This window comes from Scomber japonicus, chromosome 16 (genome assembly GCF_027409825.1).
Source record: "Scomber japonicus isolate fScoJap1 chromosome 16, fScoJap1.pri, whole genome shotgun sequence".
Lineage (NCBI taxonomy): Eukaryota > Metazoa > Chordata > Actinopteri > Scombriformes > Scombridae > Scomber > Scomber japonicus.
The window spans coordinates 1,085,520-1,157,608 of NC_070593.1; the positions used below are offsets into that span (position 1 = coordinate 1,085,520).

Consider the following 72,089-nt stretch of genomic DNA (forward strand, 5'->3'; position numbering starts at 1 on the left):
AGGTTGATCAACTGCAGTTTGTCAGAGAGCAGCTGTGCTTCTCTGGCCTCAGCTCTGAAGGCCAACCCCTCCCATCTCAGAGAGCTGGATCTGAATTGGAACTACCTGTTTGATTCAGGAGTGAAACATCTGTCTTCTAGACTGGGGAGTCTGGACTGTAGACTGGAGACTCTGAGGTCAGACACAATCTTTTATTACTGTGCTGTGACACTAACTGCAGACACAAAGATTATATTATGTTGATCCACACTAAGTATCTTCATGGGAAAGTCTATTTTATTCTTCAGTGGTTTAGAACATTGACAGTCAGAACAATGTTCAGCTTTAAATTTAAACCCTTCAAATAACAAGAAAAATCTACACTGGATAATTTACTTTGAACCTCTGAAACTGTTTTTCTCTTTTATATTCAATTATTGTAAGCTGCATCCTGTTGGGTTCAGGTGTGTGTGTGTGTGTGTGTGTGTGTGTGTGTGTGTGTGTGTGTGTGTGTGTTGTTTTTATTTATGTGTTTGTATGAGCTACTGGATAACTGAATTTCCCCAGTGGGCATGAATTAAGTATCAAGCTATCTATCTATCTACCTAATGTGTAAAATGTCAAGTTATAACGTGCACAAAAATCGTATTTTATTTTTAAAAGTAACATAGATAATAGCTGTTATACTAGCAGCCTTGAGACTCAGGTTGGTGAGCTGACTCTGGCTGTCTCATAGAGGATCTACAGATCACATCTACAAGAGGAACATATTGGAAAAAAGTCTCTGATCTGAGCTCTCAGTTTGTTTGTTAGCGAGATCTTATCTCTGACTATGAGATGTAAAACTGTGGAAGTGAACTGAACAGAGATCAGATTCTACTGTATTCAGTCTGTCTCTACCTGCTGGGGAGCTAACAGCAGCCAGCAGCTGTCTGCAAATACAGACTGATGTCAACACAAATACAAACTGTGCAGCCTATCAATCTTTCAGTTTCTGCCTAAAAATATACGTCATGTTTTAGTCTTTTTACATTTTTATTTGTGTGTGTCTGCACACAATGAGTTTGTATAGATGTACTCAGTGGTGGAGCTGCAGAGTTTAAGAGGTGATGTCACTACGTCTTTATTGAATTAGCAGCATGTTGTTATTAATATTAATGAGAACTCTTTTTGTTTGTATTAGACAGTTTTTGACCTGCATTCTGTTGGTTTCTACTGTTTGGAGTGTCAATTTCCTAAACTTTTACTTTCTAAACCCTCTGCAGATTTGAACTAGTTTTGAAATTTAAAAGTAAAAGGTCTTTTGTCTTCCAAACTGACATTATTTATTCTTTATTCAGATTGATTAACTGCAGGTTATCAAAGATCAGCTGTGATTATCTGGTCTCAGCTCTGAAGTCCAACCCCTCCCATCTCAGAGAGCTGGATCTGAGTGGAAACAACCTGAAGGAATCAGACGTGAAGCAGCTGATGGATCTTCAGCAGAGTCCAGACTACAGACTGGAGACTCTGAGGTCAGTAGAGAGTTGGAGTCAGTCTGTGCTGGTTTCAACAGTTTAGTATTAAACACAGTCAGTATCAAAGCAAAGATCCAGTATTTCCTGGTGAACCCCCAAACTCCAAATCTTGGAGGTGCTTCCAAGATCTTCAAATCCCACAGAGACTCTGTAGCTTTAAACTTTGATAAGAGTTGACATGTATCAGCAGTAAATCCATCAGTAAACTGATGAGTGAATGTCTCTGTTTCTGCAGTAATGATGTGTTCATGACTCTCAGCACTTTATTTCCTCTGTGTACTTGAGTGAAATCTGCAGAGGAAACACACTTGATAGTAAAAGTGTGTGCAGGTGTGTGAGTTTGGAGCTCAGTGTGTTCACTCCAACACGTTAACATGAGAGCTGAAAGGAAGCAAGCTACGCTGCACAGCTGTTCCACTTCTGGTCTGAACAGGACTGAAGTCCCTGCTGCTCTTTATACTGGATGTGCTGCATCACTGACTGACAGATGATCAAGTGAGTCTCACTAAACACTCATTTATCTCCTCTGTTCTTTCTTCTTCTCTCATCAGATTACATTGGTGATCTCTGTCAGAGTGAGAGTGAACATCCAGGAGTGTGGAGAGAGGATCAGCTGGATCCTGATGATCCATCTGGAGTCTGGATCTGGATCTTCACTTAAGTCTCTTAACTGACTAAAAACTGAACAGTTATCTCTGGATTTAGCTGAAGTCAGTACTTTACAGATTTGTTCTACATGAGCTGTTTGATGCAGAAAAGATAAAAACAGGTGTTATAAGTCAGACTGTGAGCCTGGGCTCATATTTATCAAGCGTCTCAGAATCACACTGAGAGTTAACGAGGACTAAAACTAATGAATGAAGCAGAAGAGAATTGACTGTGACTTTCAGCAGGAGAAGGATTACTGCTGGGAGAGAGTGAGACGTGGCTGTTTTACCACAGAGCAGCAGAGTAGAAATATTGATGACGTGTTGTAGTTTTCTCACAGTCATTTGGTATATTATGTGTATAAACAGGTAACCAGGCAGGTAACTTACCAAGGTTATGGAACTAAACTATGGAGCCAACATTCCTGTTTGTTTTAGGATTTGATTGATTAGTTTTAAAGGCTCCACATGGCTTCAGATGACATTTCAGTGTCTCTCTATGTAAATATTAAAGGTAAATGTATCTACGATCTGCATGAATGTTTTTGTCTAACTTCACACTGAGTGGAGGGAAATGAATTAGTGCTGATTATCAGCACAGATAAATATGGAGCCTGGTCTTTGCTGTCAGGGCTCTGGATCAACCTGTTTGATAAGTCTTTATCTTCCTTTAAATCACTTCTTCTAACTCATTTCATCCACTGATCTACCACTTATTTAGTTTTATATGCTGTACATCTAACATTTGACTCTTCTGTGTTTTCTTTATTTATTTTTTTGCTATATGTTTGTTAGTTTTGTGTAACGTTGCTTTGAGAAGTTTTCTACTGGTCTGAAGGGAGGCTGGTGGGACCATGCTGATAATAAACAAAGACCTAATTCTAATAAATGTGTGGAAATAAATGAAGTGTCAGTGTTTTTATCCTGTGTGGAGCTTCAGCTTCATATTTAACATCTATTTTTCTGTCTTTGTATATAAATGACTCATCTGTGATTGTATCTGTGTTCTTTGTTTTGGATTTCTGTGGATTTGTTAGATGTTTTTGTGGAACCACTGGACCACCAGAGGCCTGTACTACAAAGCTGGATTAACATACCCAGGATATCTCTCCGTTACCTGGGTTGATTTACCCAGACATTCACAATCCTGATAAGCGGTACTACGAAGCTGGTTATCAACTTGGTAATTGAACCCAGAGTTTTCCAATCTGGATCTCTGCGCGCTCACATAAAGGGGAGGAGTCTGCAGCATCTGACCAATCACAAACATGGAGAAACCCTGCAGAGCTACTTTACCATGGAGGAGCAGACAATTATTCTTCAACAATATGAAGAATTCAAACATCATCAGGCCAAAAGCAACTCTGTTGCTGCAGCAAAAGTCAGGAAGGAATGCTGGCAGAAAATAGCTGACACTGTTAATGTGTAAATCCATGAGATCATACAATATTAATTTATCAGACAAAATAAACGGACAGCACTCTGATCACACAATGCCACTTTATTACAGCACAGACGTTTGGGGCAGAGCGCTTCCTCAGTGCCCTTCCTTTCATAGAGACATTAAGTTAGTTTAATATTCAACATTCAAAATACAAACCTATTATGCGCTTCAACTATTTGAGTGAATGATGTCAAACCAACTGTATAACATACAGACTAATATCCCTCATGAATATCCCTCATGAATCAAGGATTGTTTTTTTAATATATATTTTGGCCAATTACAAAATTGCATCTATCCCTAAAAACTCTTTCTCTCCTAAGCGCTCCTCTCACGATCCGCGCACCAATGTTGACAGCCAGGATCTTTTAAGAATTTTCTAAGAGAGCTGATTGGTCAGGAGGTGGTGCTTTTGTACTCATTGATCTCTTATCCAGAACATAACCTGCTCCGGAGCAGGTTAGCCGTTCAGCATAAGTTACCATGGTGATTTACCCCAGTAAGAAGTGAACCAGCGTCGTAGGACGGAAAACCCAGAGTTAACCCTGAAGTTACCTCGATAAGAGAAAATCCAGCTTCGTAGTACAGGCCTCTGGACTCTTCTCATGGCACACCATTTGGGAACCAATAATGGAATAACACTACAGAGTGAAACCAGGCAGAAGGTTATAGATCCAATAGTTTTATGAAGCTCTGTGCAAAAGCATGCAAGCAAGAATGGTCACAAGCGAAAAGGAATTACTCTTTCACAAAGTCAGTGTGTTGGACAAAAACACATGGCCAAGCCCCCCCCCCCCCCTCCCCCACATAGCAAATCCTCTGCCTAATAATAATGATGAGGTTACAAAGACATGAAGTACAACATGTACTAAACATTTTGTTTATGTTGCTGAAGCAGAAGGAAGCACATCTCCCATTATACATGACCATTATGTTTTCTGCTTGCACATCTTTTTGAAGGTTTGATGCTTCGTGTCTGTGCTCACTTAGACTGAACCTGAACATGGAAACTAAACAGAGGAAGCTGGTGGTTTGTGACAGATACAGATTGACTTCTTATGTGTTAACAGGAAAACCAACAGGAAGAACAAAGAGCGAGCTGAGGTCAGACAGCTTCTGTCTCTATGTGACTGAAACTGAAAATGAAAGTTTCACTTGAAAAGTCAGATTGAATAATTTAACTTTGTTTACATTTCTGCATTTGAAGAACTCTGAATCCTGAATCTGAACATAGATGTAATTCTTTGTCTGCATTTTGGCTGAATTTGGTAAGATGACTTCCTTCAGTCTTGTCTGAACGATCCTTAAACAACCAACTTTCTCACTTATGATTGATGTGATTTTCTGCTAAAATTCAGACCAGATAATTTTATTTCTGTTTTTCCTTCGTACAGTCCTTATGAGCCAGAAGCTTTTAGCGTTCAGATTATCCAACTCTGCATAATGTACACCTAAATTAAATGTTAGTTATCTTTGATTGTTGCTTATACAGTTAAATCTGCTCTATATTCCAACACATGAAGGTATAATGTGTGTCCAGCCTCAGTCTGTGGATTTATCTGTCTGTTCCACTCTCACTTCTCAGACAAGAAACATCATAAATATTAAGTTTGCCTTTGATTTTACAGGAAATGTAGGCATCTAACATGCACTAAACATTTCTTCATGTGTGGTTAACACCTGCAAAAACATTCTAGTGAGGAAGTTTCACTCTGCAAAGTCAAGTCAGATCTTTCTCTGCACATTATCAGCATCAGTCGTGTTGAAGTTCAGCTTTTGTCCTTTCAACGATGAGATTTAGGTATAAAAATGAGATTAGCTTTATTTTTGCTTCTGTAATTGTAGACATGACTATATTGAAGAAGGTTTATGTTGCTGAAGCAGAAGGAAGCACATCTCCCATCATACATGAGAATTAAGGTTTGTTTTCTACTTGTATGTTTTTTTGAAGGAGGTTTGATGCTTGGTGTCTGTGCTCACATTGACTGTAACTGAATGAGGAACTAAGTAAGGGGTGGAAGCTAGTGGTTTGTGACAGGTGCACATTGACAGGAAATTCAACAGGAACAAGAAAGCACCAGCTGAGGTTAAACAGCATCTGTCTCTATGTGACTAAAGAGCAGACACTTCATCTGGAAACTTTCATCTTTCTACATTTGAAGAACTCTGAATCCTGGTTGGTGAGTTTTATTAAATATAAATGAAAAAACACATTTATCTGTGTTCACGTATAAAACCCTTCGATATTAGTAGTCTTTAAATTCTAAACGTAATTCTCTTTGTCTGCATTTTAGTGAGGTTGAATTGGGGAAGATGACTTTCTCTAAAAAATGGTCAATAAATGAGTATGTTCCTCTAAATATATAAATAAACTTAATGTTGATCAGTGGCTGATATGTAAAACAACACTCAAAGCTAGTATATGTCTGGACTGTGTGGTCAGTGTGTGACAGGGACAGTCAGAAGTCGTGTCTATAATATGAAGTCCTGGATATTGAAAGTTCAGATGATTGAAGCCCATATGACACTGAGCATGCCAAAATGGACTTTTGATATAGACACTATACAGTGTTTATTTGTTCAACTAGTTAGTTAAAAGTCATTTTCTTTTATCTAGAGAAGGGGTATTCAATTAAAATTCACTGAGGTCCCATTTGTGAAAATGTCCTCAAGTGAAGGTCCAGAGCATCATAATGTCTGTTATTTTTCAGCATGTGTCTAGTGGGTAGATTGTAGACTGTCAAATAAATACAGTTCAATCAGGAGAGACAAGTGATAGAAAGATATTTATTGTGAATATATGAGAGAACAAGTCTTAGTAAATGACAAAGTCTTTGAACTCCATGAGGAATCATCCTGGAATGGCTGCATAGATCCCCCATGAATTCTGGACACTGTTGGTGGTAATGGCTGATGAGTCTCAAGAGAAGATGGCAGAATGGAAATAGATTGCAGATCCTGTAGAGATGTGGAGGTGGTGGGGCGCACAAACAGCTGTATGACACACTGAAGCAGAGAGAGAGAGGCACATTTAAACAGACCACGACGAGATGATAGGCTGAAGGATGAAGTGTGGCGTGTGCTATTAGTTATCGAGAGTGACAGGTGTGTGAAAGTTACCTAATGTCTGTGTGTTTTACAGTCTTCTTGACTGAACTTTCGCTAAGCGTCATTAGAATTAATTTATTAGTATTTACACGTCTGACCAATCACACACATGGAGAAACCCTGCAGAGCAGCCTACTTTACCATGGGTTAGGGTTAATCATCAATTATTCTTCAACAATATGAAGAATTCAAACATCATCCAGGCCAAAAGCATCACTGATGCAGCAAAAGCCAGGAAGGAATGCTGGCAGAAAATTGCCGACTCTGTTAATGTGTTAATTCATGAGATCATACAATATTAATAAATTGGACAATATAAACGGACTCTGATCACACAATGTCACTTTATTACGGCACAGACGTTTGGGGCAGAGTGCTTCCTCAGTGCCCTTCCTTTCATAGAGACATTAAGTTAGTTTAATATTCAACATTCAAAATACAAACCTATTATGCTTCAACTATTTGAATGAATGATGTCAAACCAACTGTATAACAGAATAATATCCCTCACATGCCTCAAGGATTGTTTTTTTAATATATATTTTGGCCAATTAAAAAATTGCATCTATCCCTAAAAGCTCATTCTCTCCTAAGCGCTCCTCTCACGATCCACACCAATGTTGACAGGATCTTCTAAGAATGGGCAGGTCATTTTCTAAGAGAGCTGATTGGTCAGGAGGTGGTGCTTTTATACTCATTGATCTCTTATCCAGAAAATAACCTGCTCCGGAGCAGCTTAGCTGTTCAGCATCAGTTACCATGGTGATTTACCCCAGTAAGAAGTGAACCAGCGCCGTAGTACGGAAAACCCAGGGTTAACCTTGAAGTTACCTCGATAAGAGAAAATCCAGTTTTGTAGTACACGCCTCTGGCCTCATTAACCTGGCTGTATAAATAAACTCCCACAGGAAGTTGCCACAGCACCATCCCCAGTACCAAATGTAAAGGGTGGTGAGTGTGGACCCAGTTGCAAGAAGGGGAAGCAAGGCAGAGGTACAAAGTCTAGTAAGGCAAGTTCTTTAATCCAAGAGGAGGCAGGTGGTCATACACAGAAAGGCTAGCAGGAATCAGGCAACCAAAATAGGCAAGGAGCAGGCAGAAAATCTGAGGTCAAGAAACAAACCAGAATAACGCGAGAAAGCAAGTACACAGGGTAACAAAGACAATCTGGTAAGGAAGACATGGTGGGGCGGGGTTATATACACAAGACACAGGTGAAACAAATAGGCAATCAACTAAGGCGGGAAAAAGAACAAAGAGGGGAAGTAAAACTGACAGCACAGGGGAAGACTAGACTTTCAAAATAAAACAGGAAGTTTACAATACAACAACATGTTTGTTTACAACAACAAAAATAAACACACACATAAATAAATGACTGTTTATAACAAAACATCTCAACACATATGAACTCTCTTCTCCATGTGTATCTCACTGACAGTCGAGTCTCCCTGCATGTCCAAATGCACAGATTTGATTGGCTGATTAGCAGTCTGTGTTCCCGAGGGCCGCTCCACTTTTACCGTAATATCTGGAGAAGCTGCGCCCGTTAAAATAGAAACACAAATACAAAATTTAACAATCCTCAATAATTCATCAGTTACAGGTCCGGGTCCGGATAGAACGGAGTCTGGGTCTGGATCCAGGCTGTGGTTCGCCTATTAGTGACTTGTGGACTACAACATTATTTATCACATGAAGTAGAGACGGACAGGAAGGATGAAACAGGATTAAAACGTGTGATACAAGAGAGCAGTCACCATGGTTCACTTGTTTTACTTTTACTGTGGAACTGCTGGCTTACTGATCACTTATAAGATGATTTTATTGACAGTTTTGCATTAAGTAGATTGATTTAACAGTAGTTTAATTCACTATTAATTATTGATCACAGATATAGCCTACTATTAAAATCATGCTTTGTCCTTTTTGCTTTCACAGAAGAAATAAACACACAGGAATGCACTTTGAGACAAGACTCTCATTTTCAGCAGTTCTCAGTAGACAGTTTTCAGACCAGCGTTAACAAACCAATCAAATCATGTGAAGACACCAGAGGCCTGTACTACGAAGTTGGATTTTCTCTATCGAGGTAACTTCAGGGATAACTCTGGGTTTTCCTGGGTTCACTTCTTACTGGGGTAAATAACCATGGTAACTTATGCTGACGCTGCAGGCTCCTCCCCTTTATGAGAGCGCAGAGATCCAGATTGGTAAACCCTGGGTTCAATTACCGAGTTGATAACCAGCTTCGTAGTACCGCTTATCAGGATTGCGAATGTCTGGGTAAGTCAACCCAGGTAACGGAGAGATATCCTGGGTATGTTAATCCAGCTTCGTAGTACAGGCCTCTGAAGACAAACTGGACCTTGTGGTGAGATTACTTTGTTGTTTAAGATTGAAATTTTATTCCCAACATTCAAGGTACAAAATTGTACATTTGAACAGGTATACATTTTCAATAATAACTGAAAACTCGATGTGATAAAAAGCTCCAGAACAGATTCTGAGTCGACTTGTGAGATGTTTTACTGAAGATCCTCTTGAGTTTCTCTGAGACTTAAATGACTGCAGCAAACTGGGCTGTTTGTCTATTGTTTCTATTGGCAGACTGACAGAAATACAACTGTTATCCTATCAATGTTCTCTGATTTTACCAGAGAGCCAAGATGACAGAGGAGGACCTCCTCAACACTCTGAATGACTTAAGCGAGGATGACTTTGAGAACTTCAAGTGGTTCCTGAAGAAAGAAAAAATGGGTGACATCTCGCCCATTCAATGGGCCCAGCTGGAGAACGCAAAGAGGCGGGACGTTGTGGATCTGATGGTGCAGAAATATGAATTTGCTGCAGCTGTGAAGGTGATGAAGAATGTTTTAAAGAAGATCAACAGGAATGATCTGGTGGAGGAGTTGTCAAACATCAGCTCAGGAGCAGCAGGTCAGTCACAGGAAGAGACAAAGATGACATCACATCCAGACAGTGAGCATTTAAACAGTTACACATTTTTGTTCTTCATGCTCTTTGTTTTAGTACATTCAATTAAAAATGAAATAATAATAATGATAAATTAAAGGCTCAGCTTTAATTTGAGGCGGTTCACGTCAACATAGAAAGAACTCTGTGAGAGATATAGACCTTTTCACACATAGGGCCTGGTTTACTAAAGGTTTGACATCACCCACAAAAAAATGTGCAAGCTGATCTACTAACGTGGTGCCCGGAGGCTTGAGTCTTTCAAATGTGTAGGATAATACGGGCTGTCCATTTAGTGCATTTGCCATAATGAAAATGTAATATGGGTTAGGGATAGAGTTAGGTGTAAAATACAGGGAGAAAAATATGTTATTTAGCACATGCATTGCATTTTAACAAACTCAAAGGTAGTTTTATTGATGGTAACTGCGTCTATAAATAATGCGTTTGAAGGGAAGGTGTGAAGCGGCTGCGCTTTGTGCACAGATGATTGCTGTTACTGTGGGGAGGAGGAGATGGAGGCACAATGACAGAATATGCAGAGAATACACTGGTGATATCTCCTCCACTGATGGCTCTGAGACATTCAGTACTAACTGGAGGATGATTTAACACTGTGGATAATTTGGGAGTCATCATTGGATAATTGAAAGATCGTAGATGCAACTGTGGAAAACATGAATGAAGTCTTGTCAGGTTTGCAGTGATGTAATTCTGACAGGTGATCCTACAAAGTAAATGTTAATGATTCCTGTAATCAGGGTTGTGGATCCTAGAATATACTTTATATATATTTATATCTATATTTCCTCAAGTAGATTTCTCCTGGAGAACACCAGTTTCTCTGCCATGTAAACATGTAACATGTCTTGAACAAAGGACCTTATATTGGGAAAATGGATCTGTTGAATGAAATCAGAGATCAGAACACAGAGTATTTTATCCTTGTATTTAAAGATCAACTAAAACTGAAACACAAATTATCCTCCAGAAGTCTAAATAAGTTGGTTTCCAACACTTAATATTTTAGTGTTTGTTGAATTTCAGACACATTCGTGTTGTGAAGAAAAGTTGTAAGTTAAACACACAGAACAAAAAGTCAGGACTTACACACGTCTTCTATCACTAATGCTGATAGAATAAGAAAAGCATGCTCTGTAAGTGCATGAAAACACACTGATGTTCAGATCTATATTTTTCTTCTCTTTCAGAAGATGGTGATCAGCAGAAGGATTCAGATGAACATATGATTTGTCTGGTGATGAAATGTCAGACTGAAGACAACGATGAAGCAGAAAGTGAAACCCCCTTCACTGATACCTACACTGAGGTCTACATCACACGGGGAAGGAGTAACGAGGTTAATACCCAACATGAAGTGTGGCAGCTAGAGAAAGCTTCCAAGATGGAGACCCTTCAGGACTCTCCAATCAAGTGTCACGACATCTTTAAACCCTTACCCAACCAAAAGAAACACATCAGAGTTGTTCTGATGATCGGCGTTGCTGGTGTTGGAAAAACCTTCACAGTGAAGAAGTTCACTCTGGACTGGGCAGAGGGCTCCGAAAACCGAGATATTAATCCAGTGATTCCGTTTTCATTCAGGGAGCTGAACTTGGTCAAAGACGAGGAGTACAGTCTGATCACACTGATCCATGAATTCTATCCAACATTACAGAAGCTCACAGCAGAGAAGCTCGCTGTCTGTAAAGTTCTGTTCATCTTTGACGGCCTGGATGAAAGCAGACTTTCACTGGATTTCAAGAAGAGTGAGGTGGTGTCTGATGTCACAAAGAAGTCATCAGTCAGCGTGCTGTTGACAAGCCTCATCAAGGGGAAGCTGCTTCCCTCGGCTCTCATCTGGATAACTTCCAGACCTGCAGCAGCCAATCAGATCCCTTTATCATTTGTTCACAGAGTCACAGAAGTACGAGGCTTCACTGACGCCCAGAAGGAGGAGTACTTCAGGAGGAGATTCAGTGATGAAGAGCAGTCCAGCAGAATCATCTCACACATCAAGACATCCAGGAGCCTCCACATCATGTGTCACATCCCAGTCTTCTGCTGGATCACTGCTGCAGTTCTGGACCATATGTTGACTACAGACCAGAGAGGAGAGCTGCCCAAGACCCTGACTAACATGTACTCACACTTCCTGCTGGTTCAGACAAAGAGGAAGAAGAACAAGTATGATGAGGGACATGAGACGAGTCCAGAGGAGCTGACAGAGGCTGACAGGGAAATTCTTCTGAAGCTGGGGAGGCTGGCGTTTGAACAACTGGAGAAAGGAAACATCATGTTCTACCAAGAAGACCTGGAGCAGTGTGGTCTTGGTGGCACAGAGGACTCTATGTTAACAACATTTTGTACACAGATCTTCAGAAAAGAACATGGAATCTACAAGAAAACAGTCTACAGCTTTGTTCATCTGAGCGTTCAGGAGTTTCTGGCTGCAGTCTACATGTACCACTGTTACACCAACAGGAAGACAGAGGTACTGAAGGACTTCCTGGGAGAAGAGTTCAAACACAGGGAATCAAAACCAAAGTCTGTCCTCAAGAAGACTTCTGCTAATCTCACAAACAATGATGTCTGTGACTCATCTGGTAATAAACACAAAGTCACATCTCTGGATGACGCAAACATGAGAGAAGAGGACAAAAACAAGAAATCAATTCAAAAGTCTTTCCTTGCTTGTTGTTCCAGAAACAATAATGATGATGATGATGATGATGATGATGATGATGATGAAGATGATGATGATGATGATGATGATGATGATGATGATGATGACCATTACCCATCTCTGGATGACTTCCTGAAGAGAGCCATGGTGAAATCTCTCAAAAGTGAAAATGGCCACCTGGACCTGTTTGTCCGCTTCCTTCATGGCCTCTCTCTGGAGTCCAACCAGAGTCTCTTAGGAGGTCTGCTGGGTCAGACAGACAACAGTTCAGAAACCATCCAGAGAGTCATCAACAACCTGAAGGAGATGAACACTTGGTATATCTCTCCTGATAGAAGCATCAACATCTTCCACTGTCTGATGGAGATGAACGAGCGCTCAGTACATCAGGAGATCCAAAAGTTCCTGAAGTCAGAGAACAGATCAGAGAAGAAACTCTCTGAGATCCACTGCTCAGCTCTGGCCTACATGCTGCAGATGTCAGAGGAGGTTCTGGATGAGTTGGACCTGATGAAGTACAACACATCAGAGGAGGGGCGATGGAGACTGATCCCAGCTGTGAGGAACTGCAGAATAGCTCAGTAAGTCCAGATGTGATTAACATTATTGTAGGAGCCATTATTTGTCTGCTTATTTTCAGTCTGTTTGTTTGTTTATTTTCTAGTTGTCACTGGGTGGCAGTGCAGATTAGGGTGGTGGTTTGAGTCCACATCACAATTAGTGCAATTATTATTTAGGGTCAGGTGTACGGGGCGGCCAATTAATTCATGGGTTATGGGGCGACTGCACGTTTTTTACCGGTTTGCTACCAGCCAGACCCATCACAATCAATCAAATCATGCCATAAACCTTTTGCTAATAATCCTGCTTATAATAATAATAATAATAACTTTGTTTTGTATAGCGCCTTTCATGAAACCCAAGGTCGCTTCACAATAACAAGAAACAGACAAAAACACACACAATTAGCTGGCAAAAGCCTGCAGGAACAAGTGCCTTTTCAACAATGATTTAAAATTGTCCAGAGTTGGTGCTTGGCGAATGTCCTGAGGGAGCGAGTTCCACAGTGTAGGAGCTACCACACTGAAGGCCCTGCTCCCGAAGGTTTGCCTTCTGGTGCGGGGGATGGACAGGAGGCCCAAGTCGGCGGAGCACAGGTCCCGTGAAGGGTGGTAGACATGGAGAAGGTCCGTCAGGTACTGGGGTGCAACGGCATGAAGCGATTTATAGGTGAGGAGAAGAAGTTTAAAAGTGATGCGGAACTTAATCGGAAGCCAGTGCAGCTGTTTGAGTGTGGGGTTGATGTGCTGCCAGGGTTTTGTTCGAGTGAGAACCCTGGCAGCTGAGTTTTGGACGTGTTGGAGCCTGTCCAGCGTTTTATTGGGGACCCCATACAAATAGTCCAGACGTGAGGTAATGAATTTGTGTATGAGAGTCTCGGCAACTGAGTCAGAGAGTGAAGGACGGATGCTTAATTGTGACGGTAATAAATGGGAACCTCACCCAACCGTGGACGTCGCTGTGGACATTCATTCATTCCATCCATCCATCCATCCATCCATCCATCCATCCATCTATCCATTCATTCATTCATTCATCCAGTAAGTGTGTTAAAAACAAGTCCCATCCCGCACCCAGCTGAGTGGCTAATTGGTTGCCAGGATAGTCGCTACACAAGTAAAAACCTGATCTCACCTGGACAATTGGGGCATTTGGAAACACGGATTGTGGCAATGCTAAACTCATCTGATTCTCTGGCTGGTAATGGTTCATCAATCTCCATCCATTCAAAGGTAGGAAAAGTTCCTGTCATTCGCGCCGGGAGGTCCCTGGTTCGTACATAAGTCTGTCTGCATGTAATTGGATCATTGATTGGAAACGTGAAGCGCTGTATGCAGCAGTGGGCTGCTTTGAGCATAATGTCCTGCATTAATGTCCAGATTTGATTGTGATGACTTTAAATGAATTTATGTAAAGTGTGGAGGAATGAGGTATTGTTCAAAGGGTATGCAAGTGTGTTGTTTGGACAAACTGGAAATGCTCTGCGCAGCTGTCAACAAAGCGCAACTTTGATCGATTTGAAACCACCTCTCAAGCAGTAATACACATCTGTTGAAATGAGTGATATACACCGTGTTACTGATGAAAATGAGCCTAAGAAAATGCAATATGATGATGTAAAAAAGCCTATTGTTAAAGGACTCATGATGATGATTGAAAGGCTTCAAAAGGAAGTTTAAATAAGCAAGTAAATTAAAGGCACAAATCACTGCTCTCTTGACTTCCAAGGAAAATATCTCTGTTGTTCATCAAAACCTAAAAAGATTCACACAAAAGGGTCCAGCAATGATGTGTTTGTTGAAGAGGTATCAACATGGTTGAAGAAAAATGGAGCTGATTGTGATGAAAATGCAATTGATGATGGAAATGCTGCTGTTGCTAATTGTGGTGGAAATGAAAATGAAGATGCTGGTGGTGATGAAAATGAAAACAATGTGTGTTATGATTACATTAATTCTGGTGACAGTGTGTCTAATGTGGCAAGCAAAAGGTCGAGCAGAAAAAGCCACTCTCACAGATCATATGCTTCCAGTGTTTCATCTGCATGTTTAAAGGCAAAGGCAGAGAAAGCGGCTTTAGAAGAGAAAGCTGCTGCTCTGCAAATGAGACATGATTTGGAGGAACAAGAGGAAAAACTCAGACAAGAAAAAATCAAACTGAAGAAAAAGAAGGAGCAACTGGAGCTCGATGCACAAATAGCCATTGCTGCTGAAAGACTTTCTGTGCTGGAAGGCAGTGATGTTGGCAGTTATTCGGATGGCATGAATTCTTATGTGAGCAAAGGACTTAAAATGACAAAACATGAACTCAACCCAAAGGCAAGTGAATTTGTGTTGAAAGGAAACACCACAGCTCTGGATCAAGGCTCAACGCTGCCACCTATTCCCCTAATATGTGATGTGCGACCTAAAGTTAACACGCAAACACGCCTACAGGACCACACTGTTCATTCCTCCTCGAGGTTGAGCTGCTCTGCCACTGAAGCGCTGCTGCTGGTCAGGCTGCAGGTATTGTTTTGCCTGGTAATGTGACGTATTCCCTTCCGAGTTGCCAAAGTGGTCCTCGATCCATCAGCTTGTAGGCTGCTTTAGCGTCCCTGATACCCTTCTTCAGGTTCGCCCTGGTAGCACTGTACTCTTGCGTGTCACCTTATTGCTTTGTTAATTGTATTTGTGCTGAATCAGTTTTTGAGATTTTTTTAAAAGAAAGTTGACAACCAAACTTACTACACTATTTAATTACATTGATATTTAATTATGTAAGGGTCTGATATTGTCAGGTCATTTGTTTAATTTTTGTTTGCTAACACTTACAACATTTTCCTGGTTATGGATGTGAACCTGACAGTAGCAGAAAATATATATATATATATATACGGTTTCATCATCAAATGCATGAATTAAATATAAAGTGTCCTCTTTTATGATAACATACGTTGTAATATATGTGTCATAACAGACTTTCTGACTGTGGACTCTCAGAGACTCACTGTGAAGTTTTGGCCTCAGCTCTGAAGTCCAACCCCTCCCATCTGAGAGATCTGGACCTGAGCTGGAACAAGCTGTCTGATTCAGCAGTGGAGGTTCTGTCTGCTGGACTGGAGAGTCCAAACTGTAAACTGAAGACTCTGAGGTCAGTTCACTAACTGTAGCTTTGGTATATTTTTTTCCCTACATATTCAATTTAAATTCTTCACTAAAGTTTCAAATGTTTTGGAATTTGCCTCAAAGTGTTTTACATAAAACATAAAATGCATCAAAACAGGATGTAAAAACAACACATAGCAGAATAAAAGGACAAATAGGAATAAATGTGGTCAATTTGAAATAGAATTAAGCTAAAATTGAATAAGACAGATACATTTGGAGAATAAAAAGTTACATTTGGGTGTAGGATATTCAATTTGGACTTAATAAAAATCACATGCAAACAGATTAGTCTTCAACCATGATTTAAAAGAACTGAGAGACTTCTGAGAGTTTGTTTCAGATATACGGAGTGTGAAAACTGCTTCTCTGTGTTTGGTTTTGACTCTGGGGACAAAAAGCAGACCTATACCAAACCAGCTGAGCAGACACCTCAACTCTCCTGGAAGTCTCCCACATATGTCACATCTCCCACAAATTATATATAATCTCCTGGAATGTGGAGCGAGCCAGCAAAAGTGTGCGCGCTCCATGCCCCATATTGCACATTCATTATATCAAACCTACTAAAGAGACAGTATGTATTAAGAATGTGTAGCTGTTCAAATACTCACTGTCTGGAGTGTTTATCCTCACAGATCTGCTGTTTTTACACACGCAGGTCTTTAGTAAATCAGGCCCATAGTGTTTTCAACCTACTCCACCACCAATAACATATTTTACTTACACACACCTACTAAACTACCAAATACATGAAAGAGTTAATTAAGTAAATATTCAACAGGTATTTCATCCAATACGACCAATTTCATATTCAGCAGCATTTAATGACTCAGTGTTGGCATGAATATGTGTCTGAATGTTGTGGTGACATTTGGATGATGTCTGTAGAAGGCTGACATTATGATGATCCACAATAACACAATGACAAACTCACTCTGCTCATTTTAGAGAAAAGCTCATTGATGTAATGTTGAACTACACATTTAAAACCTGAACACATCTGATTGGATTATAAATGGATTTTAATCTTCATCTTCTGTATTTTATTCAGATTGTTTAACTGCAGGTTGTCAGAGATCAGCTGTGCTTCTCTGGACTCAGCTCTGAAGGCCAACCCCTCCCATCTGAGAGTGCTGGATCTGGGTGGAAACCTGCTGGGTTCAGACATGAAGCTGTTGTGTGATTTCCTGGAGAGTCCACGCTGTAGCCTGGAGACTCTGAGGTCAGACACAAGTTTTCACTCTGCTCTGATTATTATTATGTCACAGTTCTGGTGACACTAAACTACAGGCATAAAGCTGATACCTTGTTGATCCACATGATGTATCTTAATGGGGAAGTGCATTTATTTGTTCAATGGTTTAGTCCATTGACTGTGTCAGAACAATGTTAAGCTACTCATTTAAAACCTTCATGTAGCAATAAAAATCTAAACTGAATAATTCACTCTGAACCTCTGAAACTCTGTTTAAGAGATAAGATAAATAATATAAAGCATGATTGAAAAAAGCTCTGGAGGACCTTAATGATATAAAAGGCAGAAAGAGCAATCCAACTCCATCTTTTAGTGAACCAGGTGGGTTTTTCATTACTAAGCCTGTAGACATTGTCAGTTATTTTAATAATTACTCTATTGCCAAAGTGTGCAAACTTAGGCAGGGAATAACAAAATTCAAATCTCAAATGTATTAATGGATAGCCCCTTGAAATGAACCATCTCGTTTTCAAGGGGGTCCAACATAAAACATATATTACAACACAACAACACAATCATGTACAGCATGCATAAGGCTCTCAATTACCAACCAACCCACACATCATTCCACACAATATGAGTAAGAATAAATACCACAAAGCATATAATGTAATGCCAATTATAATGGTATTTATATTAATAAGAATTATAATAGTAATAATAATAATTAAAGCTGCAAGCAGCAGTGAACTGGCCCTCACCCCCCCCCCCCCCCCCCCATGCATGTCGGTTTACAGATGCAATAGGGCTTCGCTCTGGTCAGTGTTCGGGCCCGAATTAGAGTAATAAGAGTAGTGATACTAAATAATGTTATCAATCTTAATATATACAACATGATACAAAATTAAGTTGTGATCCATCATACTCATGTATTAAATACCAAATAATAAAGAATTAGTTTTGAATTGTGCAAAGTGAGCATAGGAGGAAAAAACTGTTGTCATCCATCAATAATAAGAAACCACTTGGTATTGGTAACCTAGATGGAAAGCTATTGAGGGCGACTGAAGACTATATTGCTTTGGATCCTAATAAATTATAACAAACAATGCTATTTTTATTTTTGTTTGTCTGCACAACATGCGGTGAAGTCACAACGTCTTTAATGAATTAGCAGCATGTTGTCATTAATATTAATGAGAGCTCTTTCATTTGATAGTTTTTAACCTGTATGCTGTTGGGTTCAACTGTTTGGAGTTTACATTTTCTAACCCTCCACTTCCTAAACTTTCTTCAGCTCTGGACTGATTATGAAACATGAAATGATTTCAAGCATGAGCTTTATCTTCTAAAGTGACATAATTTATTCTTTATTCAGATTGACAGCCTGCAGTTTGTCAGAGATCAGCTGTGATTATCTGGCCTCAGCTCTGAAGTACAACCCCTCCCATCTGAGAGTGCTGGATCTGAGACTCAACAACCTGCAGGATTCAGACATGAAGCAGCTGATTGATCTTCAGCAGAGTCCAGACTGCAGACTGGAGACTCTGAGGTCAGTAGAGAGTTGGAGTCAGTCTGTGCTGGTTTCAGCAGTTTAGTATTAAACACAGTCAGTATCAAAGCAAAGATCCAGTATTTCCTGGTGAAGCTCCAACCTTCTCAGTGCTGCTTTCCTCAGTGAAGCTGTGAGAGGAGAATGGTGACAGGCTTCAGGATTGGACAGAAAGACAGAGAGAGAGAGAACAGTCAGCCAATCAGATGAGCCAGAAGCTTGTTGTGATCATGTGTTTGCAGGAAATAAAGCTGGATTACAGCTGACAGCCTTACAAGATGTATAGAGACAGTGATCCTCATCATCAAATCTGATCTCAAAGTGTTTGTTCTCTCATTTCAACACTAAACTATTGATCAGTTCATCTTTGTCAGAGCTCTAAGATCAGTCTGACTGCAGCCTGCAAATCACTGGCTCTGATTTCACACAAGCATCATTACGTTTAGTAACCATGTGGTCTTTATACAGACCAGAACCTCTGCTGAAGTCCAGGAATCACAGCAGCTGTTTAGCTGAGAGCTCTGACTGATTGTCATGTGATGATTTAACAGTAGGAATCATCTTCAAATCCCACAGAGACTCTGTAGCTTTAAACTTTGATAAGAGTTGACATGTATCAGCAGTAAATCCATCAGTAAACTGATGAGTGAATATCTCTGTTTCTGCAGTAATGATGTGTTCATGACTCTCAGCACTTTATTTCCTCTGTGTACTTGAGTGAAATCTGCAGAGGAAACACACTTGATAGTAAAAGTGTGTGCAGGTGTGTGAGCTTGGAGCTCAGTGTGTTCACTACAACACGTTAACATGAGAGCTGAAAGGAAGCAAGCTACGCTGCACAGCTGTTCCACTTCTGGTCTGAACAGGACTGACGTCCCTCCTGCTCTTTATACTGGATGTGCTGCATCACTGACTGACAGATGATCAAGTGAGTCTCACTAAACACTCATTTATCTCCTCTGTTCTTTCTTCTTCTCTCATCAGATGGAGGTGATCTCTGTCAGAGTGAGAGTGAACATCCAGGAGTGTGGAGAGAGGATCAGCTGGATCCTGATGATCCATCTGGAGTCTGGATCTGGATCTTCACTTAAGTCTCTTAACTGACTCCAAACTGAACAGTTATCTCTGGATTTAGCTGAAGTCAGCACTTTACAGATTTGTTCTACATGAGCTGTTTGATGCAGAAAAGATAAAAACAGGTGTTATAAGTCAGACTGTGAGCCTGGGCTCATATTTATCAAGCGTCTCAGAATCACACTGAGAGTTAACGAGGACTAAAACTAATGAATGAAGCAGAAGAGAATTGACTGTGACTTTCAGCAGGAGAAGGATTACTGCTGGGAGAGAGTGAGACGTGGCTGTTTTACCACAGTCAGAGCAGCAGAGTAGAAATATTGATGACGTGTTGTAGTTTTCTCACAGTCATTTGGTATATTATGTGTATAAACAGGTAACCAGGCAGGTAACTTACCAAGGTTATGGAACTAAATTATGAAGCCAACATTCCTGTTTGTTTTAGGATTTGATTGATTAGTTTTAATGGCTCCACATGGCTTCAGATGACATTTCAGTGTCTCTGTATGTAAAGATTAAAGGTAAATGTATCTACGATCTGCATGAATGTTTTTCTCTAACTTCACACTGAGTGGAGGGAAATAAATTAATGTTGAGTTTATGTCACTGTATTTTAAAGCTCCATTATTGTTATCATTTGTTTTCCATGAAAGATTTGTCTGTGTAATTTAGAGCTATTTATAGATTTTCTTTGCCATATTAGTGAATTCATCAGTCATTTATTATTGGGAACTTGATTCTTATACATGTAGAATTGTAGGTGAATGTTGTATTTCTCACCATAGGAGCACCAGCCAACAAGCCCTTATGGGTTTTATTGGCTCCTTCTGCACATTTTTCTTTTTAGTGTTTTCTTTTCTTAATCTCAAACAATCTACATGTATTACTTTTTTGTATTATGTGTTTTTTTTTATGAGCAATAAATAAAAATAAAATAACTGACTAAAAGACTAAATTTCTTGGTTCTTTCCAGGAAAAGTACTAACTTTAGATTATCTGTTTTCTTTATTCTTTAATTGTATTGCTGAAATCAAAGTACAAAATAAAAACAAGGAAACAGCACCACCAAGTGACGATACAAGAGAACTGTCAGGCCCACAGAGCAGACCAGAGACAGACAGGTGTGGTGATGAGGCAGTTTATTAGACAGTCCAGGTTCGGTACACAAAGGCAGTCAGCACAAAAAACAGGCGAGAGTCAAAACCATCAAAAGGGGGGATATGTCAACGGACAGACTGGTATCAAGGGAAAAAACTAGGTCGGAACACGAGGAAAAACATACACTAGGAAACTGCCAAAAAGCTGCTCACAAATGATGCAGACAATCTGATGAAGACACACTGTGGAAACAAGCATTTATACACATGAGGGAAGGAGATAAAGGGGGAAGACAATGGATAATCACACACAGGGACTCAAGAATGAACACAAACAGGAAGTGAGGGAATCCCAACAAAATAAAACAGGAAATAAAAAACGAAAGAAAGTGAACAGTATGGGACCTGACAAGAACAGCAATCCATACAGACTGAACACACAGTAAGCAGAATAATGAACAAGACATTTTAAGTAATGTGGGAGAGGAGAGTCAGTCTAGTTAGAGATGTCTCTATTAATCATTTTGCTTTGAAAGGACCAACTGGAGCCTTTTCTCTGAGCCAGATATAAAGACTTATACCACCACTGTTCTCTGCTATATAAGGATTGAAAACATAACCACCAAACACAGAGTTTTCCCAAACAGGAAACCTTTGATGACCAAGGAGGTCCAGGCTCCCACTGGTGGGCAAAAGGCTGGGGTAGAAGGCTGGGGGGCAGAAGGCTGGGGTAGAAGGCTGGGGGGCAGAAGGCTGGGACAGAAGGCTGGGGCAGAAGGCTGGGGCAGAAGGCTAGGGGGCAAAAGGCTGGGGTAGAAGGCTGGGACAGAAGGCTGGGGTAGAAGGCTGGGGCAGAAGGCTAGGGGGCAAAAGGCTGGGGTAGAAGGCTGGGAGGCAGAGGGCTGGGATAGAAGGCTGGGGCAGAAAGCTAGGGGGCAAAAGGCTGGGGTAGAAGGCTGGGGGGCAGAAGGCTGGGGTAGAAGGCTGGGGGGCAGAAGGCTGGGGTAGAAGGCTGGGGGGCAGAAGGCTGGGACAGAAGGCTGGGGCAGAAGGCTGGGGCAGAAGGCTAGGGGGCAAAAGGCTGGGGTAGAAGGCTGGGACAGAAGGCTGGGGTAGAAGGCTGGGGCAGAAGGCTAGGGGGCAAAAGGCTGGGGTAGAAGGCTGGGAGGCAGAGGGCTGGGATAGAAGGCTGGGGCAGAAGGCTAGGGGGCAAAAGGCTGGGGTAGAAGGCTGGGGGGCAGAAGGCTGGGACAGAAGGCTGGGGCAAAAGGCTGGGACAGAAGGCTGGGGGGTAGAAGGCTGGTGGGCAGAAGGCTGGTGGGCAGAAGGCTAGGGCAGAAGGCTGGGACAGAAGGCTGGGGGGTAGAAGGCTGGTGGGCAGAAGGCTGGGGTAGAAGGCTGGTGGGCAGAAGACTGGGGGGTAGAAGGCTGGTGGGCAGAAGACTGGGGCAGAAGGCTGTCTAACAGAAGGCTGGATTCTTAACTGTACAGAGGCAGATTGGAAAAGTCTCCAGAGAGTCATAACAACCCGGCCCTCTCTGGAGGACATCTTTAGGACGTGCTTCCTCCACAGAGCTAACAACATCCTGAAGGGTGCAACCCAACCCTGTCAACATCTGTTCTCTCTGTTACCCTCTGGGAGGCGCTATAGAGCACTCAAAGCTTGCACCTCGAGGCTTAAGGACAGCTTTAATCCAAGAGCCATCACTGCACCGAATCAAACACTGCTACACCACTGTGTCATGAACTGTACTGAGAATCATCTCATTACAATCTGATTTAATCAAACCGATGGTGAATTTATGGATGTGAATGGTGTGGAGACGAATTACAAGTCAGCATATGAACAGTATGTAAGGGTTAAATGAATGATCTGACTATACTAGTGTTGCTTTAATATATACGTTTATTTTCAAATTTATTCTCCAAACTTCACATCATAATATTTGAGGCTTTTTTCTTATCTCAGGTCGTGTTATTCATTCTGATGAGATTTTAATTCTTGGTTATTTCAGTGTTTGAATAAGGCCGGTGATCTTCAGTGAAGCCTTTCGGTTTATCTGTGAGTCGACTCGTTGCGATGTTAACACCTCATGTTTGGTTTTAATCTATAGTTTGATCTGTTTCTGATCTGACTGTGTCTCCCACCACATCCCCTGTCATGTACCATTAATTACAGGAATCATCTCTGTTAATGTTGTCACAGACACGTTTACCACTCACCACTTTGTTCCTCTTACTAGCAGAACAAGGCGTCCCGAAAGCCTCCATCCTGCTTTTTATATTCATAAACATAACTCTACATTTCTCTTTATAACTAAACTCACTAAAACACTACTCATGATGAGGGTCTAGACAGCAACAAGGTTGATGAGATTAGAAACACAATGAGTTCTCCTGCAGATCCTGTCTCAACTAATTCATGTATAAATGGGTCAGTGACTAATAAATGTTGGTAAGATGAGCAATTCAAAAATATGTTAAACTAGATTTAAAAGCAGCATCAGGTTTGTTAAAATGTACATTTAGTATTTTTGTTGGTTTTATATCATTTGAAATGACATTTGCACCATTTTTAAAAGTAAGACTGAACGCTCCTGAAAATGTCAAATTCTGTTACTTATCTACGATGGCGACTGACAGATGATAGTAACCTGATTGGCTGATCACACATTCATTCACAGATCCAACGTTTCCATTTTAACTGCACAGACTCTGAGTTACATAAACAGCACTGAGTCACCACCTCTGTGACTGTACTGCACTATAACACACTAAGAGTAAGAATTAAAAACACAAGAGACACTCACTTTCTAAATGATTTATTATTTTTGGTTGCAGGATTATTTCCCTCCAAAAAAAGCAAAGCTGTGCCTGAAACATGTTCAGTTATCTATATTTACCTATCTTTATATTGCAGTAAAAGCAGGAAGCAGTAAATGATCAGACATGATTCTGGCAGCTGTTTTTATTCCATGTCGACTTTGTTCAGGACTTCAAACCTGGGTTTCGGCTGGATGACGGGAGGACAGTTCAGACCCTGTGAGAGAGACAGAAAGAAAAGATTCATGAAATATAGTGTTACCTTCTAACAGTAGCTCACCCTGATGGACTTGTAAAGCATCCTGATAGCTGAGCCAACACATTTTAACACATAATTCTCACCTCTTTGATAAGATCTTTGAGCCACTGAGCTTCTGGATCCACACAGTATTGCTTATTGTCTGGAGTTTTGACCCTAGAAACAAGAACCAGAAATGAAAGAATTAGACATTTGTTATGTTGCTGCTACACACAACACCTCATTAAATATTATTAAATTTGAATGAAGCTGAAGTTTCCTGAGTGTTGTTCTGGTATCATGAGGAACCTCTCAGCAGATCAGAGAGAGATGAATACAGATTTATTCACATTTAGATTCTTTAAAAACACGTTGTACTTACACAAAGGAGTGGAACCTGCAGTCCTTTCGTGGCTCCTGTTCGTAACACTCCTTGATGATGCGAATTCTTGCATCGCTGCTTTTTGTGCAGCATGGTATGATCAAACGTTCTTCTAACAGAGAGAGAATCAGTGTTTTACTCATCAGCACAACAAGCATGACACACTGAGAGGTAGAGTCGAGGTTTCTGGCACAACTTCACCTACTTCTAAAGCTGCACCGAAAAGTCTTAAAAAGAGTGAAAGCTTCAGCAACACTTGTATTTTACAACTATTTCATTATTAGACCAATGTGGCTGCGAGCCGAACCACATTGGTCTATAATAATAAAGTTGTTCTATACTACACACTGAGAGGTTCCCAGACCATATGATTGGTCCACAAATACTTCTTTATTCAGACAGACATCAGGCTGTGATGAAGTTTTAATTGAAGACTCTGCAGCTGCTTCCAGGCAGAAAAAGCATCTCCCAATTATACTCATAAATGTGATGGTGTGAAGCAGTAATGTAGGACTGTGTGATTTATTCCTGTTTGTAGTTTTTGTGCCTTCATTTGTTGCATTTAGCACAAAGTCATAATGACGTTACAGAGCAACAGTGTGAATAATATCACTCCATTACTCTGTATGTAAAACAATGCAGAAACTACAGATGAAGAAGTTTACCTTCTGATTCACAGAAGAGTGGCAAGACAGCCAGGATGAGCAGCCACATCCACACAGTCCTGCACATCTTCAAACGCTCGTGGACTCTGGATCTCAGCTGTAAACTGCTCCTGTGTTCACTTACTAACAACTCGCTCAAGTCTGATAATAAGTGAAGCAGAGAGGTGTGATCTTAAATACTGCTTCACAAAAAAGAGAAACTATCATTATCAAGTACCAAAGACTCACCCAGAGGTAGATGTCACTCATGCTATAGTTTATCTGGTTTCCTGTTGCTTTCACACTTCATGATGCACATTATTCAGAGCAGAGTTCTGCGGTTTGACACCTTCATCATGAGGAGCCAACTCCCTGATTTCTTGGAGCTGCTCGCACCAAATTGTTTAAACATAAATGAAAGAACAAAGTTGCTTCCTCAATCTTTCTAAATATTACTGTGTCCTCAGACAGGTCAGATGGGAACATGCTTTATATATAATAAAGATGGCACCAACCTAAAGAAGGGCATCAAGCTGAGGCTGCTGACAGGGAGAACATTGAGGATCCAGCAACCACCTCCAGTAATTAATCACTTCTTTGCTCGCTTTGAAACAGCAGAGAGTGATAACAGAGCAACGCCCCCACTGGATGCTGCTGACACCCCTCTGACCTTACAGACTTGGGGGCAGAAGGCAGGGGGGCAGAAGGCGGGAGGGGTTGGCAGAAGGCGGGAGGGGTTGGCAGAAGGCTGGGGCAGAAGGCTGGGGGCGGAAGGCTGGGGCCGGAAGGCTGGGGCAGAAGGCTGGGGGCGGAAGGCTGGGGGGCAGAAGGCTGGTGGCAGAAGACTGGAGGCAGAAGGCGGGGGAGGGGTGGGGGGGCAGGTGGAATTCCAGGGAGAGTGAACAGACACTGTGCCAACCAGCTTGCAGAGGTATTCACAGACATTTGGAATCAGTCACTGTCCCAGGCCACTGTTCCCATTTGCCTCACGTCAGCCACAATCAGAGTAACATCACCTGTTTAAATGATTACACACCGGTAGCACTTACCCCATCAGTACTAAATGTTTAGAGAAACTGGTCCTAAAACCTACCTGCCAGCCTTGACCAACACCAAAACGCCTACACAGCACACCGATCCACAGAGGATGCTATTGCCATTGCCCTCAACATAGCACTCACACACTTTGACCAGAAAGGGGCACATGTGAGAATGCTTTTTATTGATTACAGCTCAGCATTCAATACCATCTTCTCCAGCAAGCTGGTCACCACACTGCTCGGCCTGGGTCTCAATAGCACTCTGTGTAGGTGGATTAAAGACATTCTTTCTCAACGCCCACAGACAGTCAGACATGGAACACTTTCTCTCTCCCAGTCTGACCCTCAGCACTGGGAAACCACAGGGTTGTGTTCTGAGTCCCATGCTTTATTCACTGTACACATTTAACTGCACTCCCACATACGCCACAAACACAATAATCAAATTTGCAGATGACACAACAGTGGTGGGACTGATTTCAAACAACAATGGAACACAATACAGAGAGGAGATAGACAGGTTGACAGACGGATGCATGGACAATAACCTCACACTGAACATTAAAAGGACAAATCATTATTGCATTTTAAATGAAGCTTCCTGATCTGACTATACTAGTGTCCATGTACTCAGACAGATAAACCAGGTGGGGGAGTTGCTTTATTTTCAAATTTAATCTCCAAACTTCACATCATAATATTTGAGACTTTTTTCTTATCTCAGGTCTTGTTATTTATTCTGATGAGATTTTAATTCTTGGTTATTTCAGTGTTTGTCTGAATAAGGCCGGTGATCTTCAGTGAAGCCTTTCGGTTTATCCGTGAGTCGACTCGTTGTAGTGTTAACACCCCATATTTGGTTTTAATCTATAGTTTGATCTGTTTCTGATCTGACTGTGTCTCCCACCACATCCCCTGTCATGTACCAGTTAATTACAGGAATCATCTCTGTCCTGTTAATGTTGTCACAGACACGTTTACCACTCACCACTTTGTTCCTCTTACTATCAGAACAAGGCGTCCTGAAAGGCCTCCATCCTGCTTTTTATATTCATAAACATAACTCTACATTTCTCTTTATAACTAAACTCACTAAAACACTACTCATGATGAGTGTCTAGACATTTTCAGCAATAAGGTTGATAAGATTAGAAACACAATGAGTTCTCCTGCAGATCCTGTCTCAACTAATTCATGTATAAATGGGTCAGTGACTAATAAATGTTGGTAAGATGAGCAATTCAAAAATATGTTAAACTAGATTTAAAAGCAGCATCAGGTTTGTTAAAATGTACATTTAGTATTTTTGTTGGTTTTATATCATTTGAAATGACATTTGCACCATTTTTAAAAGTAAGACTGAATGCTCCTGAAAATGTCAAATTCTGTTGCTTATCTACGATGGCGACTGACAGATGATAGTAACCTGATTGGCTGATCACACATTCATTCACAGATCCAACGTTTCCATTTTAACTGCACAGACTCTGAGTTACATAAACAGCACTGAGTCACCACCTCTGTGACTGTACTGCACTATAACACACTAAGAGTAAGAATTAAAAACACAAGAGACACTCACTTTCTAAATGATTTATTATTTTTGGTTGCAGGATTATTTCCCTCCAAAAAAAGCAAAGCTGTGCCTGAAACATGTTCAGTTATCTATATTTATCTATCTTTATATTGCAGTAAAAGCAGGAAGCAGTAAATGATCAGAAATGATTCTGGCAGCTGTTTTTATTCCATGTCGACTTTGTTCAGGACTTCAAATCTGCGTTTGGGCTTGATGATGGGAGGACACTTCAGACCCTGTGAGAGAGGCAGAAAGAAAAGATTCATGAAATATAGTGTTACCTTCTAACAGTAGCTCACCCTGATGGACTTGTAAAGCATCCTGATAGCTGAGCCAACACATTTTAACACATAATTCTCACCTCACTGATAAGACGTTGGAGCCACGGAGTGTTTGGCGTCACACAGTATTGCTTACCGTTTGGAGCTACGACCCTAGAAACAGGAACCAGAAATGAAGAATTAGACATTTGTTATGTTGCTGCTACACACAACACCTCATTAAATATTATTAAATTAAACCGTGAAGCTCAGACCGAAGTTGGTGGAGGGATACAACCATGAAAGGATATTTTGATTTATTTATATATTTATTATCACAATAATTATCAACTTATCGTACATAACGCAATTATCAGCATCATCATGTTTAAATATGGACTTATCATATGATACAAGAACAAGACCTTGATCATTGTTTTGACCTCAGCTTTGCCACACAATATAACATAATTATATAATAAAAATAAAACAAAGTACAAAAAAATAGAAAGAGAGAAAGAAAATAAAAAGCTTGACTAAAATGATGCGTACAATATGAAAATGCAGCAAGACATCATGGAGGGCTCTGCCCTATATCTCCAACCCCCACCCCTCCTTCCCCGTTACATTATTATGCTGTTATATTATCATTATATCATTGGTATAAAATGATCTTCAAATGACATTAATATCATATATATAAGAATAGAAAGAGAGAAAGAAAATAAAAAGCTTGACCAAAATAATGCGTACAATATGAAAATGCAGCAAGACATCATGGACGTTAGCGCCCCATATCTCCAATCCCACCCAACTCTCTTTACATTATTATGCTATTATATCCTCTCAGCAGATCAGAGAGAGATGAATACAGATTTATTCACATTTAGATTCTTTAAAAACATGTTGTACTTACAAAAAGGCGTGGAACGTGCAGTCCTTTCGTGGCTCCTGTTCGTAACACTCCTTGATGTCGGGAATTCTTCCATTGCTGCTGCCTGTGCAGCATATTAGCTGCTGCTTACGTTCATCTAACAGAGAGAGAATCAGTGTTTTACTCATCAGCACAACAAGCATGACACACTGAGAGGTAGAGTCGAGGTTTCTGGCACAACTTCACCTACTTCTAAAGCTGCACTGAAAAGGAAAAAAGTCTTAAAAAGAGTGAAAGCTTCAGCAACACTTGTAGTTTACAAGTTTCAGTTACAGTTCAGTTTTAGGCCATGGGGGGGGGGGGGGATCTACTAGCTGCAGGATTCAGGAGTGAAGCCAGAGCCTCAGCCTTTTTAATTTAATTGTATTATTTTATTGTTCATATGTGCAGAATTTAATTTTATTGCATGCATTGATTCATTATTCTTATTATTATTATTTTCATTTTAAAATCTGCAATATCAATATCACACATTCAGGTATATTATAATTCTGACAGCACAGTCCTTAATGACGTTACAGAGCAACAGTGTGAATAATATCACTCCATTACTCTGTATGTAAAACAATGCAGAAACTACAGATGAAGAAGTTTACCTTCTGATTCACAGAAGAGTGGCAAGACAGCCAGGATGAGCAGCCACATCCACACAATCCTGCACATCTTCAAACGCTCGTGGGCTCTGGATCTCAGCTGTAAACTGCTCCTGTGTTCACTTACTAACAACTCGCTCAAGTCTGATAATAAGTGAAGCAGAGAGGTGTGATCTTAAATACTGCTTCACAAAAAAGAGGAACTATCATTATCAAGTACCAATGACTCTGATGTGATGTGATGATGTCACTGATGCTATGTTCTGTGGTTTCCTGTTGCTTTCACACTTCATGATGCACATTATTCAGACTGAGCTGCTCTGAGCAGAGTTCTGTGTCCTCAGACAGGTCAGATGTGAACGTGCTTTACATACAATACATTTATTATATATATATAGTCATGTCAGTCTGATCAGCTTCTATTGAGCTTCAGCAGTGTGAGTTAGTCATATCAGTGATATCTGACACATTTACAGTCTCTTTAGCATCAGATTCCCTCTTAGTGTTTCCCTGGCATCGGCACATGAGCCCTTTGTCTCCTGTGAGGCCTGTATGTAATCAGGGAAGCCTGATTTGAGTTTTCTTTGCCCTCTCAAAACAAAGGAAACAGATAAAAGGGAGTCAGATCTCCCCCTCCAAGCCAGTTTTATACCCGTCTGAAGGGAGGCTGGTGAGATGATGCTGATAATAAACAAAGACCAAATTCTAATAAACGTGTGGCAGCGTTTTTCTATCCTGTGTGGAGCTTCAGCTTCATGTACTTTTATTTTTATTGTAGTTGTTTTTCTGTCTTTGTGTATAAATGACTCATATTTGATTGAATGGGATTGGATTTCTGTGGATCTGTTAGATGCTTTTTTTATCTAACCACTAGACCCAGGACACCATCTGAGTTTATGTCACACTTTATTTCAAAGCTCCATTACATCGTCTAATTTAACAATACAGTTAAATGAGGTGTTTTCGATACTTTCTCTGACTCTCTGATAAGCATCACCCCCGACACTGAGTGTTGCTGTCAGACTTGTTTTGATGCCTTCAGGGGAGACCCTTCAGCTGAAACTTTAAATATGTAAATTGCAGCGAGGTAAAACCTGGCAGATGAGTTTCTTTTGGAAAAGAAGGAATTTCATGAATCTGCAGGTGTGTCTGATCTGTGCTTGTAGTGTTTTTAACACTGTTTCTTTGCTTCATGGTGTGAACAGTTAACCTGTTAAGGAACACTGTGGGACACTCATACCTTTTACCTTTCAATTGAGACCAGGGTTAAGATTAATCAAAAGGGCTGAACAACAGTAATCTTATTTTTGGCATATTATTTTCTGGCTGGGCACTAAAATGAAGTGCTTGGTAAGATGTCAACGGTCAGGAGAGTCCACCCAATGAATTTGGAAAAAGGGGCCCCAATGACCACTCATATTGCCTAATTATAGCTATAAACCCCCTTTAACCTCCATTAAAGCTAATGCATTTCCCAATTAAAGACAGTTAAAGGACCCTTTTAGATTCCTATAAAAGACACACTTTGTGTTTTTTGGTAGTTTCTTCCAATTGAATACACAGTGGCTATAGCAACACCTCTTAGTTTCCAGCTGACAAATATTATTCCTATGACACACAGATATAGACTATATATGAAGTTAATTTCAGTTTTGAGGACAGCACAATTGACTGAGTGTAGTTTTTGACTGAACTCATAATTCTGTTGAGCAAGTAATATGCCGCATCAGTATTACCATGGCGACAGAGGATGCAAAATGTCATAACACTGAATAAAAAACGTATAAAAAAATGTCAACATAAAACAGCCAGAATCAAAGAAGATCAGCTTTGACAGCCTCTCTGAGTATTGATGCTGCCCATGTGATTCCACAGTTTAACATCTCCTAATGTCAGTAACCCTAACCCAACAGAGCCGCTCTGCGATGTGGTAAAACAAGACATTCACAGCTGAAACATCTGCAGAAATAATGTGATGCAATCATGTTGACATGGAGCAGAATCTTAAAGAAACATTTCCAACATCTACTGGAATCCATCAAACCAAGAACTGAGGTTGTTATTGGAGCAAAGTGAGGCCCTGTCCAGTGTTAGTGTGGTGATCCTAATAAAGTTTTCCAGGAAGTATTTATTAATAATGAATCGATTATCAGGTCATTTCTGATTTGTGATTTCGGGTTTCTTTGGTAACTTAGTATTTCATGTAGCCTAACTTATTGCATAACATGTGAAACACACACCTACACACAGAGACAGAGAAACATTAGCACCTGTATTGTCACAGCCTGTTCTGCTCTTCTCCTGCTGCTGGTAACTTTCCATTCACCACACCCCTGCTCTACTCCTGCTAATCAGCCACACCCACCTCATCAGTTAACTCTGTTCACCTGGGCACTCAGATGCAGCTCATCTGTAATCAAGCCTGTGTATATATACTTCTGTTGTCCATTCACTCTTTGCCAGATTGTCATTTTGCACTTTCTACATGCCAGACTTTCCAGTAATTATTCACGGACTGATTCCCTGGTTTTGACTCTGCTTGCTTTTGACCTCCTCTCCTCGTGTCTTCCCCGGTAAACGGTTCTGTCCCTGACCTCGAGCATCGCCTGTTCCTGTTTGCCTGTGGCTGTGTGGCATCCTCCAGCTTCGATCCTGTCAGGAGAGCACAGGACTTCCAGCTTTGTCAACTTCATGTCCGTGAGTGCTGGTGCCAGAGTCTTACCTACTGCCAACTCTGTCTTGCCTGTTGTCGTATACATTCTGTGGACCTTGCAGACTAAAATAAAGACATTTTCATACTGCTCACTGGTCTATGCTGCAACTGGGTCCTACCACCACCACCATCTGTTACATGTATAATAATATTTCATGCGTTAGTGAATAAAATAGTGATTCTGGTTGTAATGTATTCTTGTGGTTAACAGCAGGTAGTTTATTGGTTTAGACAGCAACTAAATTCCAAATGAAATGTTCATGGAAAACAACTACTACTCATCTACAGGTTGTTTCATTTCTCTCAAGTAACTGACTCATTTATATTTAAAATGTGAACACAAAACTCTTTGCATCATCCATATTTACAAAATCAATATGAATATTTATCTTACTTAGCAAAGTGTTGGGCAGTTCCCAATTTAAAAACAGCAGAAAACAAAATGGAACCAATTTTCTGCCGTTCAGACAGCACATTGAACAAATCTGCTTTCTTCCCCTAGATTAACAAATGATCAAGCAGCAAGGAAACTGGACTCTAGGTTGAGAGAGGAAGAAGGAGAGAAACACAGAAGTGCAACAATAAATATAGAAATATGACTCATTGTAATAATACTAGTAGGCATGAGTCTCAAGCAGGACCACAGATGTCCATAAATAGGGGATCCACAACCCCGATCGACTGAATTTCCTTGAATGATGACTTCATCTAAACCAGGGGTCTCCAAACTATTCCACAAAGGGCCATGTGGCTGCAGGTTTTCATTCCAACCAAGCAGGAGCACACCAGACTTGATTCATTTAATCAGCTGATCTCAGTCTTCAGACAGCTGATTGGTCAAATGGTGTGCTCTTGATTGGTTGGAACTAAAACCTGCAGCCACATGGCCCTTTGTGGAATAGTTTGGAGACCCCTGATCCAAACTATCATTCTGTCTCTTGGACCCAATCCCAACTAGGCTGTTTAAGGAGATTTTTACGCTTAGTTAGCACTTCTTTACTAGAAATGATCCATCTGTCTTTAGTAACAGGATATGTACCACAGTCCTTTTTAAATAGCTGTAATTAAACCTCTTCCTTTAAAAAGCCTACTGTTGATTCAGGGATTTAGTTAACTATAGATGTATTTGGAACCTCCCTTTTCTCTATATATAAAATAACAATTACCCTTTTGAAAATGTAACTAAACAACTGAGAACTTGAATTGCGGACCTACTGTAACACGTTACTGATCAGCAAATACTGTAAGTACTGAGAGTCAGTATCAGGAGAGAACAAATGAGATTTCTGTCTCTCTAAAGACAACCAAGAAAATATCTCAGTTCTGTTATTTGGAAAATGAAGATCAATAAATATCACATTGTCTAATTTAATAATACAGTTAAATGAGGTGTTTTTGATCCTTTCTCTGACTCTCTGATAAGCATCACCCCCGACACTGATCAGCAAGTGTTGCTGTCAGACTTGTTTTGATGCCTTCAGGGGAGACCCTTCAGCTGGAACTTTAAATATGTAAATTGCAGCTAGATAAAAACCTGGCAGATGAGTTTCTGTTGGAAAAGAAGGAATTTCATGAATCTGCAGGTGTGTCTGATCTGTGCTTGTAGTGTTTTTAATACTGTTTCTTTGCTTCATGGTGTGAACAGTTAACCTGTTAAGGAACACTGTGGGACACTCATACCTTTTACCTTTCAATTGAGACCAGGGTTAAGATTAATCAAAAGGGTTGAACAACAGTAATCTTATTTTTGGCATATTATTTTCTGGCTTGTGCACAAACATGGAGTGTCTGGTAAGAGGTCAGGGGTGCACCGTGAGGAGAGTCCCTCCAATAAATTTGGGACAAGGGGCCCGAATGGCCACTCAAACCTCCATTAAAGCTAATGTATTTCCCAATTAAAGACAGTTAAAGAACCCCTTTGGATTCCTATAAAAGAGTTTTTTTGAGGGGAGGGGGGGCCCAATTGAAGACCCTTTCAGTGGTTACAGCGACACATCTTATTTAATTAATTTAAGTTTTGAGGACAGCGTCATTGACAGAATGGGTGGGGGGGGGTTGGCCGGGGGACCGTGATGGGCTTCTATGCATGTGGCACCCCACAGTCTAGAATAATCACAGTAAGAGGTTTACCCTTTAGTCACATCTGTAATAGATGTTATGTTAGAAGTGTTTTACTGAACATTTGAGTGATTTAGTTTAGTTTAGGATTATGTGAATTTATGTGTGGATGTTTCAGGGTAAATCAGAGTAATTTGGTGAATCACATTACTCTGTCCATGACCAATACAAAACAGAAAAATACTGTTACTCTACTGTAGATGGTGGATCAACTGTTCAAACCACAGTAGACTCACCGAGAACTCTGATTTCTGTGAAACTGCCATCAAACCAGTCAGACTGCATTCATAACATTCACTGTCTTCAAGCAGCTGTGAGGACACAGCAGCTTGCATGCACACAGGACTGTCAGAGTTTAGCATCAGGCTGTCTTATTGTAACATGGACTGATGACAGAAGAATCAGATCTGAAAAATGATAGTGGCTTTAGGCTTTATACCTGAAGCAGGTCGTCCCATCTTTTTCAAGAGTCATCACAACAGGAGAGAGCTGCTGCACTGAACAGTAAGTTCAACTCTGTTTTTCACAATGTTCACTTCTGACCTGACTGTTTATTTCATGTCTGAAAAACTATTTTCTAAACTATTTCAAACTATTTTATCGTCATTCTGAACAGACAGTGTTGCAGTTGAGATTCAGTTATCTGCATTGTGTGTGTTGATCAGAAGTATTTCAGACACTAGTTGCTGTGATGTTTCAGAGACCAAACTGATGTTGAAGCTTGACTCCGGTGCAGTAGTCCGTTTACACACAGTGGCAGCTCTGATGAAGAGTTTTTGGGACTCAGTGAGCAAACAGCTACACACTGTATTAAATATGTAAAGTTACTGTGAACTTTTAAAAGGTTTAATATAAACTAACTGAACCCAGTCTGAGTTAATAATAAGAACTGTTGTGTTTTCATGACCTTACAATGACTCTATCTGAAGTGACTGCTTTTTACCTGCACATCAGTCAGACTGCTTACTCTGATAGACAGTGTGAAGGTTTTATGCTGCTTAAAGTTTCTCTCCATGGTTTTAATGCATTGTTAGAATTTTACACTTTTACACCATTTTACACTGTGGACGTTTTGCTGTGAGACTGGGTTGAGCATTGCAGGAGGACAGTGACCATGTTTCACTTGTTTCACTTTTATTGGGAAACTACTGATCACTCAAACGATCATTGACAGTTTTGAGTTCAGCAGATTGGTTTAACAGTAGTTTAATGATGACTACATCACACATGTAGTCTAAACTATTAAATCCTGTGCTTTGTCCTTTTTGCTTTCACAGAACAAATAAACACACAGGACCTTCATTTTCAGTTCTCAGTAGACTGTTTTTACCCCAGCACTAACGAACCAATCAAATCACGTGAAGACACCAGAGTTCACTGAACCACAACAAACAGGTGAGCTGTGAAAGCAGAAGACTAACTGTTTGTTATTTGTTGTTTATTTATTTATTTAAAGGTTAAGAAATCAGGGACAATGCACATTAATATAAAATTTGAACAAAATGTAAACATGCCAGAATTAGCCAAAAGGCTATTTTACATCTGCTGTCCCTGAACTGATGTTAAATAGTCACCCTAAAAGAATATAAAAAGATTTAGTTTTAGGCATACAAATAATACAATAAAAAATTAGAAGACTAAATCTGAATAAAAGTAAAAGAAAAAAACAATACAAAAATCCATCCATACACACACAAGCTAACAGAGACTGAGCTCAAACAACAGACAGTAACACCAACATCAACCAAACTGATTACACCAGACAAGCTAGCAGACCACAAGCAAGCAGGATGTAGACAATAAAAACATTATAAAAAGCCAAAAGTACTAGACAATTAATAAACTGACAGACAACATGACGGATGGCATCAGAAAGCACCGACAGGCAGAGCAGCAAACGTGGAGGAATTTAAGCACTAAAATTTAATGTTGACAGCTTTGACCACTAATAAACCACTTTTCTAAAGAAAAATTAAAAGGTTGAACATTTATTCTCAACATATAAGCCATTAAAGTTGTAATTTTTAATATGGACATTGTGGTACAGGCCGACCAAAGTGGTCTAATCAAAGTAGGAGGCAGACACAGAAGGCTGAATCAGATGGCCACCGGAGTTTTTATTCTTATAAATTATATAAGGTAACAAAAAGTTGTACAAACAAAAAGAACAAAACAAACAACTTAACTCATAAGTATAACTGAAATAAAATTAAAATGACGTGTACACGGCTACACTCTAGCAGAACAACCCTCCTGCGCAGTCTCACAGCTCGTTCCTTTATAGAGCCCTCCATTAGCCCGCCCTCCGAATGAGAGTGGACTACACCACTCCTCAGGTACCTCCTGAGCCCTTCCTGAAACAAGTAACAACAAGATTAGCCGTTCATCAACATTCACTTGACATTACTTTTATCCGGCCTATCTCCATTACATCTGCCACCAAAACCTAATCACATCATAAACAATCTTAACATATTAACACAACAATTCACCAACCACCCCTCCACATGGTTCTTCCCTAGTGACATCACTAATGATGTCACCAGTGTATAAATTCAGGAGACATAGGCCGCCTCCTCCCTTTGTCTCCTGAACACATGTAAGTATGGTGAATAACAAAGAAAGCTACAAAACGTATGTATATACTATACTAACTAAAGATACTAACTAAACCAATAAACTCTAACTTCAATACAAGTGTGTGTTTTATTGTAACCAAAAGTCTGCTGAGATGTAACTTAACCAAATATACTGCAAAACACAAACACACCCGGGATAGTAAGTATCTGCAAAGTATGATTACTGACTAACTTATGGTTCAAATAACAAACATCAAGTATAATTAAATTAATGAGTTATGGTGCAAATGTAATCGATGGGGACAAATGGTGTGCCCTCACCAACTTTGTCACAGACATTTTCAATAATAACTGAAAACTCGATGTGATAAAAAGCTCCAGAACAGATTCTGAGTCGACTTGTGAGATGTTTTACTGAAGATCCTCTTGAGTTTCTCTGAGACTTAAATGACTGCAGCAAACTGGGCTGTTTGTCTATTGTTTCTATTGGCAGACTGACAGAAACACAACTGTTATCCTATCAGTGATCACCTCTGATTTTACCAGAGAGCCAAGATGACAGAGGAGGACCTCCTCAACACTCTGAATGACTTAAGTGAGGATGACTTTGAGAACTTCAAGTGGTTCCTGAAGAAAGAATATATGGGTGACATCTCGCCCATTCAATGGGCCCAGCTGGAGAACGCAAAGAGGCGGGACGTTGTGGATCTGATGGTGCAGACATATGAATTTGCTGCAGCTGTGAAGGTGATGAAGAGTGTTTTAAAGAAGATGAGGAAGAATGATCTGGTGGAGGAGTTGTCAAACATCAGCTCAGGAGCAGCATGTCAGTCACAGGAAGAGACAAAGATGACATCACATCCAGACAGTGAGTATTTAAACAGTTACACATTTTTGTTCTTCATACTCTTTGTTTTAGCACATTCAATTAAAAATAAAATAATAATAATAATAATAATAATAATAATAACTTAAAGGCTCAGTTTGAATAGAGAGATATGGACCTTTTCACACATAGGGCCTGATTTACTAAAGGTTTGTGTGTGTAAAAAAGTGTGCAAAGTTGACGTCATCCACAAAAAAATGTGCAAGCCTTGAGTCTTTCAAATGTGTAGGATAATACGGGCTGTCCATTTAGTACATTTGCCATAATGAAAATGTAATATGGGTTAGGGATAGAGTTAGGTGTAAAATATAGGGAGAAAAAAATGATGCAAATATGTTATTTAGCACATGCATTGTGTTTTAACAAACTCAAAGGTAGTTTTATTGATGGTAACTGCGTCTATAAATAATGCGTTTGAAGGGAAGGTGTGAAGCGGCTGCGCTTTGTGCACAGATGACTGCTGTTACTGTGGAGAGGAGGAGATGGAGGCACAATGACAGAATATGCAGAGAATACACTGGTGATATCTCCTCCACAGATGGCTCTGAGACATTCAGTACTAACTGGAGGATGATTTAACACTGTGGATAATTTGGGAGTCATCATTGGATAATTGAAAGATCGTAGATGCAACTGTGGAAAACATGAATGAAGTCTTGTCAGGTTTGCAGTGATGTAATTCTGACAGGTGATCCTACAAAGTAAATGTTAATGATTCCTGTAATCAGGGTTGTGGATCCTAGAATATACTTTATATATATTTATATCTATATATTTCCTCAAGTAGATTTCTCCTGGAGAACAACAGTTTCTCTGCCATGTAACATGTCTTGAACAAAAGACCTTATATTGGGAAAATGGATCTGTTGAATGAAATCAGAGATCAGAACACAGAGTATTTTATCCTTGTATTTAAAGATCAACTAAAACTGAAACACAAATTATCCTCCAGAAGTCTAAATAAGTTGGTTTCCAACACTTAATATTTTAGTGTTTGTTGAATTTCAGACACATTTGTGTTGTGAAGAAAAGTTGTGAGTTAAACACACAGAACAAAAAGTCAGGACTTACACACGTCTTCTATCACTAATGCTGATAGAATAAGAAAGGCATGCTCTGTAAGTGCATGAAAACACACTGATGTTCAGATCTATATTTTTCTTCTCTTTCAGAAGATGGTGACCAGCAGAAGGATTCAGATGAACATATGATTTGTCTGGTGATGAAATGTCAGACTGAAGACAACGATGAAGCAGAAAGTGAAACCCCCTTCACTGATACCTACACTGAGGTCTACATCACACGGGGAAGGAGTAACGAAGTTAATACCCAACATGAAGTGTGGCAGCTAGAGAGAGCTTCCAAGATGGAGACCCTTCAGGACTCTCCAATCAAGTGTCACGACATCTTTGAACCCTTACCCAACCAAAAGAAACACATCAGAGTCGTTCTGATGATCGGCGTCGCTGGTGTTGGAAAAACCTTCACAGTGAGGAAGTTCACTCTGGACTGGGCAGAGGGGTCCAAAAACCAAGATATCAGTCAGATGATTCCACTTCCATTCAGGGAGCTGAACTTGGTCAAAGACAAGAAGTACAGTCTGATCACACTGATCCATGAATTCTATCCAACATTACAGAAGCTCACAGCAGAGAAGCTCGCTGTCTGTAAAGTTCTGTTCATCTTTGACGGCCTGGATGAAAGCAGACTTTCACTGGATTTCATCAACAGTGAGGTCGTGTCTGATGTCACAAAGAAGTCATCAGTCAGCGTGCTGTTGACAAGCCTCATCAAGAAGAAGCTTCTTCCCTTGGCTCTCATCTGGATAACTTCCAGACCTGCAGCAGCCAATCAGATCCCTTCATCATTTGTTCACAGAGTCACAGAAGTACGAGGCTTCACTGACGCCCAGAAGGAGGAGTACTTCAGGAGGAGATTCAGGGATGAAGAGCAGTCCAGCAGAATCATCTCACACATCAAGACATCCAGGAGCCTCCACATCATGTGTCACATCCCAGTCTTCTGCTGGATGACTGCTGCAGTTCTGAACCACATGTTGACTACCGACCAGAGAGGAGAGCTGCCCAAGACCCTGACTAACATGTACTCACACTTCCTGCTGGTTCAGACAAAGAGGAAGAAGAACAATGAGGGACATGAGACGAGTCCAGAGGAGCTGACGGAGGCTGACAGGAACCTTCTTCTGAAGCTGGGGAGGCTGGCGTTTGAACAACTGGAGGAAGGAAACATCACGTTCTACCAAAAAGACCTGGAGCAGTGTGGTCTTGGTGTCACAGAGGACCCTATGTTAACAACATTTTGTACACAGATCTTCAGAAAAGAACATGGAATCTACAAGAAAACAGTCTACAGCTTTGTTCATCTGAGCGTTCAGGAGTTTCTGGCTGCAGTCTACATGTACCACTGTTACACCAGCAGGAAGACAGAGGTACTGAAGGACTTCCTCGGAGAAGAGTTCAAACACAGGGAATCAAAACCAAAGTCTGTCCTCAAGAAGACTTCTGCTAATCTCAGAAACAATGATGTCTGTGACCCATCTGGTAATAAACACAAAGTCACATCTCTGGATGACGCAAACATGAGAGAAGAGGACAAAAACAAGAAATCAACACAGAAGTCTTTCCTTGAGCGTATTGCTTGTTGCAGAAACAATGGTGGTGGAAACAATGGTGGTGACGATGATGATGACGATGATGACGATGATGATGATGACGATGACGATGATGATGATGATGATGATTACCCATCCCTGGATGACTTCCTGAAGAGGGCTGTGGAGAAATCTCTCATAAGTGAAAATGGCCACCTGGACCTGTTTGTCCGCTTCCTTCATGGCCTCTCTCTGGAGTCCAATCAGAGTCTCTTAGGAGGTCTGCTGGGTCAGACAGACAACAGTCCAGAAACCATCCAGAGAGTCATCAACAACCTGAAGGAGATGAACAGTGGTGATATCTCTCCTGAAAGAAGCATCAACATCTTCCTCTGTCTGATGGAGACGAACGACCGCTCAATACATCAGGAGATCGAAGAGTTCCTGAAGTCAGAAAACAGATCAGGGAAGGAACTCTCTGAGATCCACTGCTCAGCTCTGGCCTACATGCTGCAGATGTCAGAGGAGCCTCTGGATGAGTTGGACCTGAAGAAGTACAACACATCAGAGGAGGGACGACGGAGACTGATCCCAGCTGTGAGGAACTGCAGAAAGGCTCAGTAAGTCCAGATGTGGTTAACATTATAAATCAGTGTAGATTAGTAGTTTAGTTCTTCAAATATACATCAAATAAAATTCTTATTATTGTTTAAATAGTGCTCTGCTTGTTTATAGCTGAAATAACGTCAGTTACTATGCATCCTGACAGTATTCACACCCCTTTACTTTCCCCACATGTTATGTTACAGCTTTTTTCTCATCAATCTACACACAATAAGTACAAGTACATAAGTATTCACTCACTTTATGCAGTACTTAGTTGAGGCATCTTGGCAGCGATTACAGCCTCACGTCTTCTTGGGTATGAAGCTACAAGATTGGCACACCTATATTTGGGGTATCTCCCATTTTTCTCTGCAGACCCTCTCAAGATCTGTCAGGTTAGATGGGGAGCATCGCATAACAGCTGTTTAAGTATTTTCAGAGATGTTCAATCAGGTTCACATCCGAGCCCTGGCTGGGCCACTCAAGGACATTCACAGACTTGTCCTGAAGCCTCTGCTTCGAAAGTAAACATTCGCCCCAGTCTGAGGTCCTGAGCATTCTGGAGTTTTCATCAAGGATCTCTTCATCATCTTCATCTCCTCATCTTTACCTCGATCCTGACTAGTCTCCCAGTTCCTTCCCCACAGCATGATGCTGCCACCATCATGCTTCACTGTAGGGAAGCTATTAGCCAGGTGATCAGAGCTGCCTGGTTTCCTCCAGACGTGATGCTTGGCATTCAGGCCAAGGCGTTCAATCTTGGTTTCATCAGACCAGTTTCTCATGGCCTGAGAGTCCTTTAGGTGCCTTCTGGTAAACTTCCAGCAGGCTGTCATGAGCCTTTCGCTGAGTAGAGGCTTCCATCTAGCCACTCTACCATAAAGGCCTGATTGGTGGAGAGCTGCAGAGACAGTTGTCCTTCTAGAAGGTTCTCTCATCTCCACAGAGGAACGCTGGAGCTCTGTCAGAATGACCATCGGGTTCTTGGTCCCCTCCCTGACTGAGGCCCTTCTCCCCTGATTGCTCAGTTTGGCGGCCAGCTCTAGAAAGAGTCCTGCTGCTTCCACACTTCTTCCATTTACCAATGATGGAGACCACTGTGCTCTTCTTCAATGCTGCAGAAATGTTTTTGTACCCTTCCCTAGATCTCTGCCTTAATACAATCCTGTCTCGGAAGTCTACAGACTATTCATTTGTCTTCATGGCTTCTGCTCTGACATGCGCTGTCAACAGTGGGACCTTATATAGACAGGTGTGTGCCTTTCCAAATCATGTCCAATCAATTGAATTTACTACAGGTGATCTCTGGGAAATTTAATCGAACTGGACTAGTACTATAACTTGAAGACTTTTTGCCACTTATTCAAGAGGCTTATTGAGTTCATGCGCCTCTGACTAGGCTGGGCTCGTCACTGTAGATGGGGGATAGGTGGTGTCGTAGACCCCTTCCTCTATTCAAAGATGGTTTTCCCACTTTCACATAGATGGCTTCTTTTACCCCTCTTTCAAACCATATGTCCTCCCTTTCCAAAATGTAAGGAATGTGCCTTTTCCTTTAGGTGTAAGTAGACAGTTGAACATGGACCTGAGGAGTTCTGTGTTTGGCCATGCTTTTGTTCAAAAGTAGTTTGGTTTCCCTCGCTGCATTGAATAGCATATACCAGATTACTTTGGGTGTGTGATATGCAGTCTTTAGGGTATACCAGTTTCTGTGAGGTTTGAAACATACAAAGATTTGGTGTTTGTTAAAAATCCTACTGAATTTCTCTGATACCCCAGACACATATGGAATGACCTAACCCTACATACAGGGTACATTGTACATTGTCAGCCCTGTGCTGCAGGGTTAACATCCAGCTTGTGATCCAATGGGTGGTGTGAGTCAAACAGTAAGTATTGGTCTCTGTGTGTTGGTTTCCTGTATACCCCAATGTGGAGGTTCCTGCCCTTACTAAAGTGTACGTCACAGTCCAAGAAAGGCAGGTGGTTGTCTTTAACATCTTCTTTAGTGAACTTGATGTTTTTGTCCACTGAGTTGATGTGTTCAGTGAAAGCCTGTACTTCTTGGGTTTTGATTTTAACCCATGTGTCGACCACATATCTGAACCAATGGCTTGGTGCTGTTCCTTTGAAGGAGTTCAGGGCCTTGCATTCCAACATTTCCATGTATAGATTGGCCATAATTGGGTATACACAGGGCTGACAATGTACCAACCACCACTCAGGCTCAAGAGACCTGCGGCTATCCCAGTTGGACCTTTGTTAAAACAGCAACACACTCCAGAAAGAACATTGAGTGTGCTGAGGAAAGAAGTAACCAACACATTCCATATGTGTCTGGGTATCAGAGAAACTCAGGAGGATTTTAACAAACACCAAAATATCTGTATGTTTCAAACCCAGTAACACACTCAGACAGAAACTGGTACATCCTAAAGACTGCACACCACACAACCAGAAAAGTAATCTGGTATATGCTGTTCAATGCAGCGAAGAATGTGATGACTTATATATTGGGGAAACCAAACAACCTTTTAACAAAAGCATGACCCAACACAGAAAGGCCAACTCCTCAGGTCCATGTTCAGTCAATCAATCAATCTTTATTTATAAAGCGCCAAATCACTACAAAGTCATCTCAAGGCTCTTTCCACATAGAGCAGGTCTAAACCGAACTCTTCAGGTTTCATTTAAAGAGACCCAACATTCCCACATGAGCAGCACTTGGTAACAGTGGAGAGAAAAAACTTCCTTTTAACAGGAAGAACCCTCAGAACCAGACTCAGAGTGGGAGAACATCTGCCTGGACTGGTTGGAGTAGAAAGGAGAGATGATCAGTGGAAACAGGAAGCACCTGAGCTCAATTTTGAGTGTCATTGCAAAGGGTGTGAATACTTATGTATATGCAATATTTCAGTTTTTTATTTTTAATACATTTGCAAGAATTACATTTTTTTTTCGCTTTGTCATTATGGGGTATTGTGTGTAGATTGATGAGAAAAAAGGGAATTTTGGAATAAGGCTGTAACATAAAATGTGGAGGAAGTGAAGGGGTGTGAATACTTTCTGGATGCACTGTATATTTAGTCTCATGTTCTTGAACTATTTAAATGTTGTGAGTGTAAATAATGTTGATTTTTCAGTTGTTTGTGATTATAACTGTTAAGTTAATGAACAGTCATTCTATTTATTTCTAGTCATTTGATTTTACAATTGTTTATTTGTCTATTTCTCTTCCTTTGGGTGTTGGAGGTTTTGTTTAAACCTGGTAAAACAAATGAAGGATTTCAGAGGTTGAGGTTTTATTACAGCAGCATTTTATCACAACATAGATCCGTATTTTTACAGTTATCAATTAATGCAGTAAAGTTATTACATGAGCAAGTTCTGCAAATCATATATATTTAGACAAATACTGTTTTTAACCACAATGATTAAGAGTTTAAAATAAGACCTGAAATCAGAGAGAATTGCTTTCATCATCATTTTTTTCTTGATGGTTTCTGAAACATCTCATAGTCAGCATGGAGGATCAGCCAATCAGCAGACTGATTCAGTAATGTCAGTTATACAGCAATATGTAAAGTTTGCTAACATTAACCAACATTAGCCTCCGTAAACTACTCAGCTGTTTTCTCTCTTGTTGGTGTAGAGAAGAGTAGTAGCAGGAAATGCACAGAGGTCTGATCAATATATAAGTGCAGAACGGCAGAATTCAGCCTGTTTAAAGATATCTGATACACATTAAAGCTCAATGTAATATTTTTAATGCTGATACCCTGATAACATCTTTCTGATGACATCATGTTAAAATAATTCAACCTTATTGGTTTGTTCATTGTGTTAGTGCTGAATTTTTTTCAGATTCTCAGAAAAGAAAGTTCATAACTAAACATGATGCAGTCATCTATCATGCACATTCAAATATTTATTTACATTCATGTTTAAAGATGTTCAGGTGTAATATTGTCAGGTCATTAGTGTTTGTGAACAGTCAGTTAATGTAGCTGCTTATGGATGTGAACATGACAGCAGCAGGTAGCAAAGAGATTTCAGTTGACTGAGTTAAACTGAGTCTAAATATCCTGCAGTCACATTAAAAATAGTGGACAGTAAAAGTGGTTTTCTAATCAAGATGGAAAAAAACTAGAAAAATAAAACAAAAGATCAACTTTTGTAAAGAGTAAATGTTATAGTGAGTGTTTCATCATCAAATGCATGAAGTAAATATAAAGTGTCCTCTTTCATGATAACATATGTTGTAATATATGTGTCTTTACAGACTCTCTGACTGTGGACTCTCAGCAACTCACTGTGAAGTTTTGGCCTCATCTCTGAAGTCCGACCCCTCCCATCTGACATATTTGGATTTGAGTGACAACTACCTGTCTGATTCAGGAGTGGAGGTTCTGTCTGCTGGACTGGAGAGTCCAAACTGTAGACTGGAGACTCTGAGGTCAGTTCACCTACTGTAGCTTTAGTGTTTTTTTCTATATATTCTATTTAAATTCTTCACTGAAGTTTCAAATATTTGGATCTTAATTTTCAGGATTTGCTGAACACAAATCTGTAGAATTTAAATGTTTTCCGGAATTTAAAATCTACAGTTGTGTTTTATGTTGTAACCTCTTGACAAACGCTGTTACGTCTACGGGAACTGACCTTAGGAGGTAGCCAAGTCACAGAATCACACAGTTTTACACTTTTACAAGAATCCTGAGAGTGTTACCTTTCCAACGATAGGAGACACATATCTGAGTCTCAAACTATGTGGGATCTGTGCTGCTCACAACTTGGGCATGTCGTTTAGACTAACAACATAAAAAATAGGGGCATGTATTAAGAGGTTACGAGTTTAAACTAATATGAGGCTTCAGCAGTCTAAGTTCTACATATCAAGCACTTAAAAAACGGTGTATGCGTCACACTAGTTTATAAATCTCAGTCTATTTTGGGAGTCTTATTCTGGGAAAAACCCTTTTCTATTAAAGACTGTGTGAGAGCCATATTGATACTTGTTGAGTTTTAGCAGTTTTCCTTTAAACATTTTGTAATGCTCCTTTAAGTATACCGGTATACTCTAACCCTAACCCCCCTAAGCAGACTAGGTTAAGCAGCCCACGGAGCTACACAGAGAAGAATCTTGTAACTTTATTTTTACTTTTTCAGTAAAGTTTTTCATGAACAGATGTTACTGCCTCCGAAGATTCTTGTGTGTCAAGATTAAAAGCCAAGAGGACTGCTTTATAATGGTGGTAAAGTGCATTGAGAAAAGATTGCCGCTACAGACTGGTTTATTTGAATGCACCAATAACTATTCATTTATGAACACATACCCTAAAAACCAGTGTATAAGACACACCTTTAATGCAATATTTTGGATGTGGATATGATTATAGGTATGTAAAAGGTGTAAAAAGGAAGAAGAGCTCATGTACAAATAATGTTTTTTAGTCCAACGTGTCTGATTTCATATTGATCCTCTAATTACAGACTTGACTGGGTTCAGCAGCATTTAATGATTCAGTGTTGGCATGAATATGTGTCTGAATGTTGTGGTGACATTTGGATGATGTCTGCAGAAGGCTGACATTATGATGATCCACAATAACACAATGACAAAGTCACTCTGCTCATTTTAGAGAAAAGCTCATTGATAGTAATGTTGAACTACACATTTAAAACCTGAACACATCTGATTGGATTATAAATGGATTTAATCTACAGTATTTTTTTTTTTATTCAGGTTGATCAACTGCAGTTTGTTAGAGAGCAGCTGTGCTTCTCTGGCCTCCGCTCTGAAGGCCAACCCCTCCCATCTCAGAGAGCTGGATCTGAATTGGAACTATCTGTTTGATTCAGGAGTGAAGCATCTGTCTTCTAGACTGCGGAGTCTAGACTGTAGACTGGAGACTCTGAGGTCAGACACAATCTTTCATTACTGTGCTGTGACACTAACTGCAGACACAAAGATTATATTATGTTGATCCACACTAAGTATCTTCATGGGAAAGTCTATTTTCTTCTTCAGTGGTTTAGAACATTGACAGTCAGAACAATGTTCAGCTTTAAATTTAAACCCTTCAAATAACAAGAAAAATCTACACTGGATAATTTACTTTGAACCTCTGAAACTGTTTTTCTCTTTTATATTCAATTATTTTAAGCTGCATCCTGTTGGGTTCAGCTGTTTGGATGTTTCATCTTCTGAACTTTAGGGCTGGAAAATATATTACATCTCTCTCTCTGTGATGTTTATTTGAATGATCAATAATTGATTTTTGGTAACCAGAGATCGATCTTTCCGTTATAGCAGCATACTGTAATGTACCAGCCACCTCTTCTTCCTCCGCAGGCTAAGGTCATTTGATCTATGCAATGAAATGCTGCATATTTTTCACCAGTCGGTGGTGGCCAGTGCCTTGTTTGTTTGTTTTTTGCTGTAAAAATATACGTCTTGTTTTAGTCTTTTTACATTTTTATTTGTGTTTAGCTGTACAACATGAGTTTGCATAGATGTACTCAGTGGTGGAGCTGCAGAGTTTAGGAGGTGAAGTCACTACGTCTTTATTGAATTAGCAGCATGTTGTCATTAATATTAATGAGAGCTCTTTTTCACTGTTTGTATTAGACAGTTTTTGACCTGCATTCTGTTGGGTTCTGCTGTTTGGAGTGTCAATTTCTTAAACCTCTACTTTCTAAACCCTCTGCAGCTTTGAACTGGTTTTGAAATTTAAAAGTAAAAGGTCTTTTGTCTTGTAAACTGACATTATTTATTCTTTATTCAGATTGATTAACTGCAAGTTATCAAAGATCGGCTGTGATTATCTGGTCTCAGCTCTGAAGTCCAACCCCTCCCATCTCAGAGAGCTGGATCTGAGTGGAAACAACCTGAAGGAATCAGACGTGAAGCAGCTGATTGATCTTCAGCAGAGTCCAAACTGCAGACTGGAGACTCTGAGGTCAGTAGAGAGTTGGAGTCAGTCTGTGCTGGTTTCAGCAGTTTAGTATTAAACACAGTCAGTATCAAAGCAAAGATCCAGTATTTCCTGGTGAAGCTCCAACCTTCTCAGTGCTGCTTTCTTCAGTGAAGCTGTGAGAGGAGAATGGTGACAGGCTTCAGGATTGGACAGAAAGACAGAGAGAGAGAGAACAGTCAGCCAATCAGATGAGCCAGAAGCTTGTTGTGATCATGTGTTTGAGTTGATGTGAAGATGACTGTTGTTGTTGTATTGATGTCTGCAGGAAATAAAGCTGGATTACAGCTGACAACCTTACAAGATGTATAGAGACAGTGATCCTCATCATCAAATCTGATCTCAAAGTGTTTGTTCTCTCATTTCAACACTAAACTATTGATCAGTTCATCTTTGTCAGAGCTCTAAGATCAGTCTGACTGCACCCTGCAAATCACTGGCTCTGATTTCACACAAGCATCATTACGTTTAGTAACCATGTGGTCTTTATACAGACCAGAACCTCTGCTGAAGTCCAGGAATCACAGCAGCTGTTTAGCTGAGAGCTCTGACTGATTGTCATGTGATGATTTAAAATCAGGAAACATCTTCAAATCCCACAGAGACTCTGTAGCTTTAAACTTTGATAAGAGTTGACATGTATCAGCAGTAAATCCATCAGTAAACTGATGAGTGAATGTCTCTGTTTCTGCAGTAATGATGTGTTCATGACTCTCAGCACTTTATTTCCTCTGTGTACTTGAGTGAAATGTGCAGAGGAAACACACTTGATAGTAAAAGTGTGTGCAGGTGTGTGAGCTTGGAGCTCAGTGTGTTCACTCCAACACGTTAACATGAGAGCTGTAAGGAAGCAAGCTACGCTGCACAGCTGTTCCACTTCTGGTCTGAACAGGACTGAAGTCCCTGCTGCTCTTTATACTGGATGTGCTGCATCACTGACTGACAGATGATCAAGTGAGTCTCACTAAACACTCATTTATCTCCTCTGTTCTTTCTTGTTCTCTCATCAGATTAAATTGGTGATCTCTGTCAGAGTGAGAGTGAACATCCAGGAGTGTGGAGAGAGGATCAGCTGGATCCTGATGATCCATCGGGAGTCTGGATCTGGATCTTCACTTAAGTCTCTTAACTGACTCCAAACTGAACAGTTATCTCTGGATTTAGCTGAAGTCAGCACTTTACAGATTTGTTCTACATGAGCTGTTTGATGCAGAAAAGATAAAAACAGGTGTTATAAGTCAGACTGTGAGCCTGGGCTCATATTTATCAAGCGTCTCAGAATCACACTGAGAGTTAACGAGGACTAAAACTAATGAAGTAAGCAGAAGAGAATTGACTGTGACTTTCAGCAGGAGAAGGATTACTGCTGGGAGAGAGTGAGACGTGGCTGTTTTACCACAGTCAGAGCAGCAGAGTAGAAATAATGATGACGTGTTGTAGTTTTCTCACAGTCATTTGGTATATTATGTGTATAAACAGGTAACCAGGCAGGTAACTTACCAAGGTTATGGAACTAAACTATGAAGCCAACATTCCTGTTTGTGTTAGGATTTGATTGATTAGTTTTAAAGGCTCCACATGGCTTCAGATAACATTTCAGTGTCTCTGTATGTAAATATTAAAGGTAAATGTATGTACGATCTGCATGAATGTTTTTCTCTAACTTCACATTGAGTGGAGGGAAATGAATTAGTGCTGATTATCAGCACAGATAAATATGGAGCCTGGTCTTTGCTGTCAGGGCTCTGGATCAACCTGTTTGATAAGTCTTTATCTTCCTTTAAATCACTTCTTCTAACTCATTTTATCCACTGATCTACCACTTATTTGGTTTGATATGCTGTACATCTGATATTTGACTCTTCTGTGTTTTCTTTATTTATTTTTTTGCTGTATGTTTGTTAGTTTTGTGTAACGTTGCTTTGAGAAGTTTTCTACTGGTCTGAAGGGAGGCTGGTGGGACCATGCTGATAATAAACAAAGACCTAATTCTAATAAATGTGGAAATAAATGAAGTGTCAGTGTTTTTATCCTGTGTGGAGCTTCAGCTTCATGTTTAACACCTATTTTTCTGTCTTTGTATATAAATGACTCATCTTTGATTGAATCTGTGTTCTTTATTTTGGATTTATGTGGATTGGACGTTTTTATGGAACCACTGGACCACCAGGACACCATCTGAGTTTGTCACTTTATTTAAAGCTCCATTATTCTTATCATTTGTTTTCCATGAAAGATTTGTCTGTGTAATTTAGAGCTATTTATAGATTTTCTTTGCCATATTAGTGAATTCATCAGTCATTTATTGGGAACTTGATTCTTATACATGTAGAATTGTAGGTGAATGTTGTATTTATCACCATAGGAGCACCAGCCAACAAGCTCTTATGGGTTTTATTGGCTCCTTCTGCACATTTGTCTTTTTAGTTATTGTTTTTTCTTCATGAGCAATAAAGAAAAATAAAATAACTGACTAAAAGACTAAATTTCTTGGTTCTTTCCGGGAAAAGTGCTAACTTTAGATTATCTGTCTTCTTTGTTTAATTTTATTGCTGAAATCAAAGTACAAAATAAAAACAAGGAAACACCACCACCAAGTGACGATACAAGAGAACAGCAATCCATACAGACTGAACTCACTAAAGGAGAAATAAATACATGAATAAAGACATTTTAAATAATGTGGCAGAGGAGAGTCAGTCTAGTTAGAGATGTCTGTATTAATCATTTTATCTATGAAATGTATTAAGAGTTAAATTAATTTGCAGTGTGTTTCCAAAACTTCACATCCACAATAAAAGAAACACACTAAGAAGAAAAAAGCAACACACATGGCACACATCCTTCATAAAATACACAAAACCTACTACACAGCAGCATCCAGCAGTTAGATTCAATGTGAGAGAAGAAACAACGCAGCTCAGAGACATCGTTCCCCTGTGCAGCTCGGACCTGCTGTGTTAGCAGCTGGAGGCCTGATGGGGGCGCTGCAGCTCACTGAACAGCAGGCTGTACAGCAGCGTTTCAACATGCAACGTTGCATACATAAATAGAAATAAAGGAACACATCAGTGTGGTAGTTTATGAAAACCTTTATAATTATTTCAATTAATAATTTATTTCTTTTTATATTTCCACATTTATTTTCTTATTCTTTCCAGATTTATTCTTTTTTATGGCACTCGTGTGATTTTATCAGTCAGAGACATTCAGGTTTACATCCAAAACTCTTTTACTCTTTTCACAAAAGGGACAAAAATCCTAAAATAATCTTGGTGATGTTATAATTTTTCTGTGATTATACTCTGTGAATAAAAACCTTCATTCAGCCGTGTGTTTGACATGACAGCATGGAGCATCTACTTTATTAACAATGAGAATATAACGAGCTGCATTATGACAAATTACAAATAAAGAGTTTTAGAAGTTTTTCTTTCAAAATTAAATGTGTGGTCTTGTTTTTTGTTATTGTTGTTTTTAGTTTTTAAGTTAGCTTTTCTTAGAAAGAGATTGCTGTAAATTCTATTATTATTATTCTATGATATTTCTAAATAAATATATCAAATAAGTCGGACACGTTCAGTAAGTTTCCTGTTAAAACTGACATTTTCTCTGAACTTGTAAGAACTGATATAATAACTGGTGTCATTTTTAAATGACTTAATAATCATATGTGTAGATGTTTGCATTGTTGTGCATTGGGTTTTAGTGCTTTACTGTAAATAAGTCAAACACTGTACATGATGTCATCATAATGAGCTCATGATGTCACCATAATGAGCTCATGATGTCATCATTATGAGCTCATGTGCTGTGACACACACATCATCTTGGTAGCAGCATGTAGGAGCAGATACTCATCAGAATGATCTTTAAAGACATTAAACCACCAACTTTCTCACTTATGATTGACGTGATTTTCTGCTAAAGTTCAGAACAGTTTGGATTATTTATTTTATTTCAATCAAGAGAGACCAGAGAATGAAGTAAAATAATGTTTATTATACAGATGATATTAATGATTAGCGTTGTATTTTTTTTAATCAAAGGACGTCAGTCCTGAGCAGCAGCATGATAGATTTCTCTACTTCTGTTTTTCCTTCATACAGTCCTTATGAGCCAGAAGCTTTTAGCATTCAGATTATCCAACTCTGCATAATTTACACCTAAATTAAATGTTAGTTATCTTTGATTGTTGCTTATACAGTTAAATCTGCTCTATATTCCAACACATGAAGGTATAATGTGTGTCCAGCCTCAGTCTGTGGATTTATCTGTCTGTTCCACTCTCACTTCTCAGACAAGAAACATCATAAATATTAAGTTTGCCTTTGATTTTACAGGAAATGTAGGCATCTAACATGCACTAAACATTTCTTCATGTGTGGTTAACTCCTGCAAAAACATTCTAGTGAGGAAGTTTCACTCTGAAAAGTCAAGTCAGATCTTTGTGGACATTATCAGCATCAGTCGTGTTGAAGTTCAGCTTTTGTCCTTTCAACGATGAGATTTAGGTATAAAAATGAGATTAACTTGTTGCTGAAGTAGAAGGAAGCACATCTCCCATTATACATGAGAATTATGTTTTCTGCTTGTTTGTCTTTTTGGGGGGTTGATGATTCGTGACTGTAACTGAAAGAGGAACTAAGCAAGAAGAGGAAGCTGGTGGTTTGTGGAAGATGCACATAAGCTTCTTAAGTGTGGACCGGAAACTCAACGGGAAGAAGAAAGAGTGAGCTGAGGTCAAACAGCATCTGTCTCAAAGTGACTAAAGAGCAGACCCCTAACAATAATGATGAAGTGAAAGAGGCAAGAAGTACAACATGTACTAAACATTTCTTCATTTGTGGTTAACATCAGCAAAAATCCTCATGAGAAAGTTTCACTCTGCAAAGTGAAGTCAGATCTTTATGCACATTATCAGCATCAGTTGTGTTGTTTTCAGTGTGCTGAGTTTTTTTCTTGAAGTTTTGTTTAATTGTGAAGTGAAAGTAGCTGATGAGATAATTACCCTTGCATCAATGGACCGTCACATGAACCATGTTTGCAGCTTTAATTATTATTATTATCCACAAGTTGTTAATGTGAAAATAAATGAGTATGTTCCTCTGGTACTGAGGCAGCGGCTCAGCGCTCTCTGAACCTTTGTGTGTGGCTGCTGTGTGTGGCTGCTGTGTGTATAGATATGTGTGTGGATGTGTGTGTGGCTGCTGTGGGTATAGATATGTGTGTGGATGTGTGTGTGGTTGCTGTGTGTATCTGGAGTTTACCCTGAACAGTATGTAAGGGTTAAATGAATGATCTTTAATCTCCAAACTTCACATCATAATATTTGAGGCTTTTTTCTTATCTCAGGTCGTGTTTTTCATTCTGATGAGATTTTAATTCTTGGTTATTTCAGTATTTGTCTGAATAAGGCCGGTGATCTTCAGTGAAGCCTTTCGGTTTATCCGTGAGTCGACTCGTTGTAGTGTTGGTTTTAATCTATAGTTTGATCTGTTTCTGATCTGACTGTGTCTCCCACCACATCCCCTGTCATGTAACAGTTAATTAGAGGTATCATCTCTGTTAATGTCGTCACAGACACGTTTACCACTCACCACTTTTTTCCTCTTACTATCAGAACAAGGCGTCCTGAAAGGCCTCGATACTAATAATGACTTCATTTAAAACATGTAAATGTTTCCTGATCTCCATGATTCTCCAGATGAAATGTAATATTTAGAACAATAGTATTCCATTAGCTTTATTTAATATAAAAGTTATAATGTAAGATCATGCCACACTAGTTGATATGGTGTTAGGTAGGAAGGAAGGAAGGAAGGTGTTTTATTGACTATTTACTGTTTTTAAGCAACGTTGAATTATTTGGTACAAAGTTTTTATGGTTACACCACTTAGACATTTTTACCATAATCCTCTAATATATTCTCTCTAAATGGATTAAAAGCAGAAATTTGATGCTGGGTCCACAAAAAAAGAATGTGTGAAGTTATTCATACGTTTATTTTCACATTTTAACCCTTTAAATTTAAACTAAACCACATGGACCATAAACACATCACTGACAGGAAGTGTAACCTCATTTCTTTAGTGTTATCTAAGTGAAGCTGTTATCATGACAGCGATCAAACAGCACTAAGTCACCACCTCTGTGACTGTACTGCACTATAACACACTAAGAGTAAGAATTAAAAACTCAAGAGACACTCACTTTCTAAATGATTTATTATTTTTGGTTGCAGGATTATTTCCCTCCAAAAAAAGCAAAGCTGTGCCTGAAACATGTTCAGTTATCTATATTTATCTATCTTTATATTGCAGTAAAAGCAGGAAGCAGTAAATGATCAGAAATGATTCTGGCAGCTGTTTTTATTCCATGTCGACTTTGTTCAGGACTTCAACTCTGCGTTAGGGCGGGATGAAGGGAGGACACTTCAGACCCTGTGAGAGAGACAGAAAGAAAAGATTCATGAAATATAGTGTTACCTTCTAACAGTAGCTCACCCTGATGGACTTGTAAAGCATCCTGATAGCTGAGCCAACACATTTTAACACATAATTCTCACCTCAATGATACGACGTTTGAGCCACCGAGCACCTAGATCCACACAGTATTGCTTACCACTTTGACTTAAGACCCTAGAAACAGAAACCAGAAATGAAAGAATTAGACATTTGTTATGTTGCTGCTACACACAACACCTCATTAAATATTATTAAATTTGAATGAAGCTGAAGTTTCCTGAGTGTTGTTCTGGTATCATGAGGAACCTCTCAGCAGATCAGAGAGATGAATACAGATTTATTCACATTTAGATTCTTTAAAAACACGTTGTACTTACACAAAGGAGTGGAAGTTGCAGTCCGGTCTTGGCATCTGTTCGTAACACTCCTTGATGTCGGGAATTCTTGCATTGCTGCTTGTTCTGCAGCATTTTAGGTTCTTACGTTCTTCTAACAGAGAGAAATCAGTGTTTTAATCATCAGCACAACAAGCATGACACACTGAGAGGTAAAGTCGAGGTTACAGATAACATTTCAGTGTCTCTCTATTTAAATATTAAAGGTAAATGTATCTACGATCTGCATGAATGTTTTTCTCTAACTTCACACTGAGTGGAGGGAAATGAATTAGTGCTGATTATCAGCACAGATAAATATGGAGCCTGGTCTTTGCTGTCAGGGTTCTGGATCAACCTGTTTGATAAGTCTTTATCTTCCTTTAAATCACTTCTTCTAACTCATTTTATCCACTGATCTACCACTTATTTACTTTGATATGCTGTACATCTGACATTTGACTCTTCTGTGTTTTCTTTATTTATTTTTTTGCTATATGTTTGTTAGTTTTGTGTAAAGCGTTGTGTAACGTTGCTTTGAGAAGTTTTCTACTGGTCTGAAGGGAGGCTGGTGGGACCATGCTGATAATAAACAAAGACCTAATTCTAATAAATGTGGAAATAAATGAAGTGTCAGTGTTTTTATCCTGTGTGGAGCTTCAGCTTCATGTTTAACACCTATTTTTCTGTCTTTGTATATAAATGACTCATCTTTGATTGAATCTGTGTTCTCTGTTTTGGATTTCTGTGGATTTGATGTTTTTGTGGAACCACTGGACCACCAGGACACCAGTTTATGCCCCTTTATTTTAAAGCTCCATTATTCTTATCATTTGTTTTCCATGACAGATTTGTCTGTGTAATTTAGAGCTATTTATAGATTTTCTTTGCCATATTAGTGAATTCATCAGTCATTTATTATTGGGAACGTTATTCTTATACATGTAGAATTGTAGGTGAATGTTGTATTTATCACCATAGGTGATATTTATATTTAATATTACAATATTTAATGAGGTGTTGTGTGTAGCGGCAACATAAATAAATGTCTAATTCTTTCATTTCTGGTTCCTGTTTCTAGGGTCGTAGCTCCAGACAATAAGCAATACTGTGTGAAGCCAGGTGCTCCGTGGCTCCAATGTCTTATCAATGAGGTGAGAATTATGTGTTAAAATGTGTTGGCTCAGCTATCAGGATGCTTTACAAGTCCATCAGGGTGAGCTACTGTTAGAAGGCAACACTATATTTCATGAATCTTTTCTTTCTGTCTCTCTCACAGGGTCTGAAGTGTCCTGCCATCATCATGACCTAAAGTCGAGGTTTCTGGCACAACTTCACCTACTTCTAAAGCTGCACCGAAAAGGAAACAAGTCTTAAAAAGAGTGAAAGCTTCAGCAACACTTGTAGTTTACAACAATTTCATTATTAGACCAATGCATGCAGCTGCTTCCAGGCAGAAAAAGCATCTCCCAAACTGAAGATGTGTTTCAGTTGCAGTTCAGTTTTAGGCCATGGGGGGGGGGGGGGCGATCTACTAGCTGCAGGATTCAGGAGTGAAGCCAGAGCCTCAGCTTTTTTATATTTTTAATTTTATTCTTTTATTGTTCACATTAGCAGAATTTAATGTTACTGTATGTACTGATTGATTGATTGATTGATTTTCATTTTAAAATCTCTAATATCAATATCACACATTCAGGTTTATTATAATTCTGACAGCACAGTCCTTATTCCTGTTTGGAGTTTTTGTGCCTTCATTTGTTGCATTTAGCACAAAGTCATAATGATGTTACAGAGCAACAGTGTGAATAATATCACTCCATTACTCTGTATGTAAAACAATGCAGAAACTACAGATGAAGAAGTTTACCTTCTGATTCACAGAAGAGTGACAAGACAGCCAGGATGAGCAGCCACATCCACACAGTCCTGCACATCTTCAAACGCTCGTGGACTCTGGATCTCAGCTGTAAACTGCTCCTGTGTTCACTTACTAACAACTCCCTCAAGTCTGATAATAAGTGAAGCAGAGAGGTGTGATCTTAAATACTGCTTCACAAAAAAGAGGAACTATAATGATCAAGTACCAATGACTCACCCAGAGGTCGATGTCACTCATGCTATAGTTTCTGTGGTTTCCTGTTGCTTTCACACTTCATGATGCACATTATTCAGACTGACCTGCTCTGAGCAGAGTTCTGTGTCCTCAGACAGGTCAGATGTGAACGTGCTTTACATACAATACATTTATTATATATATATAGTCATGTCAGTCTGATCAGCTTCTATTGAGCTTCAGCAGTGTGAGTTAGTCATATCAGTGATATCTGACACATTTACAGTCTCTTTAGCATCAGATTCCCTCTTAGTGTTTCCCTGGCATCGGCACATGAGCCCTTTGTCTCCTGTGAGGCCTGTATGTAATCAGGGAAGCCTCATTTGAGTTTTCTTTGCCCTCTCAAAACAAAGGAAACAGAGAAAAGGGAGTCAGATCTCCTCCCCCAAGCCAGTTTTATACCCGTCTGAAGGGAGGCTGGTGAGATGATGCTGATAATAAACAAAGACCAAATTCTAATAAACGTGTGGCAGCTAATGTACTTTTATTTTTATTGTAGTTGTTTTTCTGTCTTTGTGTATAAATGACTCATATTTGATTGAATCTCTGTTTGTTTTGGATTTCTGTGGATCTGTTAGATGCTTTATTTTCTTGCTGTATGTTTGTTAGTTTTGTGTAACGTTGCTTTGAGAAGTTTTCTACTGGTCTGAAGGGAGGCTGGTGGGACCATGCTGATAATAAACAAAGACCTAATTCTAATAAATGTGGAAATAAATGAAGTGTCAGTGTTTTTATCCTGTGTGGAGCTTCAGCTTCATGTTTAACATCTATTTTTCTGTCTTTGTATATAAATGACTCATCTGTGATTGAATCTGTGTTCTTTATTTTGGATTTCTGTGGATTTGTTAGATGTTTTTGTGGAACCACTGGACCACCAGGACACCATCTGAGTTTATGTCACTTTATTTTAAAGCTCCATTATTGTTATCATTTGTTTTCCATGACAGATTTGTCTGTGTAATTTAGAGCTATTTATAGATTTTCTTTGCCATATTAGTGAATTCATCAGTCATTTATTATTGGGAACTTTATTCTTATACATGTAGAATTGTAGGTTAATGTTGTATTTCTCACCATAGGAGCACCAGCCAACAAGCCCTTATGGGTTTTATTGGCTCCTTCTGCACAGTTTGCTTTTTAGTTATTGTTTTCTTTTCTTAATCTCAAAAAATCTATATGTATTACTTTTTTGTATTATGTGTTTTTTTCTTTTGAGCAACAAATAAAAACTAAAATAACTGACTAAAAGACTAAATTTCTTGGTTCTTTCCAGGAAAAGTACTAACTTTAGATTATCTGTCTTCTTTGTTTAATTTTATTGCTGAAATCAAAGTACAAAATAAAAACAAGGAAACAGCACCACCAAGTGACGATACAAGAGAACAGCAATCCATACAGACTGAACTCACTAAAGGAGAAATAAATACATGAACAAAGACATTTTAAATAATGTGGCAGAGGAGAGTCAGTCTAGTTAGAGATGTCTGAATTAATTATTTTATCTATGAAATGTATTAAGAGTTAAATTAAAGGTTGAATATGTAGAATATTTATTAAAAGATATATATATTTTTTTAAATAATACAGCCACGGGGCGTTTTGAGGGGTACAGAATGAAAGTATTGCTTTTCCATAAAAAAAAAAATTAGTCTGAATTAATATTTTTTTTTAAATTTTGACGTTTCGACAATGACGTTCTGTGTACACTGTACCAGCCAATTAGCGGCCGGAAGTGCGGGTTTCCAGGGTTGTCTGTTGTTCCGGTGCAGCTACTGTAGGCTGGCACTGGGTGAAATGGAGTTGTAAACAAGCAGAGCCGTGTTGGACTTACTAAAACCAGCGTTTTTTGCTCTCAAGTACAACTTTTCATCACAAAACTTCGAAGGTAAGACAGAATATCTGTTAGTAGCTGTAAATAAGTGGTTGTTTACCTTTGTATTCTTTGGCTGCTGGTTCACTGAGTTTGTGTCGGAGGGTAATAATAGTGGTACTGTTGAACTCGCCAGGGTCTTAGCTTTCATATGAGATGCTATTTGTTTGTGTACCATGAAGTATCAAAACGGTAGCAATGGAAATGTGGAGAGTGGGTTGACTTTCTGACGCTATTCGGCAACGGGTGTTTTATTTTGTGAAAATGACCGGAAGTGCGTTACTCGCTACGGCTAACTTGAGTGGCTCCGAATTCGCAGGAACAAAACTTTAAGCAGATGTTATTTGGACAGATTAGCATCACATTGTGAATCTAAAGGGCTACTTTCTCGCCTAAAAAGGTTAGACATGTGGATAAAGTTGTATATTTACAGAGTTAGAGCTTAAATAAAATCCGGCACCGGACCTGGCAACCCGACTGCTGGAATTACTTTTTGGTTGTTGCGACTACGATCTCGAGACATTAGATGGCGTTGTTCTGCTCATTCTACATATTCTACCTTTAATTTGCAGTGTGTTTCCAAAACTTCACATCCACAATAAAAGAAACACACTAAGAAGAAAAAAGCAACACACATGGCACACATCCTTCATAAAATACACAAAACCTACTACACAGCAGCATCCAGCAGTTAGATTCAATGTGAGAGAAGAAACAACGAAGCTCAGGAACATTGTTCCCCTGTGCAGCTCGGACCTGCTGTGTTAGCAGCTGGAGGCCGGATGGGGGCGCTGCAGCTCACTGAACAGCAGGCTGTACAGCAGCGTTTCAACATGCAACGTTGCATACAAGCAAGTGATTCAATCAAGTGATTAAAGTACCGGAATTAAAATGAACTGCAATGACTTAAGTGATTAACATCCAATCATACTTTTATACATGTGTATTAAAATGCTGAGCAGGTCCAGTTGAGGCAATGACAATGCAAGGAAAGCAAGGAAAATATGAGCTTTGACAGAGATCAGTATGAGCGAAGAATGAGAAATAAAACTTTAGATGTGAGCATACAAAGAGATGGTCTTCCTGTCTGAACTTTTACTAAACTTCATTTCTCTACTTCTGTTTTTCCTTCATACAGTCCTTATGAGCCAGAAGCTTTTAGCGTTCAGATTATCCAACTCTGCATAATTTACACCTAAATTAAATGTTAGTTATCTTTGATGGTTGCTTATACAGTTAAATCTGCTCTATATTCCAACACATGAAGGTATAATGTGTGTCCAGCCTCAGTCTGTGGATTTATCTGTCTGTTCCACTCTCACTTCTCAGACAAGAAACATCATAAATATTAAGTTTGCCTTTGATTTTACAGGAAATGTAGGCATCTAACATGCACTAAACATTTCTTCATGTGTGGTTAACACATGCAAACATTCTAGTGAGGAAGTTTCACTCTGCAAAGTCAAGTCAGATCTTTCTCTGCACATTATCAGCATCAGTCGTGTTGAAGTTCAGCAAACGATGAGATTTGGGTATAAAAATGAGATTAACTTTATTTTTGCTTCTGTAATTGTAGACATGACTATACTGAAGAAGGTTTATGTTGCTGAAGCAGAAGGAAGCACATCTCCCATCATACATGAGAATTATGTTTTCTGACTTTACGTCTTTTTGAAGGTTTGATGCTTCATGAACTAAGCAAGAAGAGGAGCTGTAAAAAAAAAAACCTTGAAGATGACAGAAAGTGGTTTGTGAAAGATGCTAATAAGATTGTTAATAAGATAGTTAAGTGTTGACAGGAAATTCAACAGGAAGAAGAAAGAGTGAGCTGAGGTCAGACAGAATCTATCTCTACATGACGGAAGAGCAGAAACTTCATCTGGAAACTCAAAATGAAAAAAATTAAACTGTCAGATGAAATAATTTAACTGTGTTCATCTTTCTACATTTGAAAAACTCTGAATCCTGAATCTGAATGCTGAAACCTGGTTGGGGATGTTTTCTTTAGTTTGTCTCTTTTTCTTCTTCACTTGGTGCCCCGATCAAGCAAGAGGTCATCAATCAATCAATCAATCTTTATTTATAAAGCACCGAATCACAACAAAGTCATGTGAAGGCTCTTTCCACATAGAGCAGGTCTAAACCGAACTCTTCAGGTTTCATTTAAAGAGACCCAACATTCCCACATGAGCAGCACTTGGTGACAGTGGAGAGAAAAAACTCATTTTAACAGGAAGAACCCTCAGAACCAGACTCAGAGTGGGAGAACATCTTTTAACAGGAAGAACCCTCAGAACCAGACTCAGAGTGGGAGAACATCTTTTAACAGGAAGAACCCTCAGAACCAGACTCAGAGTGGGAGAACATCTGCCTGGACCGGCTGGAGTAGAGAGAGAGAGAGGAAGGAGAGGAGAGAGACTGAGAGAGGAAGGAGAGGAGAGAGAGGAAGGAGAGGAGAGAGAAGCACATTGAAGGTCCAGGACTGGAATCTGTCATCCGGACGTCTCCAGGCCCAGATTACCTGTGAGACCAGAAAGCACAGACAACTCCGGGGAAGAAGTTTAGCTTATTGATGCATTAATAGAACATGAATGTTAATGGATATAGATGGATGGATAGAGAGAGAGAGAGGGAGGAGGAGAGAGGAGCCCAGTGCATCATGGGAGTCCCCCGGCAGTCTAAGCCTATAGCAGCATAAACTAGGAGCTGGAACCGGTCCCAACTATAAGCTTTATCACAAAGGAACGTTTGAAGCCTACTCTTAAACATAGAGAGGGTTCTGCCCCCCGGAACCAATCTGGTTCCACAGGAGAAGAACCTGAGAACTGAAGGCTCTGCCTCCTGTTCTACTTTTAGTGATACTAGGAACCACAAGTAGTCCTGCATGCTGGGAGCGCAGTGTTCTAGTAGGTTCATAAGGTTCTATGAGCTGGGAGCACAGTGTTCTAGTAGGATCATAAGGTTCTATGAGCTGGGAGCGCAGTGTTCTAGTAGGTTCATAAGGTTCTATAATCATTATTATTAGGGCCCGAGTGCTGACCAACATGAAGCCCTATTGTATCTGTAAACATGCATGGGGGGGCGAGGGCCCGTTCATCGCTGCTTGCAGCTTTAATTATTATTATTATCCACAAGTTGTTAATGTGGAAATAAATGAGTATGTTCCTCTGGTACTGAGGCAGCGGCTCAGCGCTCTCTGAACCTTTGTGTGTGGCTGCTGTGTATATAGATATGTGTGTGGCTGCTGTGTGTATAGATATGTGTGTGGATGTGTGTGTGGCTGCTGTGGGTATAGATATGTGTGTGGATGTGTGTGTGGTTGCTGTGTGTATCTGGAGTTTACCCTGAACAGTATGTAAGGGTTGAATGAATGATCTTTAATCTCCAAACTTCACATCATAATATTTGAGGCTTTTTTCTTATCTCAGGTCGTGTTATTCATTCTGATGAGATTTTAATTCTTGGTTATTTCAGTGTTTGTCTGAATAAGGCCGGTGATCTTCAGTGAAGCCTTACGGTTTATCCGTGAGTCGACTCGTTGCAGTGTTAACACCCCATATTTGGTTTTAATCTATAGTTTGATCTGTTTCTGATCTGACTGTGTCTCCCACCACATCCCCTGTCATGTACCAGTTAATTAGAGGAATCATCTCTGTTAATGTTGTTACAGACACGTTTACCATTCACCACTTTGTTCCTCTTACTAACAGAACAAGGTGTCCTGAAAGGCCTCGATACTAATAATGACTTCATTTAAAACATGTAAATGTTTCCTGATCTCCATGGTAACCAGATGAAATGTAATATTTAGAACAATAGTATTCCATTAGCTTTATTTAATATAAAAGTTCTAATGTAAGATCATGCCAAACTAGTTGATATGGTGTTAGGTAGGAAGGAAGGAAGGAAGGAAGGAAGGAAGGAAGGAAGGTGTTTTATTGACTATTTACTGTTTTTAAGCAACGTTCAATTATTTGGTACAAAGTTTTTATGGTTACACCACTTAGACATTTTTACCAAAATCCTCTAATATATTCTCTCTAAATGGATTAAAAGCAGAAATTTGATGCTGGGTCCACAAAAAAAGAATGTGTGAAGTTATTCATACGTTTATTTTCACATTTTAACCCTTTAAATTTAAACTAAACCACATGGACCATAAACACATCACTGACAGGAAGTGTAACCTCATTTCTTTAGCGTTATCTAAGTGAAGCTGTTGTCATGACAGCGATCAAACAGCACTGAGTCACCACCTCTGTGACTGTACTGCACTATAACACACTAAGAGTAAGAATTAAAAACACAAGAGACACTCACTTTCTAAATGATTTATTATTTTTGGTTGCAGGATTATTTCCTTCCAAAAAAAGCAAAGCTGTTCCTGAAACATGATCAGTTATCTATATTTATCTCATTTATATTGCAGTAAAAGCAGGAAGCAGTAAATGATCAGACATGATTCTGGCAGCTGTTTTTATTCCATGTCGACTTTGTTCAGGACTTCAAACCTGGGTTTGGGCGGGATGATGGAAGGACAGTTCAGACCCTGTGAGAGAGACAGGAAGAAAAGATTCATGAAATATAGTGTTACCTTCTAACAGTAGCTCACCCTGATGGACTTGTAAAGCATCCTGATAGCTGAGCCAACACATTTTAACACATAATTCTCACCTCACTGATAAGACGTTTGAGCCACCGAGCACCTAGATCCACACAGTATTGCTTATTGTCTGGAGTTATGATCCTAGAAACAGGAACCAGAAATGAAAGAATTAGACATTTGTTATGTTGCTGCTACACACAACACCTCATTAAATATTATTAAATTCAATTTGAATGAAGCTGAAGTTTCCTGAGTGTTGTTCTGGTATCATGAGGAACCTCTCAGCAGATCAGAGAGAGATGAATACAGATTTATTCACATTTAGATTCTTTAAAAACACGTTGTACTTACACAAAGGAGTGGAGCCTGCAGTCCGTTCTTGGCATCTGTTCGTAACACTCCTTGATGTTGCGAATTCTTGCATTGCTGCTGCTTGTGCAGCATTTTGGTTTCTTACGTTCTTCTAACAGAGAGAGAATCAGTGTTTTACTCATCAGCACAACAAGCATGACACACTGAGAGGTAGAGTCAAGGTTTCTGGCACAACTTCACCTACTTCTAAAGCTGCACCGAAAAGGAAACAAGTCTTAAAAATAGTGAAAGCTTCAGCAACACTTGTAGTTTACAACAATTTCATTATTAGACCAATGCATGCAGCTGCTTCCAGGCAGAAAAAGCATCTCCCAATTATACTCATAAATGTGATGGTGTGAAGCAGTAATGTAGGACTGTGTGATTTATTCCTGTTTGGAGTTTTTGTGCCTTCATTTGTTGCATTTAGCACAAAGTCATAATGACGTTACAGAGCAACAGTGTGAATAATATCACTCCATTACTCTGTATGTAAAACAATGCAGAAACTACAGATGAAGAAGTTTACCTTCTGATTCACAGAAGAGTGGCAAGACAGCCAGGATGAGCAGCCACATCCACACAGTCCTGCACATCTTCAAACGCTCGTGGACTCTGGATCTCAGCTGTAAACTGCTCCTGTGTTCACTTACTAACAACTCGCTCAAGTCTGATAATAAGTGAAGCAGAGAGGTGTGATCTTAAATACTGCTTCAAAAAAAGAGGAACTATAATTATCAAGTACCAAAGACTCACCCAGAGGTTGATGTCACTGATGCTATAGTTTCTCTGGTTTCCTGTTGCTTTCACACTTCATGATGCACATTATTCAGACTGACCTGATCTGAGCAGAGTTCTGCGGTTCGACACCTTCATCATGAGGAGCCAACTCCCTGATTTCTTGGAGCTGCTCACACCAAATCATTTAAACATAAATGAAAGAACAAAGTTATTTCCTCAATCTTTCTAAATATTACTGTGTCCTCAGACAGGTCAGATGGGAAAACGCTTTATATATAATAAAGATGGCACCAACCTTAAGAAGGGCATCAAGCTGAGGCTGCTTACAGGAAGAACATTGAGGATCCAGCAACCACCTCCAGGAATGAATCACTTCTTTGCTCGCTTTGAAACAGCAGAGAGTGATAACGGAGCAACGCCCCCACTGGATGCTGCTGACCCCCCTCTGACCTTACAGACTGGGGGGCAGAAGGCGGGAGGGGTTGGCAAAAGGCGGGAGGGGTTGGCAGAAGGCTGGGGCAGAAGGCTGGGGGCGGAAGGCTGGGGGGCAGAAGGATGGGGGGCAGAAGAATGGGGGTGCAGAAGGCGGGGGTGCAGAAGGCAGGGGGGGCAGGAGGCTGGGGGCAGAAGACTGGAGGCAGAAGGCGGGGGGGTGGGTGGGAGGGGGGCAGGTGGAATTCCAGGGAGAGTGATCAGACACCGCGCCAACCAGCTTGCAGAGGTATTCACAGACATTTGGAATCAGTCACTGTCCCAGGCCACTGTTCCCATTTGCCTCACGTCAGCCACAATCAGAGTAACATCACCTGTTTAAATGATTACACACCGGTAGCACTTACCCCCATCAGTACTAAATGTTTAGAGAAACTGGTCCTAAAACCTACCTGCCAGCCTTGACCAACACCAAAATGCCTACACAGCACACCGATCCACAGAGGATGCTATTGCCATTGCCCTCAACATAGCACTCACACACTTTGACCAGAAAGGGGCATATGTGAGAATGCTTTTTATTGATTACAGCTCAGCATTCAATACCATCTTCTCCAGCAAGCTGGTCACCACACTGCTCGGCCTGGGTCTCAATAGCACTCTGTGTAGGTGGATTAAAGACTTTCTTTCTCAACGCCCACAGACAGTCAGACATGGAACACTTTCTCTCTCCCAGTCTGACCCTCAGCACTGGGAAACCACAGGGTTGTGTTCTGAGTCCCATGCTTTATTCACTGTACACATTTAACTGCACTCCCACATACGCCACAAACACGATAATCAAATTTGCAGATGACACAACAGTGGTGAGACTGATTTCAAACAACAATGGAACACAATACAGAGAGGAGATAGACAGGTTGACAGACGGATGCATGGACAATAACCTCACACTGAACATTAAAAGGACAAATCATTATTGCATTTTAAATGAAGCTTCCTGATCTGACTATACTAGTGTCCATGTAGCTCAGACAGATAAACCAGGTGGGGGAGTTGCTTTATTTTCAAATTTAATCTCCAAACTTCACATCATAATATTTGAGGCTTTTTTCTTATCTCAGGTCGTGTTATTCATTCTGATGAGATTTTAATTCTTGGTTATTTCAGTGTTTGTCTGAATAAGGCCGGTGATCTTCAGTGAAGCCTTTCGGTTTATCTGTGAGTCGACTCGTTGTAGTGTTAACACCCCATATTTGGTTTTAATCTATACTTTGATCTGTTTCTGATCTGACTGTGTCTCCCACCACATCCCCTGTCATGTACCAGTTAATTAGAGGTATCATCTCTGTCCTTTTAATGTCGTCAAAGACACGTTTACCACTCACCACTTTGTTCCTCTTACTAACAGAACAAGGCGTCCTGAAAGGCCTCGATACTAATAATGACTTCATTTAAAACATGTAAATGTTTCCTGATCTCCATGATTCTCCAGGTTAAATGTAATATTTAGAACAATAGTATTCCATTAGCTTTATTTAATATAAAAGTTATAATGTAAGATCATGCCAAACTAGTTGATATGGTGTTTAATTGACTATTTACTGTTTAAGCAAGTTCAATTATTTGGTACAAAGTTTTTATGGTTACACCACTTAGACATTTTTACCATAATCCTCTAATATATTCTCTCTAAATGGATTAAAAGCAGAAATTTGATGCTGGGTCCACAAAAAAAGAATGTGTGAAGTTATTCATACGTTTATATTCACATTTTAACCCTTTAAATTTAAACTAAACCACATGGACCATAAACACATCACTGACAGGAAATGTAACCTCATTTCTTTAGCGTTATCTAAGTGAAGCTGTTACCATGACAGCAATCAAACAGCACTGAGTCACCACCTCTGTGACTGTACTGCACTATAACACACTAAGAGTAAGAATTAAAAACACAAGAGACACTCACTTTCTAAATGATTTATTATTTTTGGTTGCAGGATTATTAGCAAAGCTGTGCCTGAAACATGGTCAGTTATCTATATTTATCTATCTTTATATTGCAGTAAAAGCAGGAAGCAGTAAATGATCAAAAATGATTCTGGCAGCTGTTTTTATTCCATGTCGACTTTGTTCAGGACTTCAAATCTGCGTTTGGGTTAGGTCATGATGGCAGGACACTTCAGACCCTGTGAGAGAGACAGAAAGAAAAGATTCATGAAATATAGTGTTACCTTCTAACAGAAGCTCACCCTGATGGACTTGTAAAGCATCCTGATAGCTGAGCCAACACATTTTAACACATAATTCTCACCTCATTGATAAGACGTTGGAGCCACCGAGCTTCTGGCTTCACACAGTATTGCTTATCGTCTTGATTTATGATCCTAGAAACAGGAACCAGAAATGAAAGAATTAGACATTTGTTATGTTGCTGCTACACACAACACCTCATTAAATATTATTAAATTCAATTTGAATGAAGCCAAAGTTTCCTGAGTGTTGTTCTGGTATCATGAGGAACCTCTCAGCACATCAGAGAGAGATGAATACAGATTTATTCACATTTAGATTCTTTAAAAACATGTTGTACTTACACAAAGGCGTGGAAGTTGCAGTCCGTTCTTTTCTTCTGTTCGTAACACTCCTTGATGTTGCGAATGATTGCATTGCTGCTATCTCTGCAGCATTTTAGGTTCTTACGTTCTTCTAAAAGAGAGAATCAGTGTTTTATTCATCAGCACAACAAGCATGACACACTGAGAGGTAGAGTCGAGGTTTCTGGCACAACTTCACCTACTTCTAAAGCTGCACCGAAAAGGAAACAAGTCTTAAAAAGAGTGAAAGCTTCAGCAACACTTGTAGTTTACAACAATTTCATTATTAGACCAATGCATGCAGCTGCTTCCAGGCAGAAAAAGCATCTCCCAATTATACTCATAAATGTGATGGTGTGAAGCAGTAATGTAGGACTGTGTGATTTATTCCTGTTTGGAGTTTTTGTGCCTTCATTTGTTGCATTTAGCACAAAGTCATAATGATGTTACAGAGCAACAGTGTGAATAATATCACTCCATTACTCTGTATGTAAAACAATGCAGAAACTACAGATGAAGAAGTTTACCTTCTGATTCACAGAAGAGTGGCAAGACAGCCAGGACGAGCAGCCACATCCACACAGTCCTGCACATCTTCAAACGCTCGTGGACTCTGGATCTCAGCTGTAAACTGCTCCTGTGTTCACTTACTAACAACTCGCTCAAGTCTGATAATAAGTGAAGCAGAGAGGTGTGATCTTAAATACTGCTTCACAAAAAAGAGGAACTATAATTATCGAGTACCAATGACTCACCCAGAGGTTGATGTTGATAGTTTATCTGGTTTCCTGTTGCTTCCACACTTCATGATGCACATTATTCAGACTGACCTGCTCTGAGCAGAGTTCTGCGGTTTGACACCATTTAGACATAAATGAAAGAAAGGATAAAGTTGTTTCCACAATCTTTCTAAATATTACTGTGTCCTCAGACAGGTCAGATGTGAACATGCTTGATATATAATAGGTACATTTATTATTCCAATGTGTCACCATGGCAGAAACATTTTATCAGTAGAAGAAAAAGGTTGTTAAAAAAAAGATCATCATAGTGGTGATGATGATGATGATGATGATGATGGTGATGATGATGATGATGATGATGATGGTGGTGATGATGAAAACTGGATTGTATTGTGCACATTCCAAAGTTGTTGTTTTACTCGTCTCTGAGGTCGCCTGCTGAGTCTCTTTCAGGTACGAAGGCTCACCTCTTGGTTGAGGCTGACAGAAGTCATTCATTTGTCTTAATTCTAAGAACAATCATAAATAATTGTTAAGTATAAAAATGGCATGCTTAGTTTGATTAGACTTTTTGTTGTCTGATGTTTTTCTGATGTATTTGAGCTTGGTGTTTTCAGGACACAAGCTGAGGTTAAACACATCTGAATGATTTGTTTACAGTATGCATTGAATTGTCAATAAGATGTTAGGGTCAGGGATCTGAAACTGCTCTATAAAACCAGACCAATGCTTATAAGTCAAGAAGGCCTCCTCCAGAGAGAGTCCATCCAACACACACATTTCTGTTCCTGTGTGGTTGGCAGGTATTCCTGATGTGAAAGGCCTGACATGCTGCTCTAACCCATCCTGAACCGTTTGAAGCTAAAGTCAGATGTTACAGAACAGCCACCTTCCTGTTAAATCCACCCAGGTACGTTGTTTTGGTTATAATATGTAGAAACCTTTTCAATGCATAATTTACATATGCACACTCCATTGTCACTCTTATATATATACCGTCTATATATAGCCTGTGTGCATGTATGTGGAGAACGTTGCTGGTTCAGTGAAACAGCACTTCTTCCTGTTTGCTTCATTGACCGGTAGAGCAGCTGATATAAAACAGCAGATTAAGGCTGATCGCTGTGGACTCGTCGTAGTTTAGGTCTGTGGAAGTGGAAATTAAACAGAACTATGTGCACACATTGCTTTATTAATCTGAGTTTAGATCATTTCAATTTTTTAATCTCATAACTTTTTATCTCAGCAGTTGCAGCAAACATCCGCTGAACTTTTGAAGACACCATATGTCCACTTTACAGAAAGTCACATACAAAAGACATCAGACTGTAGACCACTTTATTTTATTTTATTTTTATTTTTGTTTTGATTTCACAGATGCACAATATAGAGAGAGCTGACTCATCATACCATGGTAAGATTAATATCCACCATCATACAGTTAATGTGAAGGAAAAACATTTATTGACCAAGTTAATCACTGCTGCATTTCCACAGTTACTAAAATACTTATCATTATACCTAACCAGCTCACAGTTAGGTCTCAGCTTTATCCTGTGTAGGGAAACTTGAGGATATATATATATATATATATAATACTGAGGGAAGTTTGCATGTTTAGTCGATCCGCAGACGATTAATCAGCAGCTATCTGATGATTAAATGATCTTTTTAGCCATTTTTCATGAATGATTCTGTACAGATGTCTTGGCCGCCTGAACAGCATCATAGTTTAACTTGTCATAATCATAACGGCCACTAGATGGTGCAAATGTAACCATAAGTCATTCTTCTGGCCTGAATTTGAAATAACTTCTCATTTTTCTACTTCCTACATTAATCGTACAGTTTTAAAGTCCATCCAATCTGTACATTAGAGAGCACGTGAGTTCATGTGAATCTGGATGTTTCGGACCTTCTGCCGGGAAGCTCGCTCGTCTCGTTCTGGACGATGGCTCGGATGTCGGTCCACAGAGACGGCACCACGCTGGCGACACGCTCCACCCCCGACAGCTGCACCCCGTCCACACCGCCTTCATTCAGCCAGAACACCAGAGCAGACTGACAGGACACAGAAACACAACAGCGCCCCCTTCTGGCTCAGATCAACTCCTTACTCATCATTACTTATTAACAGTTTGACCGTTACGTTCTCCAGAGTTGGTCAGCAGTGAAGAAACAGAGCTTTTCCACTAAACAGTTCTAGCTCTACTCGACTCGTTTCCATCAGGGATAGTACCTGGTACCTGCTGCTTTTTTGTAAGATCATGCCAAACTAGTTGACATGGTGTTAGGTAGGAAGGAAGGAAGGAAGGAAGGAAGGAAGGTGTTTTATTGACTATTTACTGTTTTTAAGCAACGTTCAATTATTTGGTACAAAGTTTTTATGGTTACACCACTTAGACATTTTTGCCATAATTGTCACACCGCGGTGAGGTTTGTCTTGTCCTGGGGTTTTTCGTCTCGTGACTTCCTGTTTTATTTTGAAAATTAACTCTCCTCTCGTTTCAGGTCACTTGCCCTTCCTCATGTGTCACCGGTCTGATTGTCTTCCCTGATTCCCGATTGTGTCCACCTGTTCCCCATTACCCCCTAACCCTAACCCCCCCCCCCCCCAACCCATTACCCTCATGTGTTTTATAGTCTGCGTCTTCCTTTGTCTTGTGCCAGAGTGTCTCGTTTCATCGTGCACCCCAGCCAGTCTCCTCAGCCCGTGTTTTCTCAGTCTTGTCATTGTCACGTAAGCCCTTGTTTTGCCTCCTTGCGAGCGATTTTTGGTTTGTAATTGTTTCATAGATTAAGAATAGAAGTCAGTGTAGTTTTGTAGAACCTCCTTGTTGAGTGATTTTCTGTTGTTTTAGTCCTTTAGTTTATTAGGCCTTTTTTCCTCCTCATTAGGAGTGGTTTTGTTTTTTCAGAAGAATTTCTCCCTGTTTCTTTTCGCCCTAGATTCCTGCCTTGATAGTTTTAGTTTTCCTAGCCTGTTATTTTGTCACCTTGTCAAGGAAGTTGGAGCCTATTAAAATCTGCCTCAGCCTTTGCATCTGAGTCCTCATTCTCGTCCAGGTTTGACAATAATCCTCTAATATATTCTCTCTAAATGGATTAAAAGCAGAAATTTGATGCTGGGTCCACAAAAAAAGAATGTGTGAAGTTATTCATACATTTATTTTCACATTTTAACCCTTTAAATTTAAACTAAACCACATGGACCATAACACATCACTGACAGGAAATGTAACCTCATTTCTTTAGTGTTATCTAAGTGAAGCTGTTACCATGACAGCGATCATCCAATGAACTCATTTTAAGGTATTTAGAAACAGCACTGAGTCACCACCTCTGTGACTGTACTGCACTATAACACACTAAGAGTAAGAATTAAAAACACAAGAGACACTCACTTTCTAAATGATTTATTATTTTTGGTTGCAGGATTATTTCCCTCCAAAAAAAGCAAAGCTGTGCCTGAAACATGTTCAGTTATCTATATTTATCTATCTTTATATTGCAGTAAAAGCAGGAAGCAGTAAATGATCAGAAATGATTCTGGCAGCTGTTTTTATTCCATGTCGACTTTGTTCAGGACTTCAATTCTGCGTTTGGGTTAGGTCATGATGGCAGGACACTCCACATTTCCCTGTGAGAGAGACAGAAAGAAAAGATTCATGAAATATAGTGTTACCTTCTAACAGTAGCTCACCCTGATGGACTTGTAAAGCATCCTGATAGCTGAGCCAACACATTTTAACACATAATTCTCACCTTTGTGATAAGACGTTGGAGCCACACAGCTTCTGGCTTCACACAGTATTGCTTATCG

The 72,089-nt window shown here is 39.7% G+C and overlaps 3 protein-coding genes across 3 annotated transcripts; 2 read left to right on the forward strand and 1 right to left on the reverse strand.

Moving 5' to 3' along the window:
• Positions 1 to 9,364: 9,364 nt before the first annotated feature.
• LOC128375760 (protein NLRC3-like) lies at positions 9,365 to 11,856 on the forward strand (the record flags this gene model as incomplete). Its single annotated transcript, XM_053336177.1, has 2 exons — positions 9,365 to 9,635; positions 10,883 to 11,856. Coding segments are annotated over exons 1-2 (1,245 nt in total), but the record flags the coding sequence as incomplete, so codon positions are not given.
• A 9,725-nt stretch (positions 11,857 to 21,581) lies between these two features.
• Positions 21,582 to 22,534, reverse strand: LOC128375761 (uncharacterized). The gene is made up of 2 exons (XM_053336178.1): positions 22,087 to 22,534; positions 21,582 to 22,051 (listed from the first exon to the last, which is right to left on the reverse strand). The coding sequence occupies exons 1-2, from the start codon at positions 22,532 to 22,534 to the stop codon at positions 21,582 to 21,584; spliced, it is 918 nt and encodes a 305-aa protein (XP_053192153.1).
• A 14,906-nt stretch (positions 22,535 to 37,440) lies between these two features.
• LOC128375762 (NACHT, LRR and PYD domains-containing protein 12-like) lies at positions 37,441 to 47,948 on the forward strand (the record flags this gene model as incomplete). Its single annotated transcript, XM_053336179.1, has 5 exons — positions 37,441 to 37,753; positions 38,944 to 40,248; positions 40,474 to 41,002; positions 45,271 to 45,444; positions 47,777 to 47,948. Coding segments are annotated over exons 1-5 (2,493 nt in total), but the record flags the coding sequence as incomplete, so codon positions are not given.
• Between the last annotated feature and the right edge of the window lie 24,141 nt (positions 47,949 to 72,089).

What these genes read in the sequence shown, in the direction of transcription:
- LOC128375761 (XM_053336178.1), bottom strand. Translation starts at nt 22,534, where the DNA reads ATGTCCTCCAGAGAGGGCCGGGTTGTTATGACTCTCTGGAGACTTTTC. An exon ending in GCCTTCTACCCCAGCCTTCT is followed by an intron (nt 22,052 to 22,086) that starts GTCCCAGCCTTC and finishes TTTGCCCCCTAG; the next exon opens with CCTTCTGCCCCAGCCTTCTG.